Genomic DNA, 72089 nt, shown 5'->3' with positions numbered 1-72089 from the left:
GAAAAAAGAAAGAAAAAGATATTGTACAGAGTGTTTGGTAGAGAGTAATTGGATAGAGAAGAAACGATTGGAAAAGATTTGGAAGAATGGCCCCTCAAACAGAATCTTCCAAATTTGACATGATTTGAAAGAAAAGGAAAGATCCCTCGAATAGAATCCTTCAAATTTGACCAGATTTGAAAGGAAAAGAAAGAAAACCAAGTTAAGTAGAATTTCCACTAAGATAAAATTAGTCTTCAAAATTCTATATACAATATTTTTATTACATTCAAATCCTAATAACATAACACAATAAAAAATTTCATTAATTTTTATTTCATGAAATGGACTATACAAGTCTGGTATAACCGTTCCACTAGGCTTTTCCCCCGCACACATTGTACGCTGGGGGTAGTCTTCCCACCTTTGTAGAAGTTTATACGCCCTTGGCGCAAGTCACCTGCTGTGTGATTCCCACGATGTTTTTTACGGTGAGCGATAAGTGACCTTAGTTTGGTCACGTTTTACTCTACTTAATAGACACTAATACTGTGTTTAATAATTATATCACTATTTATAAGTAACATTTCACCATCATTGTTAAATAACATTACAGAAGTCTAAAACTAATATCACATAGTCTAAAAAGTAACATCACCACTATTTATAAGTATCTTCACTTTCAAAACGTGGTGATGTTACTTTTTAGACTATGTGATATTACTTTTAGACTTCTCTGAATGGTGGTAAAATGTAAAAATATATATACATCTAAATATGTAATACTCAATTCAGGAAATTCAAGTTTTGGCCTAAATTTTAGGCACTCAATTGAAAAATCCTATCTAATTGTGCAATTTTAACACTGGACATTATTTTGAGCACTCAACTAAGAAAATTCAAATAAAATTAAGAAATCAATCAGGGTCAGAATAATTTTTAGCATTTCCACAGATAAATTAATCAAATTAAGCATACATTCAACAAATTATGAAATTACTTGTAGTACTTGCATTTTAAAAAAATACAGTTTTTTTTAGAGGTATTAACTACAATAATTCAATAAAGGAGTATTACTTGTTTTAACCGAAAGAATTAATGACAATATACAATTCCCAGATTCTGAAATTTATAAATTGTGGTGATGTTACTTTTTAGACTATTTTTACATTTCACCACCATTTATAAGTAACATCACAGAGTCTAAAAAGTAACATCACCATTTGTAAAAGGAAACATCACCATAAAAAATGGTGATGTTTCCTTTTACAAATGGTGATGTTACTTTTTAGACTCTGTGATGTTACTTATAAATGGTGGTGAAATGTTACTTATAAATAATGGTGTAATTGGCCAAACACGGCCTTAGTGTCCGTTAGCTGAAGAATGATGTGGCCAAATATGGACCACTTAAAAGTTACAGCAGGAAACTGCATGGGAACCTCACTGCAGGTGATTTGCGCCAATATGCCGAAATACTCAAAGGAGAGTTATGCTACAGCAGCAGGTGCTGCAGGACCTTCTCGGCAGCTGATTGCTCCTCTGGGCACTAAAGCTATCACCATAAATGTAATATTCACACCCACACACACACAAGGTATATTTTAGAAAGTTAGACTTTGAAAACAAGCTATTTTATTTAGATTAGATACAAAAAGGTAAGATAGTATAGGGGTGTTATTTGCACATTACCTTATATATATATATATATATATATATATATATATATATATATAACTTTTTTCTTTAATATATCTCTAAACAATTTTTAAAAAAAATTTGAAAATTTGTAAAACAATGATTTAATTTTTTTAAGATTCCAGTTTACTCCTTTCTATAAAATTTTTTTTACCAACACTGTTAAACAAAAAATAAAAAATAAATTTTATGATCAGTGTGCACTAATTTTCGGAGTTTTGAAAAGTTTGTTTTCTTTAGTTTATACTTTATTTTTGTTTTTTTATTTTACTTTTCTTAATTGTCCATTGTCGGCGTCGTCCAATAGTGTTATTTTTGGTCATTTTATAAAATTATTTATTTTTATATATTTTATAAAATGAATCAGTAAGGGTAATTTAGTTAATTTATGGTTTAAATTTGTCAGAGGGACCTACCAAATTGAAACTTTAGGAGTGTTTTTTGTACGAGAGGAGCGTCTTCCAATAGTGTCATTTTTAGTCATTTTACAAATTTATTTATTTTTATATTTTTTATAAAATGGTTTAGTAAGGGTAATTTAGTCAAATTAGGGTTTAAATTTGTCATAGGGACCTATTTGTACCAAATTGAAATTTTATGAGTTTTTTTTTTTTTGCACTTGAAGGGTGTAATATGCACTATTAGCATACTTTAGGGATATTTTTTGCATTTGACCCAATTTAAATAGGTAATTTTTATTTTTTGTCTAATTTAATAGGTCATTATTATAATTTTTATTTAATTGTCTAAGTTTCCAATTAGATTTATTACTTATTTTTAAATTATTTAATTGTCTAGGTTACCCGGGAAAAAATAATTGTCTAAGTTAAGTTACCCCGAAAATATATATATATATATATATATATATATATATATATATATATATATATAGAGAGAGAGAGAGAGAGAGAGAGAGAGTAATGATCTCTTACTCCCCATGGAACAAGAAAATTCTTCCGCATTTTCTATAGTGACCATTAGATTAAATCTAATGGTCACATTCCAAACTCACTTATATGCTTTCCTTTTGATACAAAACCATTATCATTATTTCTAGTTTTCAAATTTAATATTTGCCAATACAATTAATTAAAATAATAGGTAAGTACTAAAAAAATAAAAATAATGATAGTATAATAATAACAATATTAAAGAAAATATTAAGAAAAATAACTAATTTACAAAGGAAATCTGAAATTTCATAGAATAATAGCATATTTTGTTGTGAATCTCCTCATTACGTCAATAAGTTTTTGTTATTATAATATAACTAGAAAAAATATATTGTACGATTTATTATGACAGATGAGTAATTGGAATGTGTTTACAACTAGTTAGAATTTGTGACAAAGAGCTAGAAAAATAGATTGAATTTCTAATTTTTAAATAGCATGCATTTAGGGAGGTATATAATAATTTAAATTCTAATCTATTAATTGTTTTATGAGTGAAGTGTAGTGCAAATTACAGATTACATTAAGTTGATCAAGTAGATTTTATTTTTAATATTTTATTATTTTTTAGTCGATGTTCCATTGTTTTGTATGTCAATAGTGTGATTTTTAATTTTTTTTTTTTACACTCAAACAGACAATGTCAACTTTAGTATCAAGTCATGGATGCAATTTTCTAACATTTATAAAAAAAATTATGGAAAAAAAAATTTAAATTTTCAATTAATGGCGAGATGTGATTTCAAGAAGTGAAGAGATTTCTATTTTTATTTTTTTAGTACTTATCTTTTATTGTTATAATTAATTGTATTCATAAATATTAAATTTGGAAACTAGAAATAGTGATAGTGGTTTTGTATTAAAAAGGAAAGCTAAGGGTGGGTTTAGAATGTGACCATTAGATTTAATCTAATGGTCACTATAAAAAGTGCGAAAGAATTTTTTTATTCCATGTGGAGCAAGAGATTAGTACTCAATATATATATATATATATATATATTTGTCTAAGTTACCAATTAGATTTATTGCTTATTTTTATAAATAATTAATTCACTTATATGTTTACTTTGTGAATTCAATTGCTTTTTAATAATAAATGTACCTTTTGTTTACTTAATAAATTAACTTATTCCTTTTACAATTCAGTTGCTATTGTTTAGTAGATATTTAAATAGATAATTGTTTAATAAAAAATTTAGGTTACTGTTGTGAATTCAATTGCTTTTTAATAATAAATTTACCTTTTGATTACCTAATAAATAATAGGTAATTGTTTATATGTTTATTCTTTATTATAATAATGAAGATATAATTTATATTGGTACCTTTTAAATACATACGGTAGGTTAAACCTTGTTTTGTTTCTTTTGAGGTGAAAATAGTAGCGTGCAATATTCATATAGATTCATTTAATATTTGATAATATCATACAATAGCAACTATAAGATTTTTTTTTTATAGGGTAATGCCATGAGTTTTCTATTTCAACTAATCTAGAATTTATATATATATATATATCAGTTCATATATATATAAGTCTGAGATTATTTCAAATTTTTTGATAATTTTTTTTATATATCGTTTTACGTGCCATGTGGGTCCAAGTATTATTTCCATAATCGTGTATTTATTTAACTATGAGATAATATATATATATTTTTCCTAAGTGGAGGTAAGTTTTATATAGATATGAACAATAAAATACAAAAATTCATAAGGGCATACCCCTATTTACAGACATCCCCTCAGGGAAGAGAATTCATAAGCATATGAAAAATAGCCTAAAAGCTATGCAAACATTAAGATAACATCATGTAAACAAATTCCTACAATATCAAGTGTCTCCCATATGATACACTTGGCAATCTCCTTAGAACTGTGTGCCCAACAGCTCTATTGTATATCAGATGCACCAGAAACTCTATAAATAGAGTTGGGGTTTTCTGGTTTAGTGTTAAGGGTTTTAAAAGGAACTTCTACAGAGTTTTTGCTCTAGTTCCTCCTTCTCCTTGTGGAGCTTTTGCTCTAGTTGTCCACACTAGGAATCACTATTGAAATACATTGCATATCATTCATGTGATTCATCTTGCAGACTTAGAGTTGAGCTTCCATTTGATTACTTCATTTGTAATTCTAAGTATGAGAGCTATAATTTGTATATTTTTCTATGTGAGAGACATTATTTGAGAACTTCATCAAATATCCATTCTCGAGAGAAGAAGACCAAGAGGTGCTCTTGGCAAGGGAAAAGCTTGTTTAAGCTATTGTAAGGGCTGGTATGGCCCAAGGAAGAAGAAACAAACTAGCTTCATTTGTAAGGGTTGGTGTGACCCAAAGGAAGACTAAGAGAAGGTGTTTCTCTTAGCACTTTGAAGCAAGGAGTTGTTTCATGTAAATGTTTGCTCTCCACCCGCAAGGAGGAGCCGTAGTGGAATCCTTGAGAGGTTTTCTCAAGTCATGGACATAGGCAGAGGTTGTGCGAACCATGTACATTGTGTGTCTTTTGGTTTGCAATTTCTCTAACTCTTACTCTCTTTATTTCCCTAGCATTTTCCATTTCATAATCTTAAAGCTTTATTTTATGAATGCTATGAGATTGACATGTTAATTTGTATATGAGGAGGATGGGATGAATGCTTGGATTAAGTTGAATGAGTGATTGATTTTAGCTTAGACTATATGTCCTATATTTGATTCATATATAGCTAAAATGATATTCCATACCAAGTGTTTGACAAAATGCATATTCAACACATCCTTCATCTTTAGAGTTTATATACATACTAAGTGTTTGATAAATTTGTAATAAACTCTATGACTATGTGTTTCATGTTATTTGCACCTTGAATATTAATCACATCAATATTATGTAAATGCTAATTCTAAATGGTTAGTTGAATTGAATGCATTGAAGCTTAAAATAATTCATTTATTTGAATCAATGATAATCACACTTAGATGCATGGCTAATTAGTATATATGATTCAATGTACAAAATGAATTGGTCATTTGCTAAAGCAATCTACTCATGTGTAATAGTCTCATTGGATTACATTTCAAGTACTTGGTGATATCTACACTACAACTCATTAGAAAAGCATTCATCACAATGAATCATATTAGGCTCTAAAGTTTAGAGATAAAGAAAAGAAGCTTAGAGAAGCTAAATTGAAAAAGTTCCATAGTTTGCCAATGACCTTATTCACCCCCTATAGGGTCATTACTTGGGCAACAGTGGCTGAGTTTACATGGCAGGTTTGGATGGACCTTGCTGTTTTTTACATGTTGATGCAAAAATCTACATACTCCGGAGCCGGTGACGATTCCTGCAAGATAAGAGAAAAATGATGACCGGTGTGGTGCGACTGGGTGCACTTCGATGGTCAAGTTAGTACTTCACGATTGAATATTCGATCCAGCATTCAATATGAAATTTTTAGCGTACCTTTTTAGGTTGACTGATACCTCTTTTATAGAAGGATTTATTTTCTTTATCCATTACGGATTGTAAGAGTCATTGGATAGGGTCGTAGCTGTTATTTATATCTCCTTAAGTTTATCCATACCCTTTGAGTCTCTATGTCACGTGTAATTCTTATCTAGTCAAATATTCCGTATCAGTAACCCCCCATTCCCGTAATCTTGCTTGTAAAGCATCGGGAATGCCAAGTCCTTCCAAGCTAAACATGCTTGATGATTACTTTCTTGCCCCTTTTAATAAGGGAGTGGATTTACTTGAGCTTTGCGAGCTCTAAGGGAGTAGTTAACCCCTCGTCTCTTTACCGATGGAATAAAATAAAGTTGACCCTTCGTTCCTTTACAGGGGAAAGAGATGTAGTCTTAACCCATTTACTACGAGAGATAGTCGTCTCGTCTCTCTAGTAAATGAATGAAGCTTTAATTATCTTACCTTTCTGTGTAGAGGGAGTAGTCGGATTCTTGTCCCTTTAATGAGGGAAGAATGTGTTGTTGGCCCTTGGTCACTTTAATGAGAAAACCTTTAATAAGGTGTAGTTGGCCTCCCGTCCCTTTAATAAGGAAAGTAGATTAATACGAATTTCACTCAGCTCGTCTCTTTAAGAAGATAAATAGATTAATACGAGCTTCACTCAGCTCACCCTTTAACAAGGAAAGTAAATTACTATGAGTTTCACTCAGCTCACCCTTTAACAAGGAAAGTAGATTACTATGAGCTAAGGAAAGTAGATTACTATGAGCTTCACTCAGCTCACCCTTTAACAAGGGAAGTAAATTACTATGAGCTTCACCCAGCTCACCCTTTAACAAGGGAAGTAGATTATTATGAGCTTTACACAGCTCACCCTTTAACAAGGGAAATAGAGTACTATGAGCTTCACCCAGCTCACCCTTTAACAAGGGAAATAGATTACTATGAGCTTCACCCAACTCATCCATTTAACATGAATATCTTAACATATCAAAATGATAATGAATTATATATATATATATATATATATATATACTTTTTGTATATCAATAAGCAAACATATAAGCGAATGTTTATATATATACATGCACATGAAGTATATATGTGCAACGATACAGAACAAGTAGCAAATGTGCTTGTATATGAATCTGTAGGGATGAAATATATTATAGAAATAGAAATAATAATAATTGTTGAAACCTGTCACAAACTTAATATCTCTGTTGGTTGGGTCACCCCACCATTTAACAGATTTGGGAGCGTGTCTTCAAGTCTCTTGGCCGGAAGGCCTGTTTTCCTTTTTCGAGTAGGATAGTACTTTAAGGATCTTAATATTGTAATAAAATAATGATAAACACACAAGTAATTGAACTTGAGGTTGTAGTTTAGTGACTCGAGCAAATTTTCTATTTGCACTCGCATAAATTAATATGTATGTAGATGCACGACACGATTTTTTGTCTGGATAATAAAATGGACATGTAGATAATAAAATAAAGACATTAAGGTATTGCATGTATAATGTAGTAAAAGGTTTTACTTATATATTTTGAAGATTATATTCTGCCCCCGACCAATGTGCATTACTCAAGTAGTGTGCTTGATTTGACATTGGCTTTAGCACGTCATTGAGATTCTTTGGTCTGGCTCGGTTATCTCCACCCCTATACTAGGGGAGTAGCTGTCTCGCCTCCTTGGAGATGATTTTTACCACTTTTACTCGATTGCCCCTTCAATAAGGGAAATCGAAGATACACGTTATCGGTTGGAAAAATGATTCTAAGAGTGGAAGCTTAAAATGGCTTCTCATTGGTGATCACAAATTAACCAGAGAGAGGAACAAGAATTTGTACCTTCTTTGCTTGAAAACTTTATGCTTGAAACATCTATTATTGCAATCTAGAGCCAAGTCTGTAGTGCATAAGTGCATATATCATGCCGGTGTCCGTAAAATCCACAACTCTGATAACATACATGCTGGTTGAAGGATCAAAAGATGCTTTTGTCTTGTCAATATAAAGGCTCAAGTAAAACATCTGATTTCGGTTCAACCTCAATTCGTCATTCAAAAATATTGGATAGCCTCACCAGGTTAAATGACTCATGGTCGGAGATATGAATGAGAAACTCAGCAAGAATGAATGGATGCACCAAGTTTGGATACAAGCTTCTGTAGATTGAGAGTGATGATGGAAGTTTGCACTAATCATTTTTGAGACCAAACGACCAAAATGGTCTCTTCTTGACTGAAGAATGCACAGTTCAAAGTTCACAAACCCTTTACTCAGCGCCAAATCAATTTGTAGAGCACAGAGACTTCATAGCCGTCAGATCAAATGGAGAATAAGATCCAATATACACGTTGAATCATTGTTGCTCACTGTTACCATTTCAGTAAAATCACTGCACATAAGAGTTTTTGTGGTTTTGTTGGACTCCGAAAATTACTTGCAACCATTTAATCAGGTGCATGGTCGACCATAACATATTAGAAGCCCTTGGATCTCTGACAATATTAGGAACAATATTGTTTAAACATTAAATCCACTGCTCGCTCAGGAAAGCCAAACAGCCCCTTTGAGCCAGCTATATTGTAAGTCGGTTTGTGGGAGCCTTTAATTTTAAATTCCCATCGAGAGACTTCTCACTGGTAAGGCACATGCACGGGAATGATTGATTACCTGCATTACAAGCATTTACAAACTACTCTTGTTGGGGCTATATTAGTTTTTGCCAACGTAGGGACATATATGATAAAAACATAATTATAACAAATGGAATGAGCTAGTTTCGACATTAACCACAATGTGCCGGTAAGCGTATGTAATGTGTCATTTGTCATTCACGACAACTGATCAGGTTCTAATACATTTTGGGTCTTATACTTGTGTGTTCCCAATAGACTCTTCAAATTATCAAAGTTGCAGTAGAAAAAGCTATCTTAGTGAGACCAACTACATCACAGATCATTAATCTATATCAAATTTGCATGATATAATATTTCCTTTTCAATTCTTTTCTTGTGCTTCATCTTGTAATTTCAAGTGAATGGAAACCGATCACTTAAGCCAGATTATAGTAGAGCAGTTTTTAAAAACTAAACTCCTATTGCATGTCAATTAAGTGCACAAGTGACTCTATTACGGGTGCTACTGATATTACAATAGTACTAACTATAAATCCAAGAAAGATTTATTGTGCTATATTTTTTTTTTCTAAAAGTGCCCATCAACTATCAGGGTACATAAAACCAATCTCCAAAGAAGTATAATGAAAGAATTACGCAAATGATAAATTGATAAATCTTCCAGTACTGTAAGGTATAATAAGCATATAAGTTCTTCATCTGGTGTAAGGCCTGGACATTTAATTGGTCGTGATGCAAATAGAGACTCCCGATGACATGGAACTTGTCCATTTTGTTAGATTTTCTACTGATACAAATAAAATAATAATAATATTCAAGTTTTTGAGGCCAGGGTTAGAAACCAATTTAATTTGATGAACATGTACACTTTATAGACGCAAAAAAATTACTCCATAGTTCTTGTTTGCAACTAGTGTCATTGTGTGATAAAAACTCAGTGAGCCTCAGAAAAATGATCAACCAGTGAGGTTTAAAACAGTGTCCAACAGGGAAGTTCACTTCTTTTCTCTGTTCATCTCAGGGTGCAGAACTTGAGCGATCATGAACTCCGGGGAGAGACAGAACTGTAGCGATCATGTACTCCGGCGAGAGGCAAAACTTCAGTAACCATGAACATCGACGAGAGAACGCTACTTAAAATTGGCGAGAGGTGTTACAGCAACCCAGCCGAACAATTTCAACCACATTGAAAGCTCACTTCGTCGGAGGTGATAGAATTTGTGAGTGTCAAATTCTTAGGCGAAGTGTTTGAGTTGCATCAACAGTCTCATCAGACATATTTGCATATAGAAGTCTGAATATCGAGGTCAATATAATTGATATAATTTTCTTCAGTCATGAAACAAATTAATAGTGTATAACATCTTAATAAGGACAATCAGGATTTGCAAATACCATAGAAAGTTTTACTTATCTCAGGCTTTGCCCCCAGCATTAAGATCGGATTGCATTCCGATTATGATTTCTTGAGGAGATTAAAATACGTTTCCCACATACGGTGTAATACCCCAAATTTTAAAGAGGATAGTCTTGGTATTTTAATAAGGATTTTATTGCATTTTTATTTAATTATGTGCTTATTTGGTTAATTTGTTAATTGTGGATTTATTTTAAATTAATTGTTTAATTGAACTTGTTTATTTAGTTAAATTGGTTGTTTAATGGTAATTGTTTATTTATGTAAATTAATTGTTTAATTGTTATTTAATTTAATTATTTGATTTTTGGTGATTTAATTGACGTGTTTTATTTTGTAGCTTATATGATTTATTTGTTTTACTTCTGTGTATGTTTAGGTGGACTAAATTGGTTTGTAATTTATATGTGTCGTATATAGTAGGGTCTTATTTTATGTAATTAGGGCCACCGACTTATAATTTAGTTTGGGGTTTGGAATTAGGTTTTAGTGGAAGCTTATATATATATACCGTTATAATCCGACTTAGGGTTTAGACGTCTATATATATATTCTAGTTTACGTCTGCTGGGGTTGGGAAAACCCTATTCACGTAATAGTGCCTTGAAAAGAAAACAGAGAGGGTCTTGAGTGATAACAAGGGAGGCTAAAGGAGGAAGGAAGGGCTTGCTTCTGGATTAAACCAAGAGCAACGGAGGTATTGAACGGCAGTCGAAAATCTGTCGGAAAACTCAGAGACGGTGGTTTAAGGTTTCAAAATTGAAACCGAAGGCAAGTTCTTATTCTAACTCCTTCTTTTAAACCTGTGTTCTGTGCATGCCAAGGTAGTCTCTAGGGTTTAAATTGAAGTTAATACTAATCATTTAAGCATGGTTGAACTGGATTTAAAAGCGTTGAATAAAACTGTTTTGTGGTTGATAGTTATTCTTGCTGTAAATTCTATTTTTCATTGTTTGTAAACTTGCTTAAATTTTTGTTGTTGATGCATAGCAATGACTTATAATTAATTTAGGACATTGATTGAACCCTAGAACAAGTAATAAAAACTTTACAGAGGCTCTGAGTATCGCCGAGGTGAAGAAGACGAAGGAAAAACGAACGACAGCTCTTAAGGGAGAGAGAACAGGCTCCCAAAAAGAAGGAGCCAGCTCCCATTGTTCTGGAGCAGGCTCTCAACTTGGGAGAGCCTGTTCTCGCCTTGAAATACGCAGAGTTGGTTTTTTTAGTGGCTGTTTGGGCTGTGTGGAGTATTTTTAAACTGTTTAAATTGCACTCACTACAACATATTAGGCATTTACCAGTGCTCATTAGAAGAACGCTGGTATAGGTGAACTAATACCAGTGATATTTGTAGGAGCACTGGTATAGGTGTATTCGTATCAGCACTTTAAAAAAAAGCGCTGGTCTAGGGATAACCGTAGCAGTGCTTTAAACAAAAGCGCTGGTATAGGGGTAATCGTACCAGCGCTTTTAAAAAAAGTGTTGTTAATGGCCCTTCCATTCTTTCCCCCTCCCTCCAATTTTTCTTTTCCTTCCACTTTTTTCCCCTTCCCTCCACTTTTTTTCCCTCCGCTGTAGAATATTTGGAGCCTTTTACTACATTTTTTTGACATCATTTTTTTGGGGCCATTAACACCGTATTTGCTTTCCCATTTCATTTTACAAGCCCTAACGCCCTCTCTCCTTCCATCACAGCTCTCTCTCCTTCTATTACCGGTCATCACAGCTCTCTTCCCTTCCATCAGTCAGCGTTCCAAAACCCGAATTTTAATCAGAAACCAACACTCTAAAACTAGTGGCTTGGTTTAGAGAGACAAAGTCATTACTACTGCACACACAGAGAGAGAAAGAGTCATCGTTGGGGGTTTCCAAAACCTCGTCTACACTAACAGATCGGAGCAGAATTTTTTTAGGTTAGTAACTGTTCACCTTCTGATTTTGATTACCTGTGTAGATCACTGTACCTAAGATTGTTATTATTCTGGTGATAATATTGAGTAAATTTAGGGTTTTATGTGGATTTGTTATTTGAAGTGTTTTAGTTTTCGGATTTCATTTGTGAATTTTACGCTAGATTTAAGGGTTACATGTGTTTAGTGCACTTTCAGTGGCGTAATTATCTCTCTATACACACACATATCAGGTTGTTTCCTTTTACTTTTCCCCTTATCTATTACGAATTTCGTTTGAATCTGTTTAGCAAAAATTTAATATCTTTGCTTGAAATTTGTTGAACTTGTAAGGGGATATTAAATTTAATCTATTTTCATATATTATGTTGTGTTTGGAGCATAAATTCTTTTGGTTATTGAAATTATTGTTTTAGTTCGAACTTTTAATTATTCTTATTTTTATTTTTGCGGTTTTAATTCATAATTGTTGTTTTACAGGAGTGGTTCAGTTTTTTGAATATCTTGCAACTGAGCGTCTTCCTTGCTTTGCCTGTTCTCTGTCTTTAATCTCTCGGCTTTCTTCAAGTAGACTCTTCCTTCGCATCATCAAGAGCACAAGTCAGGTATGAAAGTCATTTTTCTGCATCTTGCCTTGGAAACTTTGATGGGAGAGATGACAATAAACAAACACAGCGGAATAATTTTTCTCCCTATATGCAAGCAAATATAGTATATCTCTACTTTTATATGTGCTGAAAATAATAGATAACAAATTAATCACACCAAGCCACAAGAATATAAGCAATTTTTTACGTGGAAAACTTTTCCAGTGTGAGGAAGAAAAACCACGGGACCTAGTCCAGTTAAAATCTCCACTATCAACCAAATAATGGGTACACAAAGTCTTCTCTAATCGCAATTAGAGGCTACAAAACATCTCATCAAGATAGCAACAATCTTGGCAAAAAACAAAGAGAATTGGAGAGAAAAATACCAAAACCCGGTTACTGTTCATGGGCACGAATCACTGTTCCTGAGCTCAAAATCCGATCTTCACCGTTCAAATTTTAACTCATTGAGTCATGAACCTCTCCTCTAAATTTCAGCTCGATCGGACCACAGACGAAGCGGGATCGGATGCTTGATGAAATCTGGGCAGAATAGAAAAAGCTGCATTTTTCTACCAAAACCTGGTTACTATTCACAGGCACGAATTACTGTTCCCGAGCTCAAAATCTAATCTCCATCGTTCAGATTGTGCGTCACTGAGTCATGAACCTCTCCTCCAAATTTCAGCTTGATCGGACCACGGACGAAGCAGGATCGGACGTTTGATAAAACCTGGCCAGAATGGAAAAACCTGCATTTTTCTTCTCTTTTTTTCTTTCACTTGCGGCTAATCTCTCTTTCTTTTTATACTAACTTCCTTAGGGTTTTCTTTTCCCTAAAGGCTGGGCTCTGGGCTTTTAATAAAACCTACTTGGGCTTTCCTCCATATAGAAGGAAATAAACCCAACAAACTTTTGGTCATGAAGGCCCCTGCAACATCAGTAAATGTAATTTTGGTGTTCTACGACAACCGTTGAACATCAAATGTGTTCCCAAACTCCAGAATGTCAGGCCTTAGAGTTGTCTAAATTGTTGTCTAATAAAATAGTGTTTGACCATATATAGTATGCAAAACATTTTTTTATAAAAAACTATTTTAAATAACTATCTTCTTTTTTTCTTTTGTGTTGCAAACAAATCTAAAGAAAATGTCACATTAAAATAACTATTTGTGTAGAGCAGTTTCAAATAAATAAATAGTCATTTTGTATGCTAGTTTAAAAAAAAAAAAAAATTGTATGTGAATTTCCTGTATCAACTTTTTTGTATGCTGGTTAAAAAAAAAATTCAGACCAACAGTTAGCTAACCCTCCTTCTGTTCATGAGTATTTGCTCCACTCATGAATCATGGCAAGGTTGTTGTACGGCTGCACTTTACACCCTAACCTAGACTTGTTCTAATAAAAACTTAGAAACATAAATAAAACAGGATCATTGCCAATGTTGGAAGTAATATGGTAACAAACTCTTATGCCTCTTTCAAATTTACCTCTTGAGTTACATTTTATATACTCGACTTCTGTTTTGTAGAAGTCTGTTTCAGATTGGTTTGCAATGAAGGCATTGTTATGCTTTCATGACGCCTAAAATACATCGCTAATGTCTTGTAATGGCTTTTTGTTATGGCAGGTATGATCGAGCGAGGGGAGTTGAAATAGGAAATAAGGACGTAAATGTAATACCCCGATATTTTAAAAAGGATTTATTAATTAAATTAATTTATATTATATTATTATTTTTTTATTTTTTTAAATGATTTGTTTTATTTAATTAGGTGCTTGATAGTTGTGATTTGTTTTATTTAATTAAGTGCGTAGGTAAATTGTGTTGTTTTAATTAAATTATAATTTGTAATTTTATTTGTTAAATTTATATGGTGTTTGATTTGTGGAATGCTAGTTAGTGAATTATTTATTTGATTTGCGTGATTTTATGTTGGTGTAACTTTATTGTTAATTATTGGTAGCTATTAAATTTAATTTCATTATTTTAGGTATTTAAGTTATTTGGATTGGGATTAAAGGAAGTTGGATCAACGGATGTGGTATTGGGCTTGAAGGAAGCCTTGTGGGGTTAATTGGTAAAGGCCCGTGGTTGTGAGGATATTTAATAATTATCTTTGCATAATTATACCTATATAATTACATGTGTATATTAATTCATTATTAAATCATGTGTAGGGGTATATATGTCAATATAATTATATATTGATATATATATAGGTATATATAATTTATTTAACTAATGGTTATAAATGGAAGGTAATATATATATATTTATATTAAAATATATGTATGTATATATATTATTTAAAAGATAAATATTATTTATTTTATATGATAATCCTAATGGGAAAAAGATTTAGGTTTTTGGATGTGTATAAATAGACACATAAGACTTTAGGGTTAGGAGTTTTTCCACGTTAGAAAAATACGAGAATTAGAGAGAGAAGAAGAAGGGCTAATGAATAGGAGGCCGGATCAAAGAACGTAAGAGGAGACCGGATCTGGAAAAGAAAAGGCGAGTTCTTCTCTACTTCTCCTCTTAGAACTCATAAATTTATCACTTTGATTATCGAAATAATAATTGTATTTTATTGAATTAAATTATTAGTCGGATTAGATGAGCATGTTTATTTTTAAAATTTTTTTTTTTATAGATTTAAACATGTGAATATATGTATGAATTGTTCGGTTAATTTAAATATTGTATGTGAGAGAAGGTTAATTAAATTTTATTTCTGAAATTTTCTTATAGTTTGTTTTGACTTTATGTAGCGTGATTAATTAAATCAAATGGACCAAAATATAATTACATATATTTAGTTATGGCCAAAATTAATAAATTAAGCTTGTGGATTTTTCCTAGAATTTTCTGGACTGATTTGATATTTTTTAGAAAAAATTCGGATATTTAGAATTATATATATATAATTATATATGTGCAAATTAATTATATATATATATATACTGTATATGTTTACGCACTGGTGGTAGTTTAGAAGGGCGATATTCCAGTGTGGTGCGGCCTATGCTAAAGGTATGTGCATGTGAATCTGGGGCATTGAATTTTGAAATACATAATAGATTGATTCAGTGCATTAAGGTGTATAATATGTTGATGGCTACGCTGATCTAGACCGTTGGATGAGGTGAATGATGGTGGATTGATTCGCTGCAGCGCACCAGCAGGGACGCGGTACAATTAACCAATAGGAGCGCGCCGCGTCAGCAAGAGGAATAGCCAGCGTGCGTGGCCGCGCGTGCGCGTGCGTGGCAGCGCGTCTCAGCGCGTGTGAGCGTGTGCTCACTCTCCAGCGCGTGTGAGGGCGCGTGTGAGCGCGTGCGTGCGTGGAAAGATGTGTAGAAGCACGTGCAAGGTGCTTCGGAGAGTGTAGAGGCGCGTAGTAAGGTATTTGGTGTCTCGAAAAGGTCCGGTAAAGTCCGGAGAGTTTCTAGAATAAGTCTCGAGGTGTTCTAGTTTTTTCTAAAGGTTGTAGAATGTTACTAAGATTTGTGGTAGCCTTTAGCTTGTGTAACAGAATAAATTAATGATTATTATAGAAGGGAATGAATATATATATATATATTTATTTATTTAGTTATTTATTTATAATCGTACATGAGTATATGGTTTATTTAACTTACGATTAGGATGGAAGGAAGTAGTTATATATATATACATCTGTATATGTATATATAGTATGGAAGATATTATATACGTATATATTACATAATATATGTGTATATGGATATCATTTAAGATAATTATTATTATAAGTCTTATTTGGTATATCTGAATATGTTGGTTATTAATTATTGACATGCTTATTATATGCATGAGATGTGTATGTGTGATTTAGCTTATTAGTTAAGTTTAAGGTTGGTACATAGTTGAATTGTAGGCATAGATGAGTTGCCAAAGGCTTAAATATATTGCCTTATTATTCGTATAGATAAAATACATACGTGGAAAGCATGGATGAATTGCTAATTAAAAGTATAAATATATATACTTGAGGAGGCATGGTTGAGTTGCCAATATATAGATAAATATATTCACAATAGCATGGTTGAATTGCTATAGCATAATTAAATTGCTATGTATGTTAGATGATTAAATTCATCTATGTGTACGGTAGGTATGCGTTGGATTTAAGTTAGATATTCTTGAATTAGAATAATCTAGTGGTCACACATTGGTGTATTACTTGGTATATAATAATAAAATATTGTTGGTGGAGACATGAATGATTTGTGAAAGTTTAAATTTCTGAACATGTAATTTAAACAATCAAAAGTATTACTAGGTTTTGGATTTTAGTGGATTATTCATTTAATTGTAATTTATAGCTCAAATGGTTAAATTACTGGTTAGGTTGGAATTAAGGTGAGTGGAGTTTATTTTATAGAAAAATTATAAATGATGGTTTTGGTCTAGGTCTGATTATTAATTAATCGTTGGTAAATGGATTTAACAATTTAACTGCACCTATTAATAGATAGGATTATTGTATTGTATAAAAGTATTTATATATATTTATAGCATTGTATATTAAAGTTTAAACTTTATTAGGGTTTGTTTTGATATAGATGATTTGTTTATTGGCTTTCAGAGGTTTGGTAGAGGGAACTTGTTCGTAGGGTTTAACCCGCGATTTATTTTTCAGGTTGTTAGAAGGTCAAGTCTCAAGGTGGAGGATCCGCAACTGGAGGACTTATCCATTCTTTCTGTTTATTTAAAAGTAGGATATTATTATTGTTTCAGTTGATATTAGTATTTATTTGGTTGGAATTCTAAATAGTGGATTTTGGTTAAGGGGTCCTTGAGTTACGGGATTCCCGAATTGTAACCATTTGGAAGTTATTAATGGATTTACTATTAATTAGGTTTCTTCAGCGTTTGATTTTATTCTTTATTTCATTTTGTAATCTGTGCTTATTTAAATACTTTAATTGTTTTGATATCCCCTAATTTTGTGCGCGGACTTGATCAACCCGTGTTCCGAAATTAGGGGGTATCACAGTAAAGCTTGAATACCTGGAAGTAGCATTCACAACATCTAACTGGATAGGTCAGATTTACAAAGTCAAACCACCAAATAACATGTGGTGATTAACATAACCCCTCCTCCCTTTTATGTAGGACAGAAGGAACATGGTTGATGAATTTTTAGAGCTTCTTTAGTCTAAGAACTATTTAGAGATATACACATTTTGCCATTGAGTTTGTGTTCTTAACATTCGAGGCTTCTATTTATTTGCTAGGATCCTTTATGTTGAAAATTTTACATTACCTCCTTGACTAATATTTATCAGGTCTTTTGATCAAGTAAATGCCCAGATCCTTGACTGCTTGGGACAATGTAAGTGACTGACTTAGTAGATCATAAAATCAAGATTGGGCACTGGACCATTTCTTCTATGAAGGAGAGCTTCTTAAGATGAAACTAGATAACTATTCTGGTAAACAAATGAATTTGTGTTGGGTCTTCATGATTTTTCTTGTTATGTATTGGGTGTCTCAATTTTAGTTTTCATTTACTTATTTTTCTGCTTAAGTTTTTATTTTTATTTTTTGTTCTTGATGCTCTTGCTCTATTTTTATTTTATTTTTTATTTTTTTAAAATATGATTTATATAACATATATGCAATTTTAGGGGCTGGATTTCAATCCAAAAGCAAGTATTTGTTTGGGAAAGTAAATATTCAGACCAAGCTTGTAAAGGGTGACTTTGCAGGGACTGTCACTGCTTTCTATGTGAGTTTCAATTTTCAACTATTATTTTTCATGAATAATATTATATTTATACACACAAACATATACACGAACTGGGTTTAATGCAATTATAGTTTTGGTACATTATGTCATTCAATGCATTTATTTAAGTGTTCAGTTGCAGAAAATAGAAAACTTGACATCGTTTAAATTCAAGAACTGGGGTAGTCTTAGCTGGCTGTTCCTTTCAGCTCGATTTTGGCTCCCTATTTTGGTTGTGGCTTCAGTATTTTCTTTCAAGAATATTGCAATATCTCAATTAGTTGATACGGCAATTTATAGTAGTGATAAAATAATTATGATGATTTCAGCAACTTTTTATTAAATGGCGTTTTTGATCTCTCTCTCTCTCCTCTTGTTTGAATTGGATTCTTGGCTCTGCAAATCATCTAATGCCAAGGACTGACTCTTTATTACTTCAGGACAACTTCATTTACATCCCCATCTACCTTGACTTTAATGTGATTTAAGTACTATTTCTTTAATTCGTTGCGTGTATTTTGTTTGTATTTTGTTCACAAATATTAGAAAAAGAAAGTTTGAAGTTTGATGAGTTCTTTTGAAGAGGGTTGTGTTCTTTAATTCGTTGCATATATTTTGTTTGTATTTTGGTTTCCACAAAACAACGGTCGTGATGACAAAAGAGATCCATGTGCAGTTTTCAATGTGTTCGATTAAATGCTGAAGGGTAGCTTGGAGCGGTTGAAAACAATGAGGTTAGCTTTTGCCTATGTTGTTTTGGCTGGTTTGGATGGTAGATTAGTGCAGCTTTCTTGTAATTTTTTACTGGAGTTGCCGAGTTGTTATGGAAGCAACCAGATAGCTGTAGCAATCCTTCTTGTTTTGAAAGTGAAGTTGAAAAAATGCTACTTAACTACTTTACATCTTCCCTGCCTATTTTTTTAGTATTTCCCTTTTTAGTTTTTAGTTTCAAATTGCTGCTGAGTCTAAAAGCTCCAATTGATTCTTGTAATTTCTCAAATTGGTGAAAGTAGAAACTCTGTTTACAAGTAGTTGTGGAATCATAGCCGTAGACTTCAATGACCTTTAAGAAATAACATTATCTCAAAATAATCTCAAATTCCTTATGAAGTAAGCTGTAAAAGTGCAAAACAAAAAATAACATTTATATGCTTTTTGTGGCATTATCGCATCCCCTATCTCCATATATATTTTCTCTTGATGACCGTTGTAAATATATGCCAGACAAAGAGAGAACTGAAATCAAGGAGCAACTTGATCCGAGGGCCAGGTTTGTGTTGTGCTGCTTAAGTTTGATTATTTCATAAAATAATGCGAGTTTTCAAGATGAGGTTGCTTTTGCCATTTGGGTGTGTCAATCAATTGTTTAATATCCTGAAGATTTTTCTTGCTTAGTATCCTTGAGGTATGATTATTAGTTTTTTCTATTTTTATTTTTATGATTATCAAGATGGATTTACTTTTCCCATGGATAACAAAATCCTTAAATTGTTTTTGGATTTCTTTACCATTCTCGTCTAAAAATTAAAGCTGTTGTACTCCAATATTCCAATAGTTCATACATCAAAAGAAATATCCCGAATTTCCTGGGAAAAGTTCATATATTTAATTTCTTAAAGTTCTCATTTTCTCAACAAAATTCAAAAGGATCATGATTTTCCTTATACAAGTATTTTTATTTGCAAGATGATTTTACTTCAAAATTAATTTTCACAACATTTTTTCTACCTTTAAAATGTTTTTTAATGCCAAAATCTGTCTGGTGGATATTTTTACTTCATATTCTTCTCACTACATTCCTGAATCGTGCCCAAGTTCAGTGTTGTTTGATGGCAAATTGTTTTTTGAACCCCAGATTTGTTCCTATGTTGGCAAGTTGGTATCTTCACTACGATTGTCTCTGTAAATCCAAGTATCTTGTATTTTTTAATTTGCGGTTGTAGGGAAGAGACTCATCTTTTGATTTGCTTGATGATAAATATTTGTATACTTGGCCCCTATCTTTCCTCCCCCTTTTTTGTTGTTTAAATACCTCTAAAACTAGCTCATAGTTAGGGTCCGAGGTTGTTTTTCAGCAATAGCGGGACTTTATCCCTTCTCCTACATCATCGTTCCTAAATCATGCCATTTATATAAATAACTGCAGTTTGCTGGCCTCTTGAATCCTATTCATTTTTTTTTCTTCGTATTGTTTGAACTATTTCCTTATATTGTTTTGGTTTTATGCAGTGATGGGATGAATGGTTATACATCACTTTGTGCTGGAGACCCTTGCTCGCCTGTTGCAGGACTGGAAGATATTATGGATAATTAAGTCATGTAAGTTTCCAATAAATCAAAGATAATCTTTAAGTGGGTTAATTAAAATAAAATGCATCTTGGACTTCTTTTCCTTTTACTTTTTCTATTTTTATTTTTTATCTCACCTGTTACTCCTCTGTTGTTCAGTTGTGCTATATATAGACTTCCAGATGCTCATAAACATATAGCTCGACAACCAGCCAGAGTTATATTCTCATAAACATGTTCTCTTTATATGGAGGTGTTGGGGACCTACTTCTTGATATTTATTGGTTGTGCTGCGGTGGTGGTGAATTGGAGAAGGACAAGGTGGTGACACTTCCGGGAATAACAATTGTTTGGGGACTGGCTGTGATGGTCTTGTTTTGAGAATGTTATTACATAAGTCTCCTTTGACGCAAATTCTCAGGATTTGAGACATTATAAATTTTTTTTTTTCTTTTCATGGGCCTGTTTTTGAGACATAGCTCCACTCTATATCAAATTTCATTATTGCACCGTAATTCAATTTTTTTTTTTTTTTTTTTTTAACTTTGATGTGGATTAGGTTTATCTCGTTAGTAAATTTTGTTTATGAATGGACTTGATGTTTGATTACAAGTTAACTTGTGTTATATTGGATGACATTTAGCAGTCGTAAAGATATTTTAACAAAAAAAAAAAAAGAAAGAAGACCTTTTACCAGCGCTTTTGAAAAAGCGCTGTTAAAGCCCTACCGACACTAGATTTACCAGCGCTTTTTCAAAAGCGCTGGTAATTGAATTACCATCATTTTTTTGGACTTTTACCAGCGCTTTTGAGCGCTGGTGAAAACCAGAACTGTCGTAGTACTGAAGGATGTAATTAGCTGTGATGGATCTATGAAAATATTAGGAAACATTATTACAATATGTATTAAGGAATGGAGCAACATAAAGTGAAAGAAAAGCCTACAATTGGAATACTGTTTTGTTAATTTATTTGCTCACTGAAACTTAGCAAATCTTTTGAACACGATTTAATAATATTTAATCATATTCCAACAGTGTTATAAGTGTAAGAGATCATCTAAAAATAGCTGTGCTTGGATTGGATTAAATTGATGTTTTTAAATATGTTATAAACTGCATCAATTTATGTACTGTTTGGAGGATTTAATTGCTTACTATAAGTCTAGCAATTTGTCTGTGTATGATTAAATAGTATTAATTATGTTTAAGCAATGGAATAAGCATAATTGATTAACTGAAACTCTAGTATGCTTATGTGGAGTTAATTGATGTTTTAACAGTTTAGATTTCATCAATTGTTGGATGTATGGATTTTTATGAAATTTATGTTTAAGAATTTCATTATAATGTGCTTAGTAATGATTCTGATTATCATTATATTGTTCTGGATTATAATTGATAAACTGCTTGTTTTGCTATGTCAATTGTTGGATTTGTTGTGTGTGTATGCACCGGTATAGGACGGTGGCATACTAGAGATGAATTAGTTCAAAACATTAAGTCCTACCTATTCTGGAATAAGTTGGATTAACTATAAAAGTTAAGTTCTACTTATATATATGTATATGCACCGGTATGGGACGGTGACATATTAAGAATGACTTAGTTCAAAATACTAAGACCTACCTATTCTGATGATGGATTAATTCAAAACACTAAGTCCTACCTATTTTGTAATAAGATGGATTAACTGTAAAAGTTAAGTCCTACTTATATATATGTCAGGTCAATAAACATTTGAATGACATACCTTGAATGAACTTATATATATATATATATATATATCTTTATAGTGCCGTCAGGGACGGAGCCAAAAAAAAATTTCAGGGGGGGGGGGGGGGGGGGCACATTATAGTACTGCATGCCATACCATATATTTATAATATAATGTATATGTATATAAGTCAATATTTATGAGTATATATATATATATAGAAAGAGATAATTATGATCTTCTCTGTTTTCTGCAACTGCTATAGACCCACAAGCATTGGTAGTTGTGTAGAGAGTGCCAGATTTCTTACCACGTGCAATGGTCATAGCACCTCTGGAAACTTTCTACAAGTCTCAATTGAAGGTTGTAACAAAACCTTCCCCTGACAATTGTCCCACCGAAATCAGATTCTTCCTCAAGTCAGGGATGTATCTCACATCTTTCAACTTCCAAGCTGACCTATTCAACTTGATTTGCACTTCACCCTTGCCAATGATGTTGCAAGACTAATCATCACCAAGATACACCTTACCAAGGTTACTTGGTTCATAGCTATTAAATAGTTTTTTGCTTGAGGTGCCATGAAACGATGCATCGGAATCTAAGACCCATGATTCCGCCTTATTCTCCAAATAGCATATCAATGCATCATCTGATTTTTCTAAGATAACGTTTGCTTCAGTTTTTCTTTCAGTTCCGTTCTTTAGGAGTCTGCAATGAACAAGGTAATGTCCCTTTTTTTTCCACAATTCCAACACTCAACATCACTGAGATCTGTGGAATTCCTGAAATTTTGAAACTACGTCCTTTCATTTCTTGACTTGGATTTGCCTCTGTTTCTATTACTGTTGCCCTTCTTCTTGTTTGAACCCTTGCCTCTGCTTTCAACATTCAATGCCGAACCACTAGTGGAAACCCCTGTTGTTTGCTTTCTGATTTCTTCAATTAGAATCATGCTCACAACTTCATCAAACTTTAACTTGGTCTTCTTTGCAGAGCTACTGATCGTTGTAACGGTGCCACTCTAACTCTCGAGTAACTGCCCTAGAATTAGCAGTGCTCATACCTTTTCTTTGAAGTCGATATCAATAGACTCTAATTACCCAACTATCTCGTTGAACACATTTAGATGTTCGTTGAACTTACCACCTTCGACCATTTTCAAGTTAAACAACTTCTTGATCAAGTGCACCTTGTTCGCTACAAAAGGCTGTTCATACATACTAGAAAGGGCTGCCATGAGAGACATCGTCGTCTTCTCGTTCTTGATGTTGAAGGCGACTGACTTTGACAACGTCAATCTAACGGTGCCAAAAGCCTTTCTATCAAGTAATTTCTAATTTGCATCCTTTGTATTCTCTGGCTTCTCTTCCACAGATTTTTTCGAAACAAAAGGTCTTCTATTTGCATCTTCCAGAAATCGAAGTTTGTGCCATCGAACTTCTCTATCATGGATGTGGATGTCTTATCTTCTGATGCCATTTCTCCTACTCGAACAGATAGATCTGATCGAAAGACTTTCGAAATTTCGTCAAACACCTTCTGTGCCTTAGGTTTTCAACAAAAGGCTTTGATACCAGTTGTTGGAGTTACACTGCACAATCAACTGGTTCCGATACCAGTTGTTGTGGCGGAAACGCAAAATAACAACGTGCATGTTCAATGAATAATCAAGCAATCATAAAAATAAAATAAAAAATAAAAAAAAAGTCACAAACAAGAATATAAGATATACATGGTTCACCCAAATCTAGGGCTATATCCATGGAGCACACAGAACAAATTTAATATGAAAAAGATGAAGAATTACAAAGAGAATTTTCTCTCAATCTTTCTCAATTGCTCTCTCTTGTGTTGGCACAAATTAATTATACAACACGTATGATTTCTCTCTAATTTTCTCCACACCCTAAAAATACTGATTAGGGTTGATATATATAGCCCCATACAATGGAACACATGTCCAACAAGAATTACCTTTTGTAGAGTCCAAAACCAACAAGGAAAATAAATGACTAGGTTTCAGAAAAGTTGAACCGGTACCCAGAATTGACTACCGGTTCCCAATGTCCAGAGACGAATCTTCTTTAATTCTGGAACCGGTTCCAGAATTAGCTATCGATTTCGACTAGACAGTGGTTGATCAACATTTCCTTGATTTTAACTATCACTTCGTGAAACTGGTACCAGATCTTTGAACCAGTCCCACACGTCAGTAGCCAAAAAAAAAATTGAAATCATTAATTTCCCAAAAAAAAAAAAAAACCTCCAATTTGTGACACAATGATCTGTGAGTGCACAATTTCTCTCTCTTCAATCGCCATTACTCAGATATGATGGAAACCTAATCAGTCGACAGCAAATCCAACACTTCGTTTCTGTATTTACTGTCTAACTTATTCCAAGCTTAGGCCATCTGCAGTGGGCTAGCTGTAGCCCAAATCCAGCGAGCTTCAACACTATAGGCCCTCCGGTGGGCTAGCTTAAAGTAATGGGGCTATTAGCGATCGCGGGCCGGCTCGCGGTATTCAGCGAACCGGCCTTCGATCGCTGAATTTTTTTTTTTTTTTTTTTTTTTCCTAATGCAAAACGGCACCATTTTGCATTAGGCAGTTTTGTTTTTTGACCAAACAGTGCTTTGGCAGAATTTTTTTTTAAAAAAAAACCTAAAAATACATTATTTAGAGCTCTTTTTTTTGGGAAAAAAATAAAATAAAATTCATTAAATAAAAAATATATTGTTTAGGCATTGTTTGTCTAAAAAAAAAAAATTTGGGCCAAAAAAAAATTTAAAAACCTATTTTTTTTTTTTTTTTTTTTTTGTTTTTCCCTTAAAATTTGTTTTTTTTTTAAAAAAAATTTTGCTTTAAATTTTAAATGTGTAGGCCAAATAGTGTATTTGGCCGTTAAGGCATTATTTCTACAGTACCAAATAGTGCCTTAACGGTTATAATTTTTAAAAAAAGTTTAAAAATTCAAATTTTACCTTTTTTTTTTTTTTTTTTCCCTTAAAATTTGGTTTTTTATTAAATTTTTTTGCTTTAAATTTTAAATGTGTAGGCTAAATAGTATATTTGGCCGTTAAGGTACTGTTTCTACAGTACCAAACAGTGCCTTAACGGCTATAATTTTTAAAAAAAGTGTAAAAATTTAATTTTTTTTTAATTTTATTCAAAAAAAAAATATATTAAATTAAAATTTTTAAAATATCTATAAATATCCCAACTCCTACCATCACTCATCACATCTCTATTATCTACCATTCAACTTATTTCTTCTTCTATTTTCTCAATCTTAGCTATTATTTTCAAAGTCATTTCGATTCCATGGATCCTCGACATCCATTTTATTACAACACCCAATTCAACCCATCAAATGATGAGTTTTTGCCATCTCTCGAAGAAAATATCAATTTTTATGGAGGAGATTCTCAATTTCCTTCTCATCAACCATCCCAACCTTCTTATCAACCATCCCAAATTTCTCATCAATATTGTGTTACTAGTGTTCCACAATCAAGTAATTCAAAATCCCCGTTAAAACAACCGGCTATCCGACATAATAATTGGACCAAGGCTGAAGATGAAGCTTTATGTTGGATCAAACCTCTGATGCGATTACGGGGGCAGACCAAAGTAAACAGAAGTTATGGGAGCGAATTCTGGAATAATATAAACAACATATTGGTGTTCCAACTGAGTGAAAGGATGTAGGTTTGATGAATCGTTGGTCGGTGATCCAACAAAAAATCAGCAAATTTTCCGGCTGCATGACTGCCATAAAAATGAATTGTCCCAGCGGCTTCAGTAGTGATGATATGGTGAGTTATTTATTGTTTAAATATAATTCGTATATATTTTAAATAGTCGGCTTTTAATTTTTTGTTATTTTTTCGTGTAGATGATAGCAGTTAAAGACCTGTTTCGTAGCCAAACAGGTGGTGAATTTAAGTTAGAAAGTTGCTGGAAGATCTTGAAGCATAACAATAAATGGAATTCACATTGTGTCGAACAAGTAGGAAAAAAGGAAAAAGAAAAAAGAGTCAAAGAAGAGGAGTGGATTTGACTTTGACATTAATGAATCTGTTGGCCACTCATTACCATCTATTCCGTTAAGTCATGCAGCCATGACAGATGGAGTTTCAACTGAAGAATCACCACACATAGGAGAAAATGATTCACCCGGTGTGGAAGAATATCAACTACAAAGACCAGCAGGAAGAAAAGCGGCGAAACAACGTCGAGTAAAAATTAATTCAGCGAATGAATTGCAAACTTCATTCGTTTCGAAATTTAATAATATCACCACCCGTTTTGAGAGTCATCAGGAGAAAATGCAGGATGCCCAAGTGGCACGAGAGGTAAGAAAAATGGAAAAAGAGAAGACAAGGCAACTAGAGATTAAAGAGAAACAGAGACTTGAAGAGAAGGAGCTCATGTTAACAGATCCAAATTCGGCACCAACAGAAGCGGGGAAAGTTTGGATTATTGCACGACAAAATGAGATATTGACATCTTTGAATTCACGGTTCGCCCCAAAGTTCCCATAGGATTTTGTAATCCTTGGTTTATTTATTTTCTTATTCCAATTTAGGATATTGTATTGTTTAAGTTATTTTTAATTGTTTTGTTTAATTTGTTTTTTTTTTTTTTTAATCCATAATGGATAATGTATTGTTTCAAGTAGTTTTTTTTAATAATTTAAAAAAATATTGTTTGATTGAAAAATATTGCCGTTGAGAAAATATGACCTTTAAAAATATAGCCCGTTTAGGAAAAGTTAAAAAAAAAAAAAATTAATTTTAATTTTTTATTATTATTTGTGTTGAAGAGGCCTAATGATGTACATGTTTTTGGAGAGCAAAAACGTGGCTTTTGGAATTACTGATGTGGCTCTTAAAAAGCGGATATGGCATTTTTAGAGAGTCAAAATCGGGAAAGGCTTGTGCAGATGGCTTTAAGATCGATTCTCATCGTATATACACCGATATATATATATATAGTTCTATATATTTATGAGCCTTCAAATATAACGTGGTTGGGAATGAGTGTAAAAAAAAAAATGTTTATGAAAATTTTTATAAGAGTTCCAATAGAATCCAATCACGTTATATTCGCAAGAAGAGTCAACAATTAACGTCGGAAGACCTATCATTTTTGTCGACTCAAAAGCCTCAGGTCTCCAGCGGAGATCGAGGACGTCATATTCCGTATGATATTTCTTGTATCGCTCATTGATTCGATGGAGAATGATTCTGAAATTGTGTATCTGGAGATGACAACAGCTGAAGTTCTCAGCGAGGGCAAAGAGCTGAGACTGTCTAGGGATTTGATATTGATCGGCTTTCGGGTAACCACCCATCGGCTGAACATCCATTTTCGTATTTAACCGGGTCTTATCGTCGCGCACACGACGAGGGGAAGAAAATTACTTAGATAAAGGATAAAGCTTTGAGGTCTGAAATGGAATCAGTTGTTAAGCAAGCTAAGAAATTGGCTGTCTCGTATTGTAGGATTCATTTGGGCAAACCCGATATGTTTCCCAATTGGGACACGAATAAGTAGAATTTGTCACCATTGTTGCCGCTGATTTTCTCTGAAGTTTCGAGCTCGCTTGATGGGTTTGGAGGAATTGGTGGTAGACTAGTAGTGGAGGGATTGGGAGCCCACCAGGATTTTTGGAGGAGTTTTTTAGGGACGCGGATTTTGATAGTTTGGACCCCATATTGAAGCAACTGTAGGAGGACTTGAGGGGTAGTGTGTTGAAAGTGTCCGCTCTTGGGAATTTTCAGCAGTCTTTAAGGGCTTTGCTGTTTTTAGTTTGCTTTCCAATTGGTGCAAAGTCCCTAGTGAATCACCCCTGGTGGATTCCAAAGGGCATGTACTTGAATGGGCGCGTTATAGAGATGACAAGCATATTAGGCCCCTTCTTTCATGTCAGCGCTCTGCCGGATCATACCATTTTCAAGAGTCAGCTTGATGTAGGGTGAGTTCGGTTTTGTCCTATCCAATACTAGTTTGCATTTAGGGCTCTTCCACTTATGCTTTTGTGGTGTGCTTTTCTGTTTTACTCATGCTACTTTTATCGTGTTAGTTCCTAGTGGTTAATGCATCTATGCTTCTTTTTTTACTGTAAGAATCAGTATCATACATATAACATGACTTCTCAAGTAATGGATGCAACATTTTATATTGTTTCTGTTTGATTGTTTAAACATCTCATTGCTGCTTTATTTTAGATGTGTAAGCTATATGGGTTTTGCTTCCTTTTATTCTTTGAGGTGTTATTGCAAACTAAGTTGCTCAAGTTTACTTTAACTTTTGTGTGAAGAAGTTAAAGTTTTGATAATTTGAGCTAATGTGTAAGTAAATTGCAAAATCAATAAGAGAGTCTGATGATATATGTCTTGAGAAATGTAGTAAGAGCATGAGAATAAACACCCAAGTACCAAACCGTGCAAATTGCCTGTGAAAATCTTAAATCCATAGAGTTTGATAATTGAAAAAGGAATTTTGATTTTAAATGAAGGAAATAATATTATGTGGAATGAGATGACTGGTTGCTTAAAGGTGTGACGAGAAAGGAACTTAGGGAATCTAAACGGAATTGACTGTCAGCTAATGAAAGTTAGTGGCAGAATATGGACGCTGAGAAGCAAATTTTTCCAGGAATACGTTATAAATCTTAAATATCTGTTGACGAAAAAACCTTGGAAGGTATGTATTGGACAAAAAAGATACGAAGAAAACCCTTTGAACAGGTGGATATGTGCATTCATAGATTGAAGCAAACCCTTTGAAATCTTTGTTTTCTTAAATTGTAAAATTTACAGACATTCATTCGACCATGTTTGACTTTTCTCTCTTCTCTCTCTTCTCTCTCTTCTCTCTCTTCTTTTTTTGACGTAGGAGTCTTTCAGTCCGGCGTTTGCCATTTTCATTTATGTTCTTTGCTGTTGGCTCTTGGCTCTTTGGCAAGGATTTCTGTTATGCATCGCTCCTATCTCAGTGTTGCGACCTTACCTCGTCTCAACTTCAATGGTGATATCAAAAGTTGTTCCGTTGGCAGTGATTCAGTCTTCAGGGTTGATCATCAAAGCATCAAGGAACATGAATCTGTCTTGCGATCATGCTTGGTTGGTCACTTTAATAGAGATGTGGGGTGTATTGAAGGGATTGAGGCGTGGGCGACGAAAGTTTGGAAGGTTTCAAGCGGAGTGAAAGTTTCTTCCCTTCCCGATGATCTTTTTCTGTTCAGGTTTCCGTCGGAGCATGAGGCTTTAAGGGTTCTGGATGAAGGAAGGAAAAGATGGGGTGATGCATTGCTATCCATCGACATTTGGTATTTTGCGGTTGGATGTTCTGCAGTGAAAGATCGTAGCATACGTAGGGTAATGTTATTTGGCTTGCCCCTCCACCTATGGTGTCATAAGTTATTTGAAGAAATCGGAAATTTATGTGGTGGATTTAGAGGTGTTGAGGCGGATGTGGCGGTGATCGGAGAGAGAATCCTTCTCTACGTTTCTGTCGGAAAAACAATGCCGGAGCATGTTTTTGTTAAGGATCAAAGAGTGGCCTTTAAGGTTATTTTGATCGAGGAAGTTACACCTCGTATCCTCCGGAAGTCTTACTATGGCGCTGCGGAGAGTTTTCACATGCCGCGTGTTGAAACAATCATCAAAGGAGGTCGTCGGAATTTACAGGTCCGTCAGGGCCTCAAAGGAAATAGCCGATTGCATGCCCACGCGCCTGAAGCGCATATAAAGGGTAGGTCCAGGAGTCGTATCATTCATGCCCTTAATCAGCGCCCACCGTCTCTGTTCACCCATTTCAAAAATCATCAAACACGTGGCAACGATCGTGGCATTAATGGAGCCACTCATGCATTAGCCACTGATGGGCTTAAGTTTGAGCCCGATGCACGTCGTGGGATTTCTTTGACTAATGGGCTCACCCATAGCACTCAGAAGTTTAAAAGGGCCGTTTATTAGGACCCAGCAATCAGTTATCAATATCAGTCCTAAATGAGAAGTCCACTTCTCTTATCTTAACAAAGCCCAAGCGTAATGGGCATCATTTGAGCAACCCAATGACCAAGGTTACGCTGGGGCCCATTTCTTTTCTTAAATCAAAGCCTAGCCCACCTCACTCTCATGTCATAAGTACTTCGCAGAGCCCACGCTTCAATGGCTTTTCCAGAACTGTCTGGAACTCGCCGGCGAAGAAGAGGTGGATGGAACTTTCTGTTGCCGAGACTGGTGTAAGACTTGCTAAAAAGGGGTTTAGTCATTCTCACTGTTGCACTGACACTTCTGTTAATCCACAACCGCGGGGAAGCACTAAATCTTTAACTCAGGGCTCTCATGGAGATCGGTGGTCAAGAAAAGAAAAGCAGAAGTGGGTTTCTTCTAACAATACATGTATGTCTTCAGATCTTCAGAGTCCCTCTTCTGATCCACCACCCTCTTCTTCTACCCCTTCTTGTGAGGTGATGAGGAGTGATGCAACTGTTACGGGGAAGATGGATGGGTTGCCACTTTTGAGTTAAATGGCAAGGAATGTTGTAAGTTTGTTTCTCCTGGCCAATTGGTCACCGTTGGCAGTGAAGTCAATGATCTCTCTGAAGGAGTAGCGGTTTGTGTGGGAAGAGATTTGCAGTTTAAGTTGTCCAATGATGAGGCTGTAGCTCTGTTCAAAGAGCTACGATTAAATGTTGCGTTGCAAGGTCTCAAATGTATGCCTTCTGCAACGGACGAGGAGAATGAGGTTGGCAATTTTGTTGGGTTGGGTGATTATGTTATAGATTCAGATTCTGTTTATGAGTTTGACAGACTAATTGAAGAGGAGTTGGCTGATGACTCGGGGAGGGGGTTTACCCAACATGTCTGTTCTAATGAGCTTCAACCCTGGCTGAAGGATGACTCTAACATTTCAGTGTTGGAACCCTTGGCAGTGGTGAGACCTAATGATGAGGTTACTGATTTGGGGAGGGATTGGGTGGTTGATAACGTTGGAGCTACTAGTGAGTTGTTGGGAGTATCTTCAGAAGGTAATAACGCTCAGACTCTATCTCTTCTTCAAGCAATTGTGACTGGAATTGAGATAGCAATCACTAATGAAGTTATAAACATGAAGCCCATATCGTCTTGGAAAGGGATTCACGAGATTAAGAATCTCATCTTTGACGTTAACTACGATAAGAAGAAAGGCGTGGTGATGGAAAGGGGCAGGACTAGGAGTAGGAGTTTGAAGAAGGGGGGAAGGGAGTTAATCTCAACTGGTTTTTAATGAAGCTACGAATCATTACATGGAATGTTCGTGGTCTCAATGACCCGAATAGAAGGAGGGTGGTGAAGGTAGCTTTAAGGAAATGGGGGGCCCAGGTTGTTTGTTTGCAAGAAACCAAGATGGCATCCATTACTGACGGGGTGGTTAGAAGTTTGTGGGGAGTAAGGTTTGTGGAATGGGAGGCTTTGGATGCTATAGGCTCTTCGGGTGGTATTTTAGCTATGTGGGACAGTAAGTGGTTGTCCAGAATGAATGTGTGGAAGGGGAGATTTTCTATTTCCTGTGAGTTTTAGATGGAAGAGGATAATTTCAGATGGGTCTTTTCTGGGGTCTATGGACCGGTCATTGATACTGACAGACCTATTTTATGTGAGGAACTAAGCCACGCTCAAGGTCTGTGCTCTTTACGTTGGTGTTTGGGTGGGGATTTCAGTTCAGTCAGGTTTTCGTCAGAGATATCTACTGGGGGAAGAAGGTCTATAGACATGGATCAGTTTTCTGACTTTATTGATAAGCACCTTCTCATTGATCTACCAATGGAAGGTGCAACCTATACTTGGTTTAATGGTAGAGGCCCAATTACTCTCTCAAGATTAGATAGATTTTAGATCTCCAGGGAGTGGGAAGAAAAATTCCCGGATGTTATTCAGGCGGTATTAGAAAGGGTTACCTCTGATCATGTTCCTTTAGTTTTGGATTGTAGGGCTTTGTGTTCTCAGAAAACCCCATTCCTTTTTGAGAATATGTGGCTGAGAGTGGAGGACTTCCAAGGGATAGTTCGTTCATGGTGGGAGGGAGCGATCGTTACAAGTTCGCCCAGCTTCATATTAACACAGAAATTAAGAGCTCTCAAACTCACTTTTAAGCAGTGGAATAAGGATGTTTTTGGGAACCTTAAATGGAGGAAGAATAGAGTCTTTGCTAATTTTTTTGAGATTGATCGGTTAGAGGAGGCGGGTGGGAATGTGGAGTCTCTTTGTACTAGGAGAGCTTCCTTTTAGGCAGTTTTTGCTGAGATTGCTTGTATGGAGGAGATTTCGTGGCGACAAAAATCCCTGGCTCTTTGGCTGAAAGAGGGAGACTGTAATACAAAATTTTTCCACAGACTTGCTAATGCCCATAGAAGGAGTAATCACATAGGACGTATACGGGTAGAAGGCGCGGAGTTGTAGAGGGAGGAAGAGGTGCGTAGTGGGATCGTTTCTTTTTATCAGAAGCTTTATACAGAACCTTTAGGTTGGCGACCCAAGCTTGATGGTCTTCTTTTTAAGGCTATTTCTGAGATGGAGAGAGATGGGTTAGAGCTTCCTTTTACTGAAGAAGAAGTTCTAAAGGCCTTATCCAGTTGCAATGGGGATAAAGCCCCGGGGCCTGACGGGTTTACTATGCGTTTTTCGATGGAAAGTTGGGCGGTTGTGAGAAATGAAGTGATGAGTACCTTTCAGGAGTTTCATTCTACAGGTGTTTTTGATAAATCGCTCAATGCATCATTTATTGCCCTCATCCCTAAGAAGGGAAACGCTTCAGGTATTAAGGATTTTCGCCCTATTAGCTTAGTGGGTTGTATTTACAAACTCATAGCTAAGGTGCTTGCTCAAAGAATGCGAGAAGTTATGGATGGGATTATTTCAGATTCCCAGAATGCCTTTGTTGGAGGAAGGCAAATTCTTGATTCAGTTCTTATCGCCGGTGAATGTGTGGATTCAAGGTTGCGTAATGGTGTTCCTGTAGTTCTGTGTAAACTTGATATTGAGAAAGCTTATGATCATGTAAATTGGAATTTCCTTCTCTATTTGCTTTAAAGAATGGGGTTTGGAAGTAGATGGAGGACATGGATTAAGACATGTCTTTCGTCTGTTAAGTTCTTAATTCTTCTGAATGGTTCTCCAGCCGGTTTCTTTGGGTGCTCTCGGGGTATAAGACAAGGTAATCCATTGTCATCTTTTCTTTTTCTTATTGTTATGGAGGGCTTAAGCAGACTTATGCGTCGGACAGAGAATTTTGGTCTCATTAAGGGATTTTGGGTGGGAAGAGATATTGCAAATCAGGTGGAGATTTCTCATCTGTTATTTGCAGATGACATTTTGGTTTTCTGTGATGCAGATGTGTTTCAACTTAGATATTTGAGATGCATTCTGGCTTGCTTTCAGGCAGTTTTCGGGCTAAAGGTTAATGTGGCCAAGAGTGTGCTTGTTCCGGTCGGGAATGTTCAGGACATCTCTTCTCTAGCTGCAGTTCTTGGGTATAGGGTGAGTTCCTTTCCTATCCCTTACTTGGGATTGCTCTTAGGGGTTTCTCCCAGATTAGTGGGGAGTTGGGATTCTGTGATTGATAGGTACGCAAAGAGGTTGGCAGGTTGGAAGAAGCAATATTTGTCAAAAGGGGGTAAAGTTACTCTTATCAAGCCTTCCCACTTATTTTATTTCTATGTTCCAAATTCCATACTCCGTTGCTGATAGAATTGAACAAATTCAAAAGAATTTCCTTTGGGGAGGAAGGGGAGAAGAGTTCAAGTATCACCTTGTTAGATGGGTGCAAGTTTGTAAGCCTATAAAATTGGGGGGTCTCGGTATTTAGATGATTGATTCCTTTTAATCAAGCTCTTCTGGGCAAATGGTTATGGAGATATGGGAAGGAAAGACATCGCCCTTGGCGTGGATTAGTTTCTTGCAGGTATGGGGATGATGTTGGCGGATGGACTACACGTCCGGTTTCTATTGCGGGAGGAGTTGGGGCTTGGAAATCCATTCAGAAAGGATGGGATGCCTTTTATTCTCATGCTAGATTCAGAGTTCGTGATAGTAGTAGTGTTCGTTTTTGGGAAGATCTTTGGTGTGGGAATCAGCCTTTATGTCGTACTTTTCCCTGATTATATTGTATTGCAGTTGATAAACATGCCATCGTAGCTAACTGTTATCATCTTGATAATAGTGGAATTACGTGGAATGTTCTTTTTTGGCGTTCTTTTTAGGATTGGGAGCTGGAAGATGTGAGCATTTTCTTGGATCATTTGTATCGGCAGGAAGGAGTAGGTAGGGGTTATGACAACTTGATTTGGATTCCCTCTTCTCACGGTCGTTTTGAAGTAAGGTCTTTGTTCTTATGTTTGTCTAATTTTGCACCCTATGATTTTCCATGGAAGACTATATGGCGCTCTATGGCTCCTACTAGGATGGCTTTTTTTGTTGGGATCGCCGTTTGGGGTAAGATTCCGACGATTGATAATTTTAGGAAAAGGGAAAATTATTTTGTTAATTGGTGTTGCATATGTAAGCAAGATGGGGAGTCAGTCGATCATCTCCTAATGCATTGTTCTATAGCGCACGACTGCTAGAATCTTATTCTTGGGCTGATTCATGCATTGTTCTATTAAGGAGCTGATTCATGCTTGGAGAGGTTGTCGTGTGAGTAGGAGTGTTCGTGACTATTGGAGATCTGTATCACGTTGTATTTGGTGGTGCATTTGGAGGGAGAGAAATAGTAGAATGTTTGAAGGAAAGAGTCGTCTACAGCGACACTAAAACTTTTTATTATTCGTTCTCTTTGCAGTTATGTGAACAGAAGTTATTGTTCCTCTTCTGTTGATTTAATTTCTTTTTTGGATTCCTTGGGGCCTTAGATCCCGGTTTCTCTTATGTCTATGGGACGCGTTCCCCTATTGAACGCCTTTTTTAATTTATTATTACTTATCAAAAAAAAAAAAATTGTAAAATTTTATCCTGCCTATTGATTCTTTACCTTTTCTTTACATTGCATGTACATCGGATGCATCAGCAGCATCACCAGTTTTTGGTGTGTATTTGGAATTTACGTATAAAAAGAAATAAAAAAAAAAAAAAGAAGAAAAAAGTAGGGAGCTTAAGTTAGAAGAACTAGGTAACTTAACGAGGTTAGAAATTTCAAGGAACTTTAAAATATTAAAATTTCTATAGTAGAAATAAACTTCAGAAACAGATGAATATAGAAGATGCCATGGGACGTCTCAACTCGGGAGTATATGGGCAATGACGGTCGTCAGGAAGCAGAGGTATTCAAGGTAGCAAGTTCAAACCTCTCCTTTTATGCGGCCACCTTCTTGGATTTTATCGAGTGTTAGTCAATATGTGATCAGAGGTTATCCTGGCCAAGGTCTGGATATCTCGTCAGAAGGAAAATATATATAATATTCAAAGTTGAACTCTTTGTTAAAGACAACCATGTTGTCAATAAATGGAGGTTCGTGAAAATATATATAATATTCAAAGTTGAACTCTCTGTTATGCCAAACTTATAATTATGCTACAGAACTCTTAAGAGAAGGTGATAAGCAAAATATTAAGACAAGAAGCAATTATAATTAAAAATAGTAATATGGCAAATGTTGTCTGCTGATTGTTCTTTTCCTAATGGAAAGGAAAACCTCCATATTTTATGTATCAACTTGGTAAAATCTTGTCATAAGGTGTTCGAGAAGTAAAACAAAAAATTTAATGTGTTCCATAAGATGTCTGATCATTCAGTGCGTAGTGTGATAATAGTTAAAGGAGATACCAATGATTCCATTCACAATAGGAATACACCAAGAATTGAGAGAGAACCCAAAACAATAGCTTCTCCTGATCACATATAAGCTATTTTATAGCTGAATCAAACACTAAATTCCTAAAATATTACTGAATCTAATAACAATCTACATTAAACATGTTTTGAGAGAAATGAGGGTAGGATGCTAAGATGGATGAGTGACAATACACCCCCCTCCCCAAAAAAAAAAGAACAAAATATATGATAATAAATGAACATTTGCGAGAAGTTAGTGGTAGCACTAGTTGAAGGAAAGATGAAGTAATATCATTTAAGGTGGTTTGGCTATTCATAATAAAGTATAATAAATGCATGGCAACAGAGTGATTTATTTCACAATAAAGTCGTCAAAAGACGAGGAAGGTAAAAAAGATCATGGGTCTAGGTCAATGCTGTAAGAAATGACATTGATTTCAAATGATTAATGGAGGATATTGCTGTAGATAGAGTTTAACAAAAAAGAAAAAAGATTCATGTAGCTAATTTTCTTTAAAATAAATGGGCTAAATGTTATGTTTTGCTGACTTAAATGTTTCCTTTTGTTTTTTTTTTTATTTTGTTTTTTTTTATTTTTTTTATTTTTTATAAGTGAGGAAGGTCTTGACGTTTAATCAATAATTTGATATCAGTTTAACATGACAGCAGAACCGAGATTTCCTTGAATTAATGTATCTTATCTGTGAATTTCTTACTTGATAAACCTTTAATCATATGTGGCGTGCATAACATAGTATTACTTGTGCTTAAAGCCTAAATGTAAAGTGAGAATCATCACATCAAAAAGCATGCCTACATCTTCTTTAAGAAGAATTTCAGCCATTGGGAAAAGAATATTGATTTGCCAATTAAATTGCCATCTTTTTTTTTTTTTTTTGATTTGACTCGTACACCTTCTCTGATGGAAATAGCTTCAAGATTTAAACATAAAAAATGAAAAAAATAAAAATAAATGTTTTCTTGTTTGTTGGAAATATCTCTATTTAAGCCTTAATGTAAAAAAGTGAGAATCATCACATCAACAAGCATGTCTACATCTTCTTTAAGAAAACAATCACCCATTGGGAAAAGAATATTGATTTGTCACTTAAGTTGCCATCTTTTGTTGCTAAGTTTTCTTTTCCTCCTCCTTCTCCTCCTCCTCCTTCTTCTTCTTCTTTTGATGTATAACTTGTACACCTTCTCTGATGCAAATAGATTCAAGATTTAAACATTAAAAAAATATAAATATTCCGGTTTGTTGGAAATAACTCTACTGAAGTCTTCATCTGACTTCCATGTCTTTTTTTATTTTCTTTCTTTTTGATTTGAATCCATAGCTTTATAAGGATTCTAACTTTTAAGAAGGTTATCTCATATGGATTTTCTCTCTTTCAAACACCAGCCAGCAATGCTTCTCAGAATCATCAACTCGGCGTCCAGCTGATTTGTTATCTTCTTTCACAACAATCAAAACTGTCATGAATAACTTATATGATGGCCTGGCAGAAGTTCTTCTGTGTCTTCTTAAGAATACCGACACTCGTGAGAGTGTTCTCGAGTTTCTTGCAGAGGTGATCAACCGAAACACTTCAAGGGCTCATATGCAGGTAAAGTGTTGCTGAGATGACATTTTTCGAGTTACAGTGAGCAACAAATTATGAGACTTGGTCATGGCTAGTAATTCCATGTACCAAATGACATGCTAGTACTTTTTTCCTGGTATGTCTGCCTAAGAATGTTTTTTGTACAAGCAGAAACCATAGTTCTTCTGGTACATGTTTTGTGGTTTGCCTTTCTAAGAATGTATGTTGGAAAAATTCAACACCTGTCTTCTCCTTCAACCTTGCATTATATTTGACTTGCTCACAGGTTGATCCAATATCTTGCGCAAGTTCAGGCATGTTTGTTAATCTCAGTGCTGTTATGCTTCGGCTTTGCGAGCCATTCTTAGATGCCAATCTAACAAAAAGGGACAAAATTGATCCTAAATATGTATTCTACAGTACATGTTTGGATTTAAGGTGAGAACCTTCTGTTCAATAGACATATCATCATCATGATCATCATACTTTCCTTTATCACATATGAATGTTCAATGGACATCTGTTAGATTTTTTTCTGTACAAAATTTTGGATGTCTTCTTATAGTTCCCGAATATTTCCCATGCACTATGCTAGAGGATTGACTGCTCTACATGCATCATCTGAAGAAGTTGCTGAATGGCTAAATAAAGATAATCCTGTGGAAGCCGATGGCGGTAAAGTTGGAGAAAATCGGTTGCTACAATCTCAAAGGGCTGCCAGTTCTGGCAGTAATGCTGGTGGACTCTCTCCCCTCCAAACTAACAAGCCATTGTCAAGTTGTAGCAGAAAAGCTAAATATCCATTTATTTGTGAATGCTTCTTCATGACTGCAAGGGTCCTCAATTTGGGCATATTAAAAGCATTTTCTGATTTCAAGCATCTTGTTCAGGTAATGCTCACCGCCTCACATGCTCTGTCAGTCCAGACTGAAAAAGAATAAGTAACTATTTTGTAGTAGCTTTATATGTTGTCATAATCATCAGCTATTAGTGTTATTTTTCCCTAAACCTGGGCTTTCTTCTAATTAGTTAATATTAGTCTACTAATTGATGGTTTTACTCCTTCCAATGAAATTCTATCCAGGACATTTCGAGATGTGAGGATACTCTCTCCAGTTTGAAAACCATGCAGGGGCAAGCGCCTTCTCAATAACTGGAGTTGGATGTAGCTCGCCTTGAGAAAGAAATTGAGCTATAGTCGCAGGAAAAGCTCTGTTATGAAGCACAGATACTGATGGTATGTCAGATTTTTCTTTTTAATTTTATCATTTATAGGCACTATACCTAGCGTTCCCCTCACACGTGCATTTTTATCCTATCTTCTCTAGTTACTCCTAGCATTCAACGTAGCATCCTCATTTCCGCTACGTGAATGCTTTGTTCTTATGTCTTTTTCAATGTCCAACGAACTTCTGACGAAAATCAAAAATTATTTACTCACTATATGTCAAGCTTTTGAAATTCTTTTTATGTTACATGCCACACCTTAAAGTTGTTGGACATGCCTCAGATTATCTAAGAGGTGTTTGAAATTTAAAAGGGAACCCTAACTCAAAATACTAAGAAGTACTTGAGAAAATTGAGGTTGCATGGCATGGATATGAACTTGGGACCAAAATCGAATATTATTTATTCTTATTATATGTCAAGCTTCGGAACCCTTTTTATGTTCTTCCAAACAAGTATACTCTAATGATATATAAACACATTTCACACCTTAAAGTCAAAGACATGTTAGATACGTCTCAGATTATCTAAGAAGTATCAATTATATGTTTAAAATTAAAAAAGGATCATTTTAAGTCATGGGCACATTTGTGTCGACTGGTATGTTATGATTACATCTGATATGGTTACTTTGCAGAGTTTCCGTGCTTCAGAAAATAGAAGATAAGGCCTTAAGTGGATAATGATTCCCATTAATGGAGGCTGTTGGAAGGGATAGACTGGATAAAGTTATAGCTTTTGCTGTTAATTACACAAAGTGATTTCTCTCAAGATTCGAACATGCGTTCTCAATCTTGACAGCTCAAGCTTTTCCCACTATGCCAATTGGTGGTTCCCAATTGCACTGGATTATTTTTATGAATTATCAGCTGCCCTCTGTTAATGAAAAATATGAGGTTTTGAATTATTATCATTGGGCTTTCTTGATTTATTTGCGTATAGTTGTACTCGGTAAGTGTTCTAGTCTAAAGGAAGGTTGCTTTTGGTAATACTATTGTCAAAGTAGTATTGGCTTTCGACAAAGCATGTGCTGTGGACAGTCATATCAGGTACTCTCACATTTTAGCAAAAGCCAATATTGCCAGGAAAACCCCTTTTTTTTTTCTTCCTCTTTTTTTTTTTTTTTTTTTTTTGATAAATAAAGGATTGTCTTTTACTATCATAAACTATAAGTTCTGACGGTGCTGTAACATCTTTTTGAATGTTAACGTGACACAAAAAATTAAGGTGATCTTTATTGTTGTTCAAAACTTGTCAAGATAAGAAATGATGGAATTTTGGAACTTCCTCAGTACAATGTTGTATCGCATGCAATTAAAATTAAATCTTTATAAATCAAAAGTGATATCTTTTTGGTCATTTATAGTGTTACTCATGTAGTGTCACTTCCCTTAGGGATTGAAACCTAGACCTGCCAAATCTTGCCCTCATCTATCCACCCATGTACTAATTTAGACAAGGTTTGGTCAATAGAAAAACAAAGAGATAAAACAGCATTGACCGGTCTTCATCCTGTTACTGACATAATCAATTAATATTATATTTAGGATGGAGGACTTATTCAGAATGGGCTGACTTTCTACCGGTTAATGGTGGTTTGGTTGGTTGGCCTGGTTGATGGTTTTAAGATGCCTCTGCCATCAACTTGCTCAATGGAATTCTCATGCATGCCTGAGCATTTTTTGGAAGATGCCATGGAGTTGCTTATTTTTGCTCCTCGGATTCCTAAAGCTTTGGATGGGGTTTTGCTGGTAGGCTATATGCTAAAGATTTATGTGCATTCTTATTCCCCATAAGCTCTTTGACGTATGTAAAGTATCTTTCATTTCATTTTTACTTGACAGGATGATTTCATGAACTTCATCATCATGTTCATGGCAAAGTCCAGAGTTCATCAGGAATCCATATCTAAGAGCGAAAATGGTGGAAGTCCTGAACTGTTGGATGCCCTGTAGAAGGTGACTTCATATCTTCCATTTTATGGAAATAATAGACTGACTGACTTTTTTTACACAGGGAAAAAAGGGTTACATTTTGAAGCTTAATATTTGGGTATTCACTTCTTTCTATTTTTATTTATTTTTGGCAGTGGCTTATCCGTTACAGCTACTCTATTTGAAGGTCATCGACTGACGCTAGAGTAGCTTGTGAGGAACCTTCTGAAGCTTTATGTTGACATTGAGTTCACGGGTTCTCACACTCAGGTGATTGCCACTCAGATTCTATAATTTTAGTTTTTGAGAGCAACAGCTTATTCTTGTACATTCCTACTATTAATATGGCAGCGTTTATTCTTAGATGCTTTTCCTTTTATAATTATCTTGACGCTTCTTCAGCTGCCTTGAAATATTAGCCCTTATCATATCAGGTCAAATATATTTTTATGTTTATTCTAATTTGTCTTTTGGTCCCTGCGGACATTCCAAATTGCTGTTCCATAACCAAGCCTGAGTGTGGACGTAATGGGGCATGTATTGATTTCTTGTAATGTCATAATCAAGATTGTTGAACTTTTGGTACCCTGTACATAATAAAGATATATTGTTAGACTTGCAAATATGAATCACAATTCTAGAAGCTTGCTGTTTCTGTTGAGACTCCTTTTTCTAAATATATATATATAAATCATTTTTCTTTTGTGCCTCTTTATTTTACATGGCACTAATTAATTTAAATCTCATCAAAATTGTTCCTCATTATTTGGCTGGTCATTTTTCCCCACCTAGTGGAAAATATGTGGCAATGCTGGCCAAGCATGAAAAAGGATGATGGCAGTATTCATCAATGGGCATGTGCAAGCCTAATAACCACATTTGGGTTTCCTTTAATTTTGGTATGCACTGGAATCCTATATTCCTATAGGTTCTCCAGACCGTTCAACAAGACAACGTTGAAACTTTGGGCATGATTTCGAGCCTTACCAATGAGAAATAAATCTCAAAATTGCCCCTATTGCCTCCAGGACAGGAGTAACTTGTGTAAATTGCTTGGATCAAAGTAATTAAGAATCTGTCGAAGTTTTGCATTTTGGATTGGGTGCAGGGATATATAGGCAAGGGTTTTTTTTTTTTCCTAGTTGGGACTTACACACACTGCCTCCATTGAGGTTCGAACCCCTGACCTCACTTTGAGAAGTAGGAGCCTATAAATAGGCAAGGTTTTGTTTTCTTATAAGGTGGTCTAGTTTGAGTAGTGTTCCAAGATCATTTCTTGGTATTATGTTGCTGGCAAACACATGATCCAAATTATTCACTCCCCCCTCTGCCCTCCACTTTTTCTTGAATTCTCTCTATTGATCAAAAACTAGTTTGTTTCCAATGTTGACATAAACAGAAAGTTTCCGTTTCTTTCTTTTTGATTGGAATTTTCCTCTGCATCTTGTGCAGTTCTATGACAAGTTTAACATCCGCCATAATATTGCCGAACTTCTAGAATACCTATGGCAGGTTCCTAGTCACCGCAATGTGTGGAGACAGGTATAGTCATCCGTATGCTCTGCTTTGTATTGAAATTTCTGCTACGTGCCTTTTCAGTTGATATAAATGAACTTCCATCTGAGTCCTTTATGCTGTTCCAGATTGCCAAGGAAGAGGAAAAGGGTGCCTAGTTGAACTTCTTAATGAAGGATCCGGTTATATTACCTTCTTCAAGAATCACAGTAGATCGTCCCGTCATTGAAAGGCATCTTCTAAGTGATAATGTACATATTCACTTCTACTTTTACCTCTCTTTGATCTATGTTCCATTTGGTTTGCCAATTTGGTTTGCCAACTTGATGAGGAAATGATTCAAATGAATAGGCTTTATAAAAATAAATAAATAATAATAAAAAAATCAGTTTTCCATGTTTTGTCACCATGAAAATTAAAAAGGACGGAAAAGGAAATATTATTGCAGGGAGCAAAATTTTAGGATTACATTATTTTTCTTGATTCCTAAATGTTTTTTTTTAGAACATTTTAATTTATAATTTGATTAAGGTGGGGAAATTGTTATGGTCCCCCTAAAATTAGTTGGTTGTATTGAAGGCTGATGTTGTGATCTTGCAGACTGATCCATTCAATCGTTCCCATCTTACTTCGGACATGCTGATGATTCCCGACATTGAGCTGAAAGCAAAAATTGAAGAGTTCATTAGGTCTCAACAATTGAAGAAACACGGAGAGCTGATATTTTTCATAATATATATATATATATATATATGATTCTTGGAAAATTGATTTTTTTAATTTTTTTTTTTCAAGCCAAGATTTTACAATCTAAGTTTGGTTGATGGTGATGGAAATGCACGGAGCTAGACTGGGGCTCATCGTGGGATTCAAATTCTCTTTATTTGCCTTAAATTCCTAAGATTTTGTTAAAATTCTTATAATACCCCACTAAATTTTTGATAAAACCAAATTTATTTGTATAGTTTAAAATATTAAATCTTATTTTTAGTTTAGGACTATTCCCTTTATAATAATTTTCTAGCTTCGTCGTTTGGTTATGGATACAACAATCTATTGTATCCTTCACCCCAAAAGTGTGCGAATGACTTGAAGGGCACGTGCTCCCATCAATGCCATACTCATGTCAGCACGTGGCACTGATTCACTGAAGGTTGTGTTGTGGAGCTTCAAATTACTATAATTTTGCAAGCAATCAAACATGGCGGATGTCACATTAATCTGCTTAATTTGTCCAAAAAAACTCGTGAGATGCAATGAGAACTTCACCAAAGGAATCATTTTCATATCGTTATTCTAATCACTTTTTCCATTCTACTTTAATTTTGATTTTTAATGGATGAATTGATGGGTACCTCACTGTAATTTTTTATTTTATTTATTTATAATTCTTTAAAGTCCAATCCACTAAATTCGTATAATCAAATGCTTTAGGATGATGGGTTTACCAAATCCAAAAAAATAAAAATAAAAATAAAAATTAATTTCTTGGTGAGCAAGGATGAAATTTGGAACCACCTCTCTAAAGTTTGCTTCAATTCACGAAATCGGCAACTCTGAGTGCCAACAGTCACGCACGGTCCCACAGGATCAAATATTCCATCTCTAAAACGGTAAAAACATCGCTACTGGCAATCGACTTCTTAAATAAAACACTCGCTGCGATATGTCGCCACGTGTTCAGGATTTCATGTGAAACAACTAAGAAACCATCCACCCCACTCGACCGCGCGTACAAGTCATACGTGCCAAAATTGTACACCAAGAAAAGAAACACAGAGCGTCGTTATCGCGCCACTCCACTCCTTAGCAGAGCAGCAGGCGTACTCGTTCCTGCATATGCAAGGAGCACAACCTTCTTTTCTCTCTCTACTCTCTCTCTCTCTCTCTCTCAAACCCTCGAGAGCTCTCTCTTTTGGATAGAAGTTTTTGCCAGTTTTTTCTTGCATTTTTCCACAGGTGACTTAGCAGATTTAATATTGCTTTTCCATTGTTAATATTTACAGTTTACACACATATATTCGTATGTTGTTTTTCTTTTATCGATTTCCGATTTCGTTTTTGGTGTATATTGTAATACTTGCGATTTATTTGACCTGCTGCTCCGTTTTATTTTTCCTGAGTTACATCTTCTGTTTGGTTGAGGAGAAAATTAGAGGGATTAGATGAAATGAGATTTCTGAGAGAGGTTATATTCATTTTTTCGCAACTGAAATAAAATAAAATTGTTGATAAATGATACTAATACTTCTATATAGCTTATTTTGGTACTTTCATTTTCGTTTTATCTTGAGGACCAGAGGAAATACAGCTTTGCTTATTTCTGACATTGTTCACGATTTTTTTGGTTTAAAATGATTTTGTAACAAGAAGCTAAACGGTACAAAGTTTCTGTGGTTGAGCATCATCTATGAAGCTATTCGATGTTATTTTACTTTCTGATAACATCTTCATGTGTATTGTATATGGTCTACTTTGTAGATTTGAATATGTGGTTGAGCATCATCTATAAAGCAATTCGATTTTATTTTACTTTCTGATAACTTCTTCATGTGTATTGTACATGGTCTGCTTTGTAGATTTGAATATGTAGGGAAGAACAGATTACTTATGCTAATTATTTCGTTTTCATTTCCGTATGAAATTTATGGTTTCGTATCTTTCTTCTTTCCATTTTTTTCGCTCAACGAAACAGAGGATTAATGTAAAATATTTCAGTAATTTGAGTTTAGTAGGACTGTTTTTTTATTATGATTATTCTTTTAGGGGGCTAATGTGATTTGGCAGAAGGAAGAGATGATTCAAGCTTAACATATGTTGTGACATAGATTATTTTCATTTTTGGTGACCGAGAGAAAATATAAATGTTAATCAATGATACTAATACTTCTACAGTATATAGCTTATTTCGGTATACTCTGTTTGGGGGGGGGGGGGGGGGGGGGGGGGGGGGGGGGGGTCAGAGACAGTGTGGTTAATGAGTGTTGCAAGATATCTGACCACAAAGTATAATTTTACATTCAACTGACCCTGAATACTGCTATAATGGTTACAAAAAAACTGGTTTCTTTTTCTTTTTCCCCTACAATGCGTGGTAATCTTTTGACGGTTTTATTTCATTTAGGAAATGTCTTACTCATCAGAAGAGGAAACAGATATTAGCGAGTCGGAGTTGGAGGACTATACTTATAAATGTTATGAGAAGTTGAAGAATGGTAGTGTTAAGGTGCAAATTTCAGATGAAAAATATAGATGCCCGTATTGTCTTGGGAAGAGGCAGAATTATGCATACAAGGACCTCCTACAGCACGCAAATGGTGTTGGGAAGGGGTCACAGAAGAGGGGTTTAAAAGAGAAGGGGAAGCATTTAGGTTTAGCAAGGTATATGAGAAAGTACCTTGATGTGAAATGGTCACCACCAGAATCCACAAGACAGGATAGGGAGTATGCCAAGAGCAATGATGTGAATGAGCTGTTTGTTTGGCCTTGGAGGGGAATTGTAGCTAACATTCCCGTTGAGTGGAAGGATGGAAGGTACATTGGGGGAAGTGGCTCAAAGCTCAGAGAAGATCTAGCAAGGAAGGGTTTTAACCCTTTGAAGGTTCATCCTCTATGGAACTATAGAGGTCACTCGGGGTTTGCAATAGTTGAGTTTCACAAAGATTGGCCCGGATTCAATAACGCAATGGTGTTTGAGAAAACCTTTGAAGCAGATCACAGGGGAAAGATAGATTATTATGGAGCAAAATGCCTTGGAGACAACTTGTATGGATGGGTTGCACGGGATGGCGACTTTCATTCCAGAAGTATCATTGGTGAACATCTCAGAAAGAGTGGGGATCTGAGAACAATTGCTGATATTGAAGAAGAAGAGGAGAGAAAAACTAAAAAACTTTTGTCCAACCTCACTAATGTTATTGAGGCCAAAAAGATGCACATTAAGGAGATGGAGTGTAGATATAATGAAACATCAATATCCCTAAGCAAATTGATCGGTCAAAAAGATGAAATGCACCGAGCTTATAATGAAGGTACATACTCTTTAATATGCTAATAGCCTGAGTGCGTCACTAGTGTGCAACAACTAATTAGTTGCTGATTTCTTTCCATTTCTTTTGTTCTTCTTTACCAATCTCACTGTATTATTTTTAACTTAATGAAAACTAGAAATGCAAAAGATGCAGCAGAATGCACGGGATCAACTTGAAAGAATCTCCAAGGAGCATGAAAGGATCACCTTGCATCTGGAAGCCCAGAGCAAAGAACTCAAGCAGCGTCAGAAGGAATTGATGGAAAGAGAGATCCAAAACGAAAATGAGAGAAGGATGCTCTATTGTGAGAAGCAAATGGTACTGCATCTTGTATTCCATTTTCTTCCATTTTAGGTAGAATTGAACGAAATAATGACACCCCCACCTTCATCCTGGTTGACTCATTGATTTAAACTGTGACCATTTGGAATTTTTGAAAGTGCTACAGGGGCAAACTCAATTAGTTTACTAAGTAGGTTTAGATACAAAGTTTGTGCCATTTAGCAGATGCTAGAACTTATGAGGAAAAAGGAAATCTAACAGTTTGCATATCGATAAGAAATGTTCCTCATATTCATTTTTCGTATGTCTAATTATTTAGATTTTAATTAAAATGTTCTGTATACATCTGAACCTGTTTTGAGTAGTGGACTGATTTAATTAGAGCAAAATGGAGTGGGAACTGATATATATATATATATATATATATATACATACATACATGCATTGGTATTGACACTCAATATCTCCAATATGTGTTCCTTCTCTTTTGCACAGGAAAATAATTATCTTATAATGAGATTGGATGGTATATCCTAGCTTTTGCCTTGGGTATTGGCTGGTATTGCAGTAGGCTAGATAACAGACATTTGAATTTTTGTCAACAATGGTAACAGATTTGCTTTGTCCTTTTAGAATGAGAGAGCAACCTTGGAGCAAAAGAAGGTGGATGAAAGTGTGTTAAGGTTGGCTGATGATCAAAAGGTATTCTACTCATTTTTTTGTTTTGACTCAAATCACCTGGGAGAAAAAATTACGATTGTCTAGAATCTTTTGAACTTTATCATGTGAATGTGACTTCAATTGCAGAGGGAGAAAGAAAAACTCCACAAAAGAATTATTGACCTAGAAAAGAAGCTTGATGCCAAACAAGCACTGGAGTTGGAGATAGAGCAAATGAGAGGGGCTCTACAAGTAATGAAACACATAGGAGAAGGAGAGGAAGGGGATACAGCAGTCAAGAAAAAGATGGATGTAATCCAAGAAGATCTGAAAGAGAAGGAAGAGGAACTTGAAAACCTAGAAGCATTGAGTCAAGCTCTCATTGTCAAGGAGCGCAAAAGCAATGATGAGCTGCAAGAAGCCCGAAAGGAGTTAATTAATGTAAGTAGTGGTTTTCTTTCTTCACATTTCTCTTGCAGGTGCAAATATTTCTAGTCAAAAAATGCAGGAATTTAACCTCCCAAGGATCTCTCATAACTCATGCACTCCTTTTCACATTAATTGTACACATGGCCCAATCTCCTTCTGTCATTTATCTTAATTCAAAGGACCCAAACACGGTTATGATACATGTTCACTTCAAAATGTGATGTGAAAATTTGAACGAGATGCGTGTGATAACATGCACACATGATTTTGAACACGTACTCTTCGTGATTGTTTTGACAATTCACAACGAAAAAGAGGAGAAACTTCCTAGCTCAGTAGAAGTTATTTAGGATACTTATTTTGTTTCTCTGTTAGGTAAGTGCACTTTGAAATATCCATATCTTGCATGGTGCTATACAAAAACTTCACGTGCTTGAAGGTTTATGGTGGAGAAAAGTTGGACAGTTGAAGAATTCAGCTTGTTTCCTCTATGCTAATATTTTGGCATTTGAGAAGTCTGAACTGAAATGCACACCTGCACCCAAAATAAGGAATTTAAATTTGCTTTTTATTATTAGTCTGTCCAGAACACAGCCTTAAGGATTCTAGAGGACCAGAAAACTGAAGATGGAAAGAAATAGCTAGAACTTTGTCTTGCCTTAAACACCAATAGTATCATTTCAGGTTTACTGATGGCCGAACACCCCTAAGATAGTTTTCTCTTTTACTTTCCTCTTCATCCTTTTTCCTATCTCTCACGGCCGAACTACACAGCTAGCAATGAGTGCTCACTGTAGTGATCAACAAACAAAACAATAAACTAAGAAAGTATGGGGAACTTGTGCATGAACTTGCCTGGCGACTACTTCCTACTTCTCTATACTCTGCTAAGTGCATTATACCTGAAAATGCATATTTGCCTAAATTTAAGAATAAGATGCCAGAAAAAAGCATGCAATGAGTGCCTTTATGGGATTATCCTGAAAGCATGGTGTAAAAACAAGTTGATAAACCATCTATAGAGCACGATAGGCCTTAGCTTGATAAATGATGCCTGATGAGAATTTAATTTATGCAAAAGATGCCATCTTTAATGAGGCAGCCGTTCAGGTAATTGGGATTTTCTGGAAATGAGTCAGATGACAGTCTCTTCTGGTATGTCACAAATGCATATATTCATTGGGTTAATGGACTGTAGATATGTTCTGAGTCTTTTCTCTGTAAAATTTTTCTCAATTTCTGACGAAGCTGTCACTGACAAGATTATAGAGATTTAGAGCTCATCTGCCGCATTAGTTGCTGTATCTGAATCTTCACATCCGTGACTTTAAACTTTGAAAGATTTTCAGTTTTGCTGCTTATGTCAGCACCTTATGTGAAAGAACATTTGCAAGGTTGGAAATTGGAACCGTTGAGATGAATTCTATAAACTATAAAGTGGCATGCAAAGCTATTTAAAAGTTCTAACACCTTTTCACGATTTGAATTTACCGGTACTGATTCATAAGGTGTCTTTCCCAAAAGACAATGGTGTTAACATCTTACTAATTATGAATCTTTAACCATGATGTAGTTCATAAAATGGAAAAGAAAGGTAAATGTGTTTTGTTGTTCTTAATTTGCATATGCTGAAAAAAGAGAATCATTGAAAAAAAAAATGCGTGTGAGATACCTTCTGTTATGTGGCTTACAAGTTATTTCCTTCCCTGGCAGTTCTTCAAGGACCAGTCTTCCCGTGCATCTATTGGTGTCAAACGGATGGGAGAGCTTGACAGTGCTGCATTCCAACTTTCAACCAAGAGAAAACACTCTAAACAAGAAGCAGCACAGGAAAAGGCTTTGGAGCTTTGTTCATTGTGGGAGGATTACCTAAGGGATCCGAACTGGCATCCATTTAAGATCATCACAGTTGAGGGCTGTGAGGACCATAAGGTATGTGTTTCTGAGTAACATTTGCAATTATTATTTTTAATTACCGTAATATTTCCCTCTTCAACATGCTTATGCATTTGAAGTAGCATTGTTGGTTGACAATTTTCCCTCTGCAGCTGCACACTTGATAAAACATTGGATAGGCACATATTTTAAAATTTAAATTTATTCGATCATTCCAATAGATATTGTTAAAATTTTCAAGGATACTTTTCTTTCACTGATTACTATTTATTAAAAGATAGGAGGGATAAAAACAATAGTACATCCTTAAGTGGAATCAATATGAGATTAAGGTGCAAATTAGCAACTTGCTGTGTGTAATGGTAATTATATGGTTAAACTTGTGTGGTTGATTAGGAAATTATCAATGAAGAGGATGAAAAACTGAAAGGTCTGAAAAATGAGTGTGGTGATGAGGTATACTCTGCTGTGACAAGTGCCCTGATGGAGATGAATGAGTATAACCCCAGTGGAAGGTACACGGTACCAGAGCTATGGAATTTCAAACAAGGAAAGAAAGCAACATTGAGGGAAGTACTCTCTTATATTCTGAAGCAGTGGAAAATGCACAAGAGGAGGAAGAACTAGAGGTTGGTAATATGCATTGTTGAATGTTTATTATATCTAGAAAAATCTCTGTTATGAGGAGAACTTACTTTTTATTTTTTATTTTTTATCATTAATATTTGATATTTAATGTTATGTGGATAAACCTTTTCTATCTCTCTAATCTCTACTACATAGTGTCAGTAATGTTTAAATTGCATTTCATGGTGACACAATTACTAATTTATAAATATATTAGTGGATATCCAAAATAATTATTTCCTTGTTGGGACCTCATTTTTGTTGCATCCCTTCCCCGCAGGATATCAGTAGCTGGCTTTTTTGGACATGGAGGTGGCATCTTTTGTTGGGCTTTGGGAGCAACTTCAATCTATCTGTAGTAATTTTTTTTAATTAAAATTTAAGCCCTCATCTTTTTATATTGCTCATGGGATTAGTTGTAAGGCATGTACAAGACAAACCTTAACACTCTATATTGCCTATATATTACGTTTTTTTTTTTTTCTTTCTATGTATCAGTTGGATTAGTATAAGAACATACACTATATAGTTTAAGCACTCGTTTGATTGATAATTTTATGAAAATTGTTATCTAAAAATAGAGTTAAAAAAATTCAACTTTAGAAAATATGTTTTTATAGTTCTCTTAAACCAGTTTTGTTTACAAAAATTTGAACCATATAGACAGTAAGAATCCTATATATATGTTAAGGATACTAGATATCATGAATCACATCAAAACCAAAAGTTATGTTTGTATGGAGTTAAATTTAAAATTAGTTAAATAAAATATTCTATTTTAAAATTTAAAAAATAATTTGATTAGTTGCTAAACATAAGCAAAGATCATACTTAGATTGTCTGAAGTTAATCATCCCGTTAATCATACCAATCACACTGGTCAAAGCTCATCTTACTATAAAGTACATTAATTTATTCAGAGAGTTGACGAATTAAAAATATATATATTTGTTTGGATGTAAAATATTTTTTTAAATATATATTTTTATATTTTTTGGTGTTTGGTTATCATAAAATATTTATGAAAAAATACATATTACGGAGTAAAATTTAATAAAAGTAATTTATCCATCAATTTTCGTCAAATTACTTCCTCAATAAATTAGATTGACTCACGAGCTAGGAGTATAATTATCTTTTTACACAAACACTTATAAAGGAGAACTGCACAGAGATGGCCGTTGGCCCAAATAAACCCAAGCACTTATATAAAAAAATAATTATTTTACCTAAAAATCAAAAAAAAATATTTTACACCGAAACAAATAACCGTAGTGTAAGATCAAACAAATCATTTTGGACAAAACATTGCTCCTACATACACACGTGTGATTTTTTTCATTACGAAATAAAGAAAATTAGATTGACTCACGAGCTAGGAGTACAATTGTCTTTTTACACAAGCACTTATAAACAGTGTCTTGCTTTTTTTTTTTCTCCAAATGTGAAGCTAATATATAAATTAAAAGAGAACTGTACAGAGATGGCCTTTGGCCCAAACAAACCCAAGCAAGTTGGGGAACAAGAAAGCCCAAACAAATGAGATGAAACATTTTAACGGCCCAAGGCCCAGAACCAAGACAAACAAAAGACCAACAATGTCTTGCTTGCTTGTTTGTTTATGTCTGTCTGTTAATGACAACAGAAGTGGGGTACAGGAGGGGTAAATGTAATAAACCTTAATTAGAGGGGGATAAGTGTAATTTTCCCCTAATACAATTGGGCGTTCTTATTTTTTGTGGTTCGGTTCGCCTACGGTTTTCATCTTACAGTCCCTACGGTCAAGATAACATAAGAAGACAGTCGCGCCGCTGGATCTAGGGTTTCAGGATAAAATGTCATCATTCCTCTGTACAAGTGGGCTATATATATCGATGTACGAGTGGCTCTTCTCTTCACCTATTACTTTTTCTGTGGCGTTAGGGTTTCTACGAAACACGATTAAACCTAGATCGGCAATTAGCCCAACTCTCTCTCTCTCTCACACACACACTCTCACAATCAAACGAACACAGAAGAAAGTGTTTTCGTTGTTTCAATTTGTATGCGCTTTTACTGAATGGAAGGAAATCAATTGATGAGAAAAAAACTGCAACAATATGATTGGTTAGTTCCATGATTCGTAGTATTTAAGTCTCTGATGATTTCTTTTCCATATATATATATATTTTACAACTCTCATGTTTGCTTTCTTCGGTAGGTTTTTTGTTTTTATTTTAAAATTTCCTTCTGTGTATTAAATTATTTTTTCCAATCAATGGATTTACAATTTCTGAATCCATGAATCACAATAGAAATTACAGGAGATATGATGAGCAATCAATTGGTCCGTGTTTCTGAATTAACCGTGACCGACAAATCTAAACCAAACTCTGATCTCCATTTGCTTATTTTTCCTGATTTGATTATTATTATTTTATACGGTTATTTGGAAAATTAGGGTTTTATTATTATATTTTATGTTTTTGTGGTTGGATGCTTGAATTGCAAAATTAGGGTTTATTTTTATTTATGGCGAAAGAAGTGGCTCAATGATTACATGCCTAATTTTTTGGCAGTATACGCTATTCTGACTGAGAACATGAGCAGACATTTTTATTGAAATATCATGAGAGCCATTTTTTCCTAATTAGTTTAATCTTTTAATATGTTTAATTTTCTGTTATAAACTCTTCTGTGATGATGATCTATGAATTAAATTCACATGTCAGACTTCAGAGATTTTTTAAAAATCTATGAGAAGAAAATTCATGTTATCTGAACAGAAGAGTAAAACGTGGATTGTTGTTACAATCCTTACGAGGGCATTACTAGTTAGAATTTAAATCTAAAATTTTTAATTCCGATCTAGAATTTTAACAAATCTTAACTTTCATATTAATCAATAAACAATAATTTTCTGCCAATGTGACCGGATCAATTATTGGGGCATAATTACAATTTAATCTGGATGTTTGGAAGCTTTGTTCGAATTAAAGCTGGTTTTTAGACTCATTTGGACAAATAAGAATAGCTCTTATCTTAAGAAAAAAGGAGGAATAATTTTATTAAATTTACTATTTAAAAATCAAAGGGTATTTTTTTTTCCCGAAATAATGAATATTGTTATAGTTTTAGCTGGATATCTGTAATAATTTTAGACCATTTAAACGTCGATAGAATAAACGCCTTCCATTTAAATTTTATTTATTTATTCAATTTTTAAAATATTATTAAAGTGAATATGATTTCTCACAAAGAATACTCCCAATTTTCTAAGTGGGCTTTGCGGATATTTGATTGATAAACAAGTCTGTTGCAATAATGAAAAATTAAAATTATGTGAGAAATAAAGAAAAATTAAAATTAATAAAAATTATAAATTTATATATTAATTAATAATTATTTTTAAAACCCCCTGACGAATTAATAGAATTCCGTAATCCAAAACCCAGAGGACGTAGATTAGCCATTTAAGAAATTAAGATGCTGGTGTCTATTTTTCATGAGACATTTTCAAAGAAGTATTTTTGGAAAAAAAAATTAAATTAATAATAATAAAAAAATCTATTTAAGAGGTTTACCTAAATAGGAAATATTATGGGGAAATACAAATACATTTAAACCGTGTACAAATTGGTCAAACAAATGAGTATATTGTGAAGAAAAGGCTACATAAATTATGAGGAAGACGTGGTCCCAACAAAGTACGAGAGCAGGGACGAAATGGTACACCCACTCTTGTACAAAAGAATACAAGTGGGTATAGAGAGGGTAAGGTTAAGGCACTCTCGTTCAAGAAAGAGAAGGAGGTGGTGTTTGTGTGGAAGAAAGAAATACATCAAACAAGCATGGCCACCGGCGGCGACCTTTTTTCGAATGTAGGATCCATAATCGCCAGTTTCATGTTCGTGTGGGCAATGTTTCAACAATACTTCCCTCATGAACTTCTAACCTCTGTTGAGAAATATTTTCAGAGATTCGTCACTTTGTTTTACCCTTATATTGAAATCAATTTCTCAGAGTTCATCGGTGAGCGTTTCACGCGCAGTGAAGCTTATTTAGCCATTGAGAACTACCTTAGCTCCAATGCATCTCTGCAAGCCAAGCGACTCAAGGCTGATATTGCCAAGAATAGCACCGCTCTGGCTCTGCGCATGGACGACCACGAAGAGGTTGCTGATGAGTTCCAAGGGGTCAAATTTTGGTGGGCTTCTGGGAAAAAGGTCTCCCAATCTCACTCCTTTTCTTACTACCCTGTTAGTGATGAGAAGAGGTACTACAAGCTCACTTTCCACAAGAAGCACCGCAATTTCGTCATCGCTTCCTATTTGAGTTATGTACTCAAAGAGGGTAAGGCAATTAAGCTCAGAAACCGGCAAAGGAAGCTTTACACCAACTATGAATCTTCGTGGAGTCATGTGGTTTTTGAGCATCCAGCAACGTTTGAGACAATAGCCATGGAGCCACATAAGAAAAAGGATATTATGGATGACTTGATCACATTCAGTAAGGCAGAAGCCTTCTACAAGCGAATCGGGAGGGCTTGGAAGCGTGGGTATCTCCTTTATGGCCCTCCCGGTACTGGCAAGTCCACTTTGATTGCTGCCATGGCAAATCTTTTAGGTTATGATCTCTATGATCTTGAATTAACAGCTGTGAAAGATAACACCGAGCTCAAGCAACTCTTGATAGAGACATCAAGCAAGTCTATCATTGTCATTGAGGACATTGATTGTTCGGTAGATCTTACCGGACAGCGGAAGAAGAAGGATAAAAACAAAGATGATGCAGCGAAGAAGCTGAAAGAAGAGAACGAAACCAAAACCAGTAAGGTTACTCTTTCTGGTCTTCTAAATTTCATTGATGGGCTTTGGTCGGCTTGTGGGGGAGAAAGACTTATTGTCTTTACAACCAATCATGTTGAAAATTTGGATCCAGCACTCATCAGGAGAGGACGGATGGATAAGCACATTGAATTGTCTTACTGTGGCTTTGAAGCTTTCAAGATGCTTGCAAAAAACTATCTTAATGTTGAATCACACGATTTGTTTGCGCAAATTCGGGTGCTGTTGAAGGAAACCAATATGACACCCGCAGATGTTGCGGAAAATTTAATGCCCAAGACTGTTCCGGGGGATGCTGCAACTTGCTTGCAGAATCTGATCAGAGCTCTTGAGATAGCAAAAGAGGAAGCAAGGCTGAAGGCTGAGGAAGAATCAGAAAAGAAAAAATCATCATCAGCAAAAGAAGTGAAGGAAACATCAACTGAAGAAGAAAGTAAAACAAAGAAACCATCAACTATAGAAGTGAATGAGGACAAATCATCAGCTAGTTGAAAGAAAGTGAAACAAGGGGTGGGGGCTGTATCATCTAAAGATTACAAGATAATAGGTAAGGTTTTTGTTTCTTCATGACAAGAATTACTGTAGTAGTCCAATCTTTTGCAAGTTAGTTATTATTATTATTATGTTTAAGTCAATGTTTATGTTATGTGTGGCATAAACTTATTATTATAATGTTTAATTCGATGTTTAAGTTGTGTGTGCCATAAACTTGTCAATGTTTAAGTTATGTGTGACATAAACTTGAAACATTCCAACAGAAACTCAATTATCCTGTCTGTGTCTAGGCTGGGCATTTCAACACCTGTCTTGCTACTTGCAGGGACGGGCCTAACACATGAATGATAATTTTGCTACATGTCTGGGGGCATAAAACTTCAGATGCTACATGTCTGGGGGCATAAAACTTCAGAATACTCAGAGAAAAATTTAATTTAATTGAGATGTCTTATATAGCTCGTTTTCCTTAGCTAATTTAGCAGGCAGAAGTCTAAACTTGAATGTGGCATCAATAAGGTAATGCCTTTCAAAGTATGTTAATGACGGCACTAGAGAAAGCGTATACGTTTAAAAGAAGGATATGCCCTCCCTTTTGTCTTATATTGTGTTTCTTTTCTGGTTGAATGAATTAATGCTTAGGGGGGGAAAATTGAAGTGAGCTTTTATCATGGTATCAAAGAGCCCTTTAATGAAATTTAAATATTCTTAAAAAGATGATTACAAATATATTATTCCCTTTAAATTTAAAACACTATAATAGAGCAAACTATGAAACCTTATTTTATAGTCAGTTGAGTAAAACCTCACTCTCAACTTTTCAACTACTTCACCTCAGCATACAAATGCTTATTTATTTATTTATTTTTTCATCGGACAGTTTGAAATTCTTAAAAACTGTAAATTTTACTCACTTACAGCTCTTCACCAAGCCTTCTATGATGATCTCTTGTTGCCAACCTTAGTTCTCCAACGCTATGTTTCTATATGAGAATGACTGATTCCCTACATTCCCCCAAATATAGTTACTGAACTATTGTTCTTGATAAAAAATACTTTAGAACAAAGTCACTGAATTCCCTTTCCCCCTCCCCTCTAGATTCCATTTATTTTCTTTCACCAATATATCTTGACAAATAAGTTTTTTTTTTTTTTTTCATTAATTTGCTCCAGTTGAGGTCGCAATGCCATACAAATTTCCTCTAAAGCCATGCTCTCCAAGCATTATAGCACAGTATTTGTTCTCCCTTCATCTTGACAAAGTTTGTGCAAAGCTAATATACTCTCCTCATGCAATCATTTAACCCATCCAAATCGCCTTATTATTGCCAATGCAATCAAATCCTATTTCAAGACATTAAAATGGTTAAAAAAATAAAAAAAAATCTGGATGATATAAAAGTCAACCCAAATGGATTAACAAACCAAGAATGGACAAGTTCAGGGCAAGGCCAATATATAGACTAAAATGTAACCTAAACAGAGGAGGAGAATAAGGGACTATTTCAGGGCCCAGTTCCACTTATAGCGTAGAAATTGAGTAAATTAGATCTGATTTTTTAGTTAAATTGTTGATGCAAGTCCATCAAAATATAAAATTAACACCCTATGAACAGAATAATGAAACCATTTTGGCACTCAACATGTTTCTCCATTTAGGTCCAGTGCATAGATTTATGTTCGTAAGCTGATCCTAACATGCCTTCAGCAACAAAATATATAATGATATACAATCACATGTATACACTTACATATATACACATATTCACATGAACAAACAGGCACAAACACACACATATATATGAGCAATTGAGTATTAGAAAAGTAACTATATTGCCTCCAAAACTAAGTTCAATAAAGATAGCAGGGTTCAATCGGATCAATCTAATAATTAGAAGTAGCAAATGGAAGCATTAAAAACGATTAATATACATTCTTTTTCCTACTTCAAAGTTCAAACAAGGGAACAAATCTTAGGGATTCATCACCTTAAGTGCTATTGGAGTGATTAAAGCAATCCCAAGCTCTTTGATCGACAACTCCACTGGAATGTTCAAACGAGACCTGCATATATGAATACAGACAATCAAATTAAGCCCTAAAACTCATCCAAACGAAAAACCTTCAGAAAGAGTTTGAATAGAGAGAAGAAAAGAAGTTGAGAGAGGAGAGAGAAGGAGAGATCATGTAGTGTATACCGACGAGTGAGGGATGTGAACAAGCACGAATCATCAGCGTTGAATTAGTATAGTATATCATATTATTGGAAGTTTCAGGCCCGATTCTTTGTTGTTCTGCACACAATGTGGGCCACAGCCCATTGACAGACTGATCACAATCTTGAACATTTCATGGGCCAGTGGATGGATTGGGGTGGTTATTCAACATATTCATTTTTAAAATTTTAAGCAATACAGCCAAACATGTCATCAGTTATGAGTTACAGGCTCTTATCTTGGCCAGCGTTCAAGCCCTTTCCAAAGTAAAAGATTGAGGATTCAAGTCCCCAAAGAAACATGTGGATGGTGTACGTTTCTTGTCAGGAAAAAAAAAATGATAATAATAAAATAAAAAATAACGTTTGAGTATGTTTTCAGATTTAGGCTTCATTTGCATGAGTAAGATGGAAAAGAAAAGAAATAGAATAATATGTGAGAAAAGAAAAAATAAATAAATGCAAGGAAATTTTGAGAGAGTTCACCCATAAGTTATAATGGAAAAGAAATGAAAGAACGGTAATAACCTCTATTATTATTTTAAAAAGTAAAGAAGAGAAAAGAAATTATTTTATTAAATTTACAACCCTGACTTTATGCACTGGTAAAACAATATTAAATAAGACAATTTGATCCTTAAATATTATTGAACAATATTTTGTCCATTTTTCATGCAAGTAAAAATTAAATGATAAATGTTCATATATTTTAGCTTGAGAGATCCTAATTCTAGTACTGGTTTGAACATTTCCAGATTCCATGTGGTGATTTCAAATCATTTCCAGATTCCATGTGGTGATTTCGTGTATCTGAAAGCTAGTGAGGTGATTTCATGTCATTTCCAGACCCACGTGGTGATCTCGTAACTTGCATATTACAGCTATAAGCCTATAAATACACACACACACAGTTGATGCATATCTGATGCATAATTACAAATAAATCAAACTGAGTACAAGAATTAAATACGGTGAATTTCTCGTAAGGAAGGCAGACTCAGGAGAAATTATTAGATGGTTACGGACCATGTGGTCCAACCAAGTACAAGAATTAAATACGTGGTCAAACTAATGAATTTCTTGGGAAAAAAAACTCAGGAGAAATTATTTGGTGGTCAGGCTACATGTGGGTAGTAAGAGTCAGGAAGAAGAAATGGTACACCCATCTTTCTACTAGTATAACAATATTGGTATAGCTAGCTGTAAGGGAAACTCATTCAAGAAAGAGGTAGTGAAGAAATAGATCAAAACCATGCCGATCGGTGACGTTAACGCATCTAGGCTGGGCATTTCAACACCCAGCTTGCTTACTTGCATGGACTGCCCAACACATGAATGATAATTTTGCTACATGTTTAAGGGCATAAAACTTCAGAATACTCAGCCGCAAATTTAATTTAATTGAGATGTCTTCTATAGCTCATTTTTCTTAGCTAATTTAGCAGGCAGAAGTCTAAACTTGAATGTGTGGCAACAATAAAAGACAAAAAATCAAAAGAAGATTATTATTATTATTATTTTAAAACAACTCTCAGAAGTTGATGACATTAAACTATACATTTTTTTTAAAAGGTAATGCCTTCTAAAATATGTTAATGATGGCCCTAGAAAAAGGGTATATGTTAAAAAAGAAGGATATGCCCTCCCTTTTGCCTTGTATTGTGTTTCTTTTCTGGTTGAATGAATTCATGCTTAGGAAAATTTGAGCTTTTATCAAGGTATCAAAGAGGCCTTTAATGGAATTGAAATATTCTTAAAAATATGATTAGAAATATGTTATTTTTTTTAATTTTAAAACATTAAAATAAAGTAAAAATGTCATTCGCAAACTGTGAAACCTTATTTTACAGTCAGTTGAATAAAACCTCACTCTCAACTCTTCAACTAATTCACATCAGCATACAAATGCTTATTTATTTATTTTTCCACCGGGCGCTTTGAAATTCTTAAGAACTGTAAATTTTACCCACTTATAGCCCTTCACCAAGTCTTCTATGATGACCACTTGTTGCCAACCTTAGTTCTCCAACGTTGTGTTTCTTTGTATGAATGATTGATGCCCTCCATTCCCCCAAATATAGTTACCGAATAATTCTTCATAATTAATAATTTAGAACATAGTCACTAAATTCCCCTTCCCCCTCTCTCGCGATTCCATTTATTTTCTTTCATCAATATATTTTGACAAATTTCAAATTTTGTTTATTTTATTTTTGATTAATTCGCTCCAGTGAGCTTGCAATCCCATACAAATTTCCTCTAAAGCCATGCTCTCCATGCATTATAGCACATACTTTTTCCTCCCTTCATCTCGACAAATTTTGTGCAAAGCTTATATATTCTCCCCATGGAATTATTTAACCCGTCCAGATCCCCTTAATTATTGCCCTATGCAACCAAGTCCTTTTTCGATTTTCAAGACATTCGAAAGATTAAAAAAAAAAAAAAAACAGTTATTGATGATATAAAAGTCAACCAAATGTATTAAACAAACGAGTCACAGAGCCAACAAGAATGGACAGGTTTGGTGCAATGCCAATATCATATATAGACTGAAATGTAACCTAAACAGAGAAGGAGTAGAAGGGGCTATTTGAGGGCCTAGTTCATCCTGTTAAGGGAGTGCTTTCGGTCCACAAATTAATCTGAATCCTAATCACCTACAAATTGAGTAAATTAGGTGTCTTTTTAGTTAAATTGTTGATGCATGTGCATCAAAATATAAAATTAACACCCTATGAACAGAAAAATGAAACCATTTCGGCACTCAACATGTTTCTCCATTTAGGTCCACTACATAAATTTATGTTCCTAAGCTGATCGTTGCATGCCTTGAGAAACAAAATATACAATGACACATATACACACATAAATACAGTATACACATGAACAAACAGGCACAAACAATCACATATATATGAGCAATTGAGCATACAAAAAGCAACAATATTGCCTCCAAAACTAAGTTCAATGAAGAAAACAGGGTTCAATTGGGTCAATCTAATAATTAGAAGCAGCAAATGGAAGCATTAAAAAACGATAAATATACAATCTTTTTCCCAGTTCAAAGTTCAAAAAAGGGCACAAACCTTAATTGTTATTGGAGTGATTAAAGCAATCTCAAGCTGTTGGATCGACAATTCTACCGAAATGTTCAAACGAGACCCACAAACTTGTATACAGAATCAAATTAAGCCCTAAACACACATCAAAACGAAAACCTACAGAATAAGAATTTGAATAGAGAAAAGGAAAAGGACTTGAGAGAGGAGAGAGAAGGAGAGATCATCTAGTGTATCTGAACCAAGAGTGAGGGATGTGGGCAAGCATGAATCATCACCGTTGATTTAGTGTATATGATATGATAGGAAGCTTCAGGCATGTGGACCGTAGCTCAGTAACGGAGTGATCATAATCTTGAGCATTGCATGGCCCAGTGGATAAATTGCTTTGGATCGGGCTTGTGATTCAACATATTCCTTTTTATAATTGGGTCCACAAAGGGGCTTGTTTTTGTTATTTTATGCTGGGCCTATGGCCTTACTTTCTTTTTGCTTCAGGTTTGCGGCTGCTTGACTAATTGCATGTAAATTGATCACTAATCTTCTCGAGTTTGAAAATAATCCGAGTTTCAATCACTTAATTAATAATTCGTTTATTATATTAAATTTTATTGATGATACTCATTCCACAATTTCAATTAAATTTTGAATTTGGATTTTAGTATTTTCATGTTTAATTTGGTTTAGTAATAAATTAAATACTTTTTAGTGGGAACATTATATTTTCATTTGATTTTGGAAAGCATGGGTTTAAAATGGAATAGAGAATGCAAATTTCAAATAAAATTCACAGATTCAAATGTCATTTTATTAATCTTTCTTACAATTTTAATGCTACTATGGATATGTTGAAAGTTTTATTAAATTTACCATTTTTTCTCACCAAATCCTCTCACTGTAGAAAATGCAGTCCGAGAAGTCAAACAATTCCTCCTTCCTAATCCCTTCTTTTCATTCTTTTTCTTCCTCAACCGTAAATCAAATATGAAAATTACAAACCTTCCGTTCTTCGTTTCATTTTTTTTTTTTTTTTCAAAACTCCCTAAACAAAGTCTCTTAGGGACTCCACTCCATGGGGGCAAACTGAGAATAATGTAGCACAGCTCCATAACCACACACTGGATGAATTAAGAACATAGGAGGCTTGGAAGGTTCGAACACTAGCCTGTAGAGTGCAAGCGCCGAGCTCCTACCATGACTACTACGCCCCCGGGGGCTTCGTTTCTCTTCTTCTTCCACTTCCACCAATAGAAATATTCTTTTCTTTTTTTCTTTTATATTCATGTTCAAATACACACTAATGCGTTTATATAGCTCAATTAACTCATTTAACTACACATGCCGGTTAAACATGTCGTGTAAAAAATGACCTAACTTAAACATCTCTTGTCGTGTTCACATGTCATATTATATTACCGGAATAATAATCGTATCATATTTCTGTCAAAATTGAATAATTATGTAGTTATCGTATCATATTCGTAAAAAGGAATCGTGACACAGCACGAAGTCGACTCGCCCCGCCTTAAATTGCCACCTAGTTGTCCTCTGCAAAAGCGATATATATACATTAGGACAAATAGCTTGGGAAGCAAAGTCAAATTCAGCCAAGTTTTAAACCGTGAAAAAAAAGAGAGATGCTAATACATTCGGTGGATCCCACCCTTTCAAACACACTTGTTGTTCACACTTGAACCATCTCCTCCCCCTTTGAAAGTATTTTAAAGAGAGAGACTTGACAGGGGATGGATGGTTCAAGATCAAAATGAATAAAGAAGAGCCCACTTTTTCATGACCTTTCTACATCTTACCTGATGTTTTTAGGCAACATTTTCTTTTTTGAATAAATAAATAATAATAAAGCAATTTAAAACATTGGACGGAATGACAATGACATCAATTGGTTGATGCCACAATTTGAGTAGGGTGCGTGATTCCCCTAGTAATGTGTGCGTGTGTGTTTTTTTCTTCAATTGCGTGCCAATGTGACTTTTAGTCAAGTAAAATAAGACAAGCCAAATCGGTGAGTGCGGCTCACCTTAACCTACTTTGGGGCCAGCCCGGCAAAGAGCCAAAGAAAAAAAATACCAGTCTCGGAAAACTGAGTTGTTTACACGTAGGATTCAACCAAACCAATGAATTTCGTGGAAAGAAACACTCACCCACCCACCACACACACAAGTTAAATTACACCCATCCTTCTACTAGCATATAAGAACACTGGTATAGCTAGTTTTAAGGGACACTCACTCAAGAAAGAGTTGGTGAAGAAATAGATCAAACATCATGACGACCACCGACAGGTTTACGCATGTAGGATCCATAGTCGCTAGTTTCATGTTCGTGTGGGCGATGTTTCAACAATTCTTCCCTCATCAACTTCGAACCTCTATTGAGAAATACTCTCAAAGATTGTTCACTTTCTTTTACCCTTATATCCAAATCAGATTCAATGAAAACACTGGAGATCGTTTCATGCGCAGTGAAGCTTATTTAGCCATTGAGAACTACCTTAGCTCCAATGCATCTCTGCAAGCAAAGCGGCTCAAGGCTGATATTGTCAAGAATAGCACGTCTCAGGCTCTGGCTCTGAGCATGGACGACAACGAAGAGGTAGCTGATGAGTTCCAAGGAGTCAAGTTTTGGTGGGCTTCTGGAACACATGGCACCAAATCTCATCCCTCCATTTCTTACCCCCAAGTTACCGATGAAAAGAGGCACTACAGGCTCACTCTCCACAAAAAGCACCGGAATTTCGTCATCGGCTCATACCTGACTCATGTACTCAAAGAGGGTGTGGCAATTAAGGTCAGAAACCGGCAGAGGAAGCTTTACACCAACTATGGATCTTATTGGAGTCATGTGGTTTTTGAGCACCCAGCAACATTTGAGACACTAGCCATGGACACAGATAAGAAACAAGATATTATAGATGACTTGATCACATTCAGTAAGGCAGAAGAGTTCTACAAGCGAATTGGGAGGGCTTGGAAGCGAGGGTATCTTCTTTATGGCCCTCCAGGTACTGGCAAGTCCACTTTGATTGCTGCCATGGCAAATCTTTTGGGTTATGATCTGTATGATCTTGAATTAACAGCCGTGAGAGATAACATTGGGCTGAGGAGACTCTTGGTAGAGACATCAAGCAAGTCAATCATTGTAATTGAGGACATTGATTGTTCAGTAGATCTTACTGGACAACGGAAGAAGAAGAAGAAGGAGAAAGAGAAAGAGGAAGAGAAAGATCCAGCAAAGAAGTCAGAAAAAGAAGAGGAAGATACGAAAACCAGTAACGTTACTCTTTCTGGTCTTCTAAATTTTATTGATGGGCTTTGGTCAGCTTGTGGGGGAGAAAGACTCATTGTCTTTACAACCAATTATGTTGAAAAATTGGATCCAGCACTTATTAGGAGAGGACGAATGGATAAGCACATTGAATTGTCATATTGTAGCTTTGAAGCTTTCAGGATGCTTGCAAAAAACTATCTTAATATTGAATCACACGATTTGTTTGTGCAAATTCGTGTGTTGTTGGAGGAAACCAATATGACACCTGCAGATGTTGCGGAAAATTTAATGCCAAAGACTGTTCCGGGGGATGCTACAACTTGCTTGGAGATTCTGATCAGAGCTCTTCACAAGGCAAAAGAGGAAGCAAGGCTCAAGGCTGAGGAAGAATCAGAAAAGAATAAATCATCAGCCAAAGAAGTGAAAGAGCAAGAGAAGGAAACATCAACTGAAGAAGAAAGTAAAACAAAGAAACCATCAGCTAGTTGAAAGAAAGTGAAATGAAGCGTGGGGCTGTATCATCTACGATTTCAAGATTGTGGATTGGACAATAATAGGAATAAGGTTTACGTTTCTTTTTGGCAATCCAATCTTTTGGATGTTAGTTGTTGTCATCATTATTATGTTTGAGTCAATGTAATGTGTGGCATTAACTTGAAAAAATTCCAAGAGAAATACAATTATCCTGTTTGTGTCTAGGCTGGGCATTTCAACACCTGGCTCGCTACTTGCAGGGACTGCCCAACACATGAATGATAATTTTGCTACATGTTTAGTGGCATAAAACTTCAGTACTCAGCCGCGAATTTAATTTAATTGAGATGTCTTCTATAGCTCATTTTCCTTAAAATAAAGTGAGCTTTTATCAAGGTATCAAAGAGCCCTTTAATGAAATTGAAAACGGTAAATTTTACCCACTTATAGACCTTCAACAAGCCTTCTACAATGACCTCTTGTTGCCAACCTTAGTTCTCGAAGGTTTTTCTTTATGAGAACGATTGATTCCCTCCATTCGCCCAAATATAGTTATTGAACTATTTTTCTTGATAATTAATAATTTAGAACAGAGTCACTTAATTTTTTCCCCTGAATTCCCCTTCCCTCTCTCTCTAGATTCCATTTATTTTCTTTCATCAATATATCTTGACAAATTTCAAAGTTTCTTTTTCTTTTTTAAAATTAATTTGGTCCAATTGAGCTCGCAATGCCATACAAATTTCCTCTAAAGCCATGCTCTCCAAGCATTATAGCACACTATTTGTTCTCCCTTCATCTCGACAAAGTTTGTGCAAAGCTTATATACTCTCCCCATGGAATCATTTAACCCATCCAGATCGCCTTATTATTGTCTACGCAACCAAATCCTATTTCAAGACATTAGAAAGGAAAAATAAAAAATAAAAAAATTTCAGTTTGGGATGATATAAAAGTCAACCCCAAATGGAATAAACAAACAAGCCGCAGAGCCAACAAGAAAGGACAGGTTCAGGGCAAAGCCAATGTAAAGGACTCACAAATGTAACCAAACAGAGGAGGAGAAGAGGGGACTATTTCAGAGCCTAGTTCATCCTGTTAAAGGAGTGCTTTTGGTGCACGAAGTAATCTAAATCATAATCACCACAATTAGGAAATTCCACTTACAGTGTACAAATTGAGGAAATTAGGTCTGGATTTTAAGTTAAATTGATGATGCAATTCCATCAAAATATAGAATTAACACCCTATGAACGGCAAAACAAAACCATTTTTGGCACTCAACATGTTCCTTCATTTAAGTCCAGTGCATAAAGCTGATCCTTGCATGCCTTCAGCAACAAAATATACAATGATATACATTTGAACACACACACACACACATGAACAAACAGGCATAAACAATCAGACACACCCACACACACACACACATATATATACATGTGAGCAATTGAGCATACAAAAAGTAACAATATTGCCTCCAAAACTAAGTTCAATAAAGAAAACAGAGTCCAATTGGGTCAATCTAAATAATTAGAAGCAGCAAATGGAAACATTAAAAACGATAAATATAAATTCTTTTTCTAAGTTCAAAGTTAAAAAAAAAGGGCACAAACCTTAGGGATTCATCAGCTTAAAGTACTATTGGAGTGATTAAATCAATCTCAAGCTCTTCGATCGACAACTCTACCGAAATGTTCAAACGACACCCACTAATTTGAATACTGACAACCAAATTAAGCCCTAAAACACAACAAAACGAAAACACTCAGAGAGAATTTGAATAGAGAAAAGAAGAGAAGGCTAGATCATGCAGTGTATGCCCAAGAGTGAGGGATGTGAACAAGCATGAATCATCACCGTCGACTTAGTGTACATGATCTGACTGGAAGTTTCAGGCATGATTCTTCGTCGTTATTCACACAAATATGTGGACCATAGCCCCCTCTTAACAGACTGATCAGAATCTTGAACATTACATGAGCCAGTGGATAAATTGTTGGGAAAATTCCACTCTAGTCCTACTTTTTAAGCCCAAAGACAATTTAGTCTTACATATTTTTTAGTTAGACAAAAAAGTCCTAATTTTAACCTTTATTTCTAAATTGGTTCAAATATATATATATTTCCAAAAGTGCCCTTATTAGTTATTACTTCTCCTAAACTAATTACTTAATTATCCGTCCTTGTTTGTAACACGCCACCGACTTCATCGCCAAGTTCTTCTGTTGCGGCGGAGATGAAGGATGGTAATTGATTCTCTTTATTTCTCTAAAATATAGACTAATTGTTTAATTTTTTATTTCAATAATCGGATTGTGTTTTGATTTGTGTTACAAATCTCTTTCAGTCGCTTATGTTTCAAGCGTGTGGCCGGATAGTGAATTTGGTGAATGGAGCCGTCGGACTCCTCTGGACCGGTAACTGGCACGTGTGCCAGAAGGCAGTGGAAACCGTCCTCTACGGCGGCGTTTTGCGGCCGATTCTGGAGCTCCTCGGCGGCGGTGGAGGTTCGTTTTCGTCCGAATCCGGCGACAACACGAGTTTCAACGTGTAGCTTCAAGATCTAACTCCGACATCGCGATTGAAGGCGCCCAAACGGAGACGCTCCGACGATTTCTTGAAATTGGAGCTCTCCAATCTCGATCTCAGTTTAACAGCGGGGTTTCCGGCCAAGCTGATGGAGAAGACGCGACCGGGGACTCCGTCGATGAATTGGTTAAAAGCAAAGAAATACACTGTACTAATAAGACGCTACACTGTACTAATAAGATGCGACCGTGTTGTCGCCGGATTCGGACGAAAACGAACATTGTACTAATAAGGGCCAAGCTGGCGCAGAAGACATGAGTGACATGACCATGGTTAAGACCAAAGAAATACACTGTACATACACTGTACTAATAAGGGCACTTTTAGAAATATATATATATATTTGAACCAATTTGGAAATAAAGGTTAAAATTAGGACTTTTTTGTCCAACTAAAAAATATGTAGGACTAAATTGCCTTTGGACTTGAAAAGTGAGACTAGGATGGAATTTTCCCTACATTGTTTTGGATGGGGCTTGTGTGATTCAATATATTCATTTTTTTAATTGGGCCCACAAATTGGGCCTATGGCCTAACCCTCTTGCTTCAGCCTAGGCCCACAAACAAATTGTACCTGTTTTGGAAAATGTTGATTCAAGAGAATGACAGATGGGACCAACTTATAATATACACCATTAATCTCTAATGCAAAATATTATTTTTTTTATGATAAAGTCATTTTAAGAGGAGGTGCAATGTCAAAATACTATATTTTAGTAATTCTGTTCTAATAATACATTTTATCCAAAATGCTATATTTTAGCAATTATGCTTCCATTGTGCTGACATTTTGACAATTAGTTTATTTATTTTAATCAATTCATTATTCTTACTTTTCCATGTAACTTTCCAACTCATATCTGCACAAAAATCCAAAAAAAGGCTTAGGGCCTGTTTGGGGGATGCTCTATCTTGTTCTATGCCCTTCCCTACAGTGCAAATGGACACTATTGAAGACACCAACTTGTTTGGCATGGGCTGTATTGTGTCCAACAGTGCTAGAACAATTTTTGATTTTGGGCCAATTTCCGGAACAAAAAAATCATGTTCCAAAGTGTTCCCAAATTTCAGCCGGCCCACTATTCACTGTAGAAAGGAGTACAACAGCCCAAAGTGCAGGAATTCTGAGAACACATATTTAAGAATCGGTGGAACATTTCTAGGGTTCTCTCTAGATGACTGAGGCAATTCACAGTGTACCCTTTTGTGTCTGAAGCTTTCGAGATCTAGGGTTGAAATCGACACCATTGAACGAAATACGAAGCTTATCGGTAACGTGTTCTTCTCACCGATGAGTTCCTCTGCGTCTTCTTCATAAATGGAGTCATTGTGTTCTGTCTAAATTTCTGTTTTGTATAATGAGGATCGGGCTTCTCGGTGTTCCACTGTGTATGCAGATCTGAAGACTTCCCATTTATGACCTCTGCGATTTCCGGCGAACCCAAGCTTCACCGCTACTCTCTGCACTCTCGGATTCACAGGCGATTCTCGGTCTATTTACCTTCATCGTCGACACCAAGTGAGTAAATTTTTTGTTTGTTTGAAAAAAATGGTTATTTATGAAGACCTTGTTGCCTGACAGTACGAGGAATGCTTTTTTGTATCTCTTTATTTATGGTGTACTATGCCTTTGCCGGACCATCAAACTGCCAAGCCACTTGCTCCTTTAACAAAGCTTGTAACTTGCTTTTATTTTTTAATTTGTCTCTCAATTAAAATGTTCAATAATTGGGATTTTGTGGTGGAATGTTCAAAAAATTCACAGTGGACTGTTGAAGGTTTTGATTGCAACCCAGTGACAGTGTTAGATCCTGTGCATTGTATATATATATAGGCATAGCCACTGTGTGCATTTTTTTGTTAAATTGATGCATCTTTGTCGTCAATGATCAGTGTGTTAAATTGATGCATCTTTGTCGTCAATGATCCTGTGTGCATTTTTTTTGTTAAATTGATGCATCTTTGTCAGTCAATGATCGTTGCCTTGTCCAGAAATCTGCATATAGGTTTCAACAGTTTGGTGCTAATTATGTTGGTCATCCTAGAATGCTCTATACAGTTGAGTTTTTTTTTTTTTTTTTTTTTTTAAGTCTTTTATAGGTCTAGAAGATAAAGAAAAAAACTATAAATGATCTCATGCTAGGGTTTTATTTAATGCCTTGTTTGTTAATTTCATATTAACAATAATCTGGCATACAATTGTGAAGTACATTTCAGTATTTCACAATCAAAATAGTTAAGAATTATTGACTGAAATTGAATGCTTTCTTTGACCAAGCTTAGAATGGATTGAATAAGGAAAACAAAATGAAAATAAGACTCTAAACACAATACACGAAAATTTCAGTGCTTCTTCGGTTTAAAACAGTCTTCTGTTTGAAGAGAATTAAAAATAAAAAAATTATACCAAAAAAATAGAAGGCAAAATTAGTCGAATGATATAATTTAAGGGAGGTGAGGGATTCGAACTCATAGTGAACAATTTGTCATATTTGTAAAACTGTGAATACCTTACCTAATTAAAAAAAATAAAAATAAAAAAATTTGTTAAAAAAAACCATATTTTCAGATAAATATTATTTAAAAACAAGTTTTTTTTTTTTCCTTAATACTTGAATATTATTTTTTGAAAAATAAACCAAATAATAATTGTGAGGTTGTTTTTGCATTTAATGGCGTGATGATAATTGTGTAGTTAAGACGATGTTAAAAATAAGATTACAATGTTAATGACCATTTTAACACATTTTTATTAAAACTATGTAATTAGATGGATATCAATGCTGACAATGTGGTGGTAGAAGAAATAGAGGACCTTACAGACAATACCGATAATGGAAAACTAGTATGGGATGATTCTCATATTGAAGCTTTCATCATCTGTATGGAGGAAAAAGTGAAAGCTGGTAATCGGAATAACACAACTTTTAGTCCAAATGGTTGGAAGAATATACGAAAAGGCATGATGGTCCGTACAGGCAAAACACTTGTACTGAAACAACTTAAGAGCAAATTCAACCACATGGGGGTAGACTACAAAGCCTTTGTGAGTTTGTTAGGAGAAACAGGCGTGGGATACAATGCTGAGACGGGCATGGTTATAGTTAAAAATGAAAGATGGGCTAGATTGATCAAGGTTAGTTATTCAAATAAATGTATGTTGATTTTACAAAAAATTATATTTCACTTCATATTTATAGTAATTTAATAATTTGTAGGTGAATCCCCAATATGGTAAGTATCGAAAGAAGCCATGCAATCATTTTGACAAGCTCACCACCATATTTGAAGGCACACACACTACAGGTGCACATGTCCATACTTTCTACAGTCCACCCACTCTCAACCAAGCCCCCGCATACCATAAAGGCACACATACCTCATTTGACCTTAATGATGATTTTGCTGAGTTAGGCCGTTATAAGTTCACTCCTTCTCCTGAACCACGTGGTAAGAAACCAACGAGAGAGAGTTTTGCCTCCACAATGGATCGTGTCATGAAGAAAATGAGTGACACTTATAGAGAGAAAACAAATCGAATTGAAAGGGCCATAGTCGCTTCTTCATCATCTAATATGAAAACAGTTCACGAAGCTGGGCAGGTTGAAGTCAATTCTCCGGATAAGACAAAAGGTGATTTAAAATTATGTTGTTATATTTTGAATAAGTTAGAGGGCGTTGATATGAAGCAATATGCTAAGGTCACCCAGATGTTACGTCATGATGAAGTTTGGAGGGATTTCTTTCTTAATAACCTTCCTGATGATAAGATGGTTGGTTGGATCAATGGAATTTGACTTGGTAGGATGGTTTTATTATGACTTTGGATGACTGTACTAATACGTATTATGACTTTTGGTGTGTCGCTTTTATTTCTTATTTGGTTTTGCTATGACTTTGGTTGATTGTAATATTAAGTACACTCGGATTTATGTTATTTGGTTTTATTGTAATGACAATATAGCTATTTCGCTTGCTTTGATTTTATTTGTTGTCTTGCTTTTATTTATTATATGGTGTTTTGCTTGAGATGATTGTAATTTATCTTGTTTATTAAATGTTGTATTATACAGATGGATATTAGGACAATAATTGACTTGTATGATGATGGTGATGAGGAGAATGATTCTGTCATCATAATGGCATGTATGTTGGACTATTATAAGAAACACTACGAGAAACGACCTTGTAGGGATTCTCTTTTAACCGGGGAAGCATATATAATGGAGATCTTGCATGGGCATGGAAGTAGATGTTTTGAAAATTTCAGGATGTCCACCCCTATTTTTTTAAAGTTGTATGGGGAGCTTAAGTCATTAGGGTTGAAAGACTCTACAGGGATAAGTGTTTATGAATAAGTTGGCATATTTTTGCTTACTTTAGCTCATAATGAAAGGAATCGTGTGGTCGCAGAAAGATTTCAACACTCTACCTATACAATTTCAAAATACTTCCATGCGGTTTTACAAAAAGTCTGTGATTTAGAGAAACAGATTATTGTCGCCCTAGATTTTAGCGAAGTTCCTAACCATATAAAGAAGTCAAAAAAGTACCACCATTTTTTTAAGAATTTTGTAGGGGCAATTGATGGAACTCATGTCCATGCGAACGTGCCTGTGGACCAGCAAATACCATTTCGTGGTAGGAAGAGGGATACCACACAAAATGTAATGGCTGTTTGTGATTTTTATATGATGTTCACGTACGTCGTAGCA

The 72089-nt window shown here is 35.0% G+C and overlaps 4 protein-coding genes, 2 long non-coding RNA genes, 4 other non-coding genes and 1 pseudogene across 23 annotated transcripts in view; 9 read left to right on the top strand and 2 right to left on the bottom strand.

Moving 5' to 3' along the window:
- Window positions 1-161, bottom strand: part of LOC132283167 (formate dehydrogenase, mitochondrial-like) — a 7904-nt gene extending 7743 nt beyond the window's left edge. For 6 of the 8 annotated variants that reach the window (XM_059785083.1, XM_059785084.1, XM_059785085.1 and 3 more), the window contains exon 1: window positions 1-161. This exon is cut by the window's left edge. The gene's annotated coding sequence lies outside the window, so the exon portion shown is untranslated. The other 2 variants (XM_059785090.1, XM_059785091.1) reach the window with 1 other exon arrangement.
- An 11590-nt stretch (window positions 162-11751) lies between these two features.
- Window positions 11752-21208, top strand: LOC132281073 (uncharacterized). Of its 7 annotated transcripts, XR_009471708.1 has the most exons (10): window positions 11757-12055; window positions 12533-12657; window positions 14273-14318; window positions 17313-17387; window positions 17962-18108; window positions 18304-18404; window positions 19081-19138; window positions 19629-19674; window positions 20634-20723; window positions 20853-21208. It is a non-coding gene; the product is annotated as an uncharacterized LOC132281073 (long non-coding RNA). The 7 variants fall into 7 exon arrangements; XR_009471709.1 differs by having other exon boundaries at window positions 11752-12055; window positions 17987-18108; window positions 19629-20723; XR_009471707.1 differs by having other exon boundaries at window positions 11753-12055; window positions 19629-20723.
- Window positions 21209-26535: 5327 nt separating this feature from the next.
- Window positions 26536-43487, top strand: LOC132282223 (probable ubiquitin conjugation factor E4; annotated as a pseudogene).
- Window positions 43488-44287: 800 nt separating this feature from the next.
- Window positions 44288-50901, top strand: LOC132284706 (protein INVOLVED IN DE NOVO 2-like). The gene is made up of 8 exons (XM_059786831.1): window positions 44288-44456; window positions 45622-46528; window positions 46665-46846; window positions 47444-47512; window positions 47618-47911; window positions 49613-49831; window positions 50192-50424; window positions 50703-50901. The coding sequence occupies exons 2-7, from the start codon at window positions 45625-45627 to the stop codon at window positions 50420-50422; spliced, it is 1899 nt and encodes a 632-aa protein (XP_059642814.1). The 5' UTR covers window positions 44288-44456; window positions 45622-45624; the 3' UTR covers window positions 50423-50424; window positions 50703-50901.
- Window positions 50902-52193: 1292 nt separating this feature from the next.
- LOC132283952 (AAA-ATPase At3g28580-like) lies at window positions 52194-55939 on the top strand. The gene is made up of 2 exons (XM_059785999.1): window positions 52194-52528; window positions 54425-55939. The coding sequence occupies exons 1-2, from the start codon at window positions 52522-52524 to the stop codon at window positions 55738-55740; spliced, it is 1323 nt and encodes a 440-aa protein (XP_059641982.1). The 5' UTR covers window positions 52194-52521; the 3' UTR covers window positions 55741-55939.
- Window positions 52490-52568, top strand: LOC132287577 (small nucleolar RNA Z199). The gene has a single exon (XR_009473076.1). It is a non-coding gene; the product is annotated as a small nucleolar RNA Z199 (small nucleolar RNA).
- On the top strand, window positions 52726-52802 carry LOC132287263 (small nucleolar RNA SNORD18). Its single transcript, XR_009472978.1, has one exon. It is a non-coding gene; the product is annotated as a small nucleolar RNA SNORD18 (small nucleolar RNA).
- Window positions 52948-53039, top strand: LOC132287578 (small nucleolar RNA U54). The gene has a single exon (XR_009473077.1). It is a non-coding gene; the product is annotated as a small nucleolar RNA U54 (small nucleolar RNA).
- On the top strand, window positions 53094-53190 carry LOC132287579 (small nucleolar RNA R64/Z200 family). The gene has a single exon (XR_009473078.1). It is a non-coding gene; the product is annotated as a small nucleolar RNA R64/Z200 family (small nucleolar RNA).
- Window positions 55940-62391: 6452 nt separating the features above from the next.
- LOC132282463 (uncharacterized) lies at window positions 62392-67258 on the bottom strand. The gene is made up of 2 exons (XR_009471771.1): window positions 66399-67258; window positions 62392-62568 (listed from the first exon to the last, which is right to left on the bottom strand). It is a non-coding gene; the product is annotated as an uncharacterized LOC132282463 (long non-coding RNA).
- Window positions 63127-65006, top strand: LOC132282462 (AAA-ATPase At3g28580-like). Its single transcript, XM_059784153.1, has one exon. It carries the CDS (start codon window positions 63307-63309, stop codon window positions 64795-64797), a length of 1491 nt encoding a protein of 496 aa, XP_059640136.1. The 5' UTR covers window positions 63127-63306; the 3' UTR covers window positions 64798-65006.
- Window positions 67259-72089: the final 4831 nt, after the last annotated feature.

Source organism: Cornus florida, unplaced genomic scaffold, assembly GCF_030987335.1.
Source record: "Cornus florida cultivar Cherokee Brave unplaced genomic scaffold, ASM3098733v1 CherokeeBrave_3.0.0_Hap2_Chr11, whole genome shotgun sequence".
Taxonomy (NCBI): Eukaryota; Viridiplantae; Streptophyta; class Magnoliopsida; order Cornales; family Cornaceae; genus Cornus; species Cornus florida.
This window is presented reverse-complemented; position numbering and strand designations above follow the sequence as displayed.

Bases quoted from the DNA above. Each gene is read 5' to 3' on its own strand.
- LOC132284706 (XM_059786831.1), top strand. From the start codon at position 45,625: ATGTCTTACTCATCAGAAGAGGAAACAGATATTAGCGAGTCGGAGTTG. The intron at 46,529-46,664 runs GTACATACTCTT...AATGAAAACTAG, and splicing joins GCACCGAGCTTATAATGAAG to AAATGCAAAAGATGCAGCAG. The intron at 47,513-47,617 runs GTATTCTACTCA...CTTCAATTGCAG, and splicing joins GGTTGGCTGATGATCAAAAG to AGGGAGAAAGAAAAACTCCA.
- LOC132282462 (XM_059784153.1), top strand. From the start codon at position 63,307: ATGACGACCACCGACAGGTTTACGCATGTAGGATCCATAGTCGCTAGT.